We start from the raw sequence: 52,026 nt of genomic DNA on the forward strand, positions 1-52,026 counted from the left end.
CTCATTACAATGGCTTTCTCTGATCTCTTTTAATAAACAATGGATTTTGTCGGTTAAATGCAGAATTACTTAATCTTAATTGTACAAGTCTATTAATTTTAAAAGTATATACAATTATCTTTATGCCTTCGAAGCTGACACATTTATCAATTAGCTGGGGGACATTTTTGAGACAACGTAATCAAATATGCTTAAAAGATTAAACACTTTACATTTATATTTTTAGGAAATTGTTCTATAAACAAGTTAAACTTTCTTTAATTTATTTTATTTACGTTTATTTTTCTGTCATTTAATTTTACAATTAAATGACAAATATTCTCTTTAACTTCTGTGCAATTCTTCAATTATTCACCAACGCTTTACTTGTAATTTATTTATAAATCTTATTTTTAAATATCACGCATTTTTGCATCATTATATTACCCCTTTGTTTCAAAATTTTTGTCCCTAAAAATTAGTTATGATTACTTAGTAGAACAAGATGTATTTTTATATGAGATAATAATTAATTGCAATAATAGTTCAATGGTACTTGGTTGTCTGTCATCTTGGTTCGCTGGCTGTTTGTTCCGACTCGAATAAATCCACTGATTTGTAACTTATCGTTCTATATACATTATTTTACACAGTTTTTCTATTTCTGTCAATTTTCACAATGTCTTCTAAAATTTTAGGTTTCATTTTTGTCACTATGTATCTATTTTTCTCTTAAAAGCTTCTTGTTTTCTCTAAGCTGATTATTTTGTGGGACTGTAGTCCCGGACCAATCACCATGCAGGATACTCAGGAATATGAAACGACAAAAGAAATAGTTAGCTTATGCATATATAATAAAACATACTAAGTAATAAGAAAATTTATGTACATCACAGAACTAACAAACAATCGAACAATTTTTTTTTTTTTTACTATTTGCACTGTTTTATATACAGTTTTATTCGTAAATTAAGATATCTATATACTTTGAATTGGTTGTATTAAGAGGTAACAAGGTCGCGCAATTAAAACAACACTCAAGTTTCCAGACACTACACAAGTTAGCTTATGGATATACAATAATTATATACTTAGTTATGAGACAATTTAAGTTCACCAAAGAAAATAAATCAGAATCAACATCTGTTTACTCATTATTTACAATAAAATATATTATGCGGGAACTTGGTCCCGTCTTTGAGATACGTGTTGTAGTCTTTCTTTCATGGTTTTATCGATTCTTTTTGCGGGGAACTGCTCACATAGATGTTACATTGTTTGGGAACTAGCTTGGACTCGGCATGACAACGGGACCTTTAAAAGACAATCCAGTCTGCTAACTACATTTTATTCTGGTTCACAGTCTAGTCGTATATTTACAATAGTTACAATAAAGATTACATAACTTTTCCATCATAGTTATACATCAAATATTTCGCGATATCAATCGAACAATAATACAAAACCCGACAAAAGTATACGCGCCATAAATGAACAGTCGTGTAATCAGTTATCTCCCCTTATTTCGTTTACTTTTAATATTCAATCAAATATCAAATTAAGAATTGTATTTTCAAAAGTTATCTATACGAATAAGTTAATTTCTTTTTTTATATGTTAGGAATATTTTATACAAATCATTTACCTGAATTTTATTTCAAACTTTGCCTCTTATTTATTTAAACTGTACCACGATTTTACTTGTGAATGTGATTAAAATTACTTTACTGAAAAACATCTTCTAATTCTTTAAACTCGTTTCTGCTAAAATTTATAAGATAAACTATTAAACAAATTTAACATTTTTACTAACCTTTAAAAGACAATCCAGTCTGCTAACTACATTTTATTCTGGTTCACAGTCTAGTGAACCAAATAGTTTTGCACGACTTTATATAGCAGACTGGACTTGATTTGACACGTAATATGTTGTTACTCATTACAATGGCTTTCTCTGATCTCTTTTAATAAACAATGGATTTTGTCGGTTAAATGCAGAATTACTTAATCTTAATTGTACAAGTCTATTAATTTTAAAAGTATATACAATTATCTTTATGCCTTCGAAGCTGACACATTTATCAATTAGCTGGGGGACATTTTTGAGACAACGTTATCAAATATGCTTAAAAGATTAAACACTTTACATTTATATTTTTAGGAAATTGTTCTATAAACAAGTTAAACTTTCTTTAATTTATTTTATTTACGTTTATTTTTCTGTCATTTAATTTTACAATTAAATGACAAATATTCTCTTTAACTTCTGTGCAATTCTTCAATTATTCACCAACGCTTTACTTGTAATTTATTTATAAATCTTATTTTTAAATATCACGCATTTTTGCATCATTATATTACCCCTTTGTTTCAAAATTTTTGTCCCTAAAAATTAGTTATGATTACTTAGTAGAACAAGATGTATTTTTATATGAGATAATAATTAATTGCAATAATAGTTCAATGGTTCTTGGTTGTCTGTCATCTTGGTTCGCTGGCTGTTTGTTCCGACTCGAATAAATCCACTGATTTGTAACTTATCGTTCTATATACATTATTTTACACAGTTTTTCTATTTCTGTCAATTTTCACAATGTCTTCTAAAATTTTAGGTTTCATTTTTGTCACTATGTATCTATTTTTCTCTTAAAAGCTTCTTGTTTTCTCTAAGCTGATTATTTTGTGGGACTGTAGTCCCGGACCAATCACCATGCAGGATACTCAGGAATATGAAACGACAAAAGAAATAGTTAGCTTATGCATATATAATAAAACATACTAAGTAATAAGAAAATTTATGTACATCACAGAACTAACAAACAATCGAACAATTTTTTTTTTTTACTATTTGCACTATTTTATATACAGTTTTATTCGTAAATTAAGATATCTATATACTTTGAATTGGTTGTATTAAGAGGTAACAAGGTCGCGCAATTAAAACAACACTCAAGTTTCCAGACACTACACAAGTTAGCTTATGGATATACAATAATTATATACTTAGTTATGAGACAATTTAAGTTCACCAAAGAAAATAAATCAGAACCAACATCTGTTTACTCATTATTTACAATAAAATATATTATGCGGGAACTTGGTCCCGTCTTTGAGATACGTGTTGTAGTCTTTCTTTCATGGTTTTATCGATTCTTTTTGCGGGGAACTGCTCACATAGATGTTACATTGTTTGGGAACTAGCTTGGACTCGGCATGACAACGGGACCTTTAAAAGACAATCCAGTCTGCTAACTACATTTTATTCTGGTTCACAGTCTAGTCGTATATTTACAATAGTTACAATAAAGATTACATAACTTTTCCATCATAGTTATACATCAAATATTTCGCGATATCAATCGAACAATAATACAAAACCCGACAATAGTATACGCGCCATAAATGAACAGTCGTGTAATCTGTTATCTCCCCTTATTTCGTTTACTTTTAATATTCAATCAAATATCAAATTAAGAATTGTATTTTCAAAAGTTATCTATACGAATAAGTTAATTTCTTTTTTTATATGTTAGGAATATTTTATACAAATCATTTACCTGAATTTTATTTCAAACTTTGCCTCTTATTTATTTAAACTGTACCACGATTTTACTTGTGAATGTGATTAAAATTACTTTACTGAAAAACATCTTCTAATTCTTTAAACTCGTTTCTGCTAAAATTTATAAGATAAACTATTAAACAAATTTAACATTTTTACTAACCTTTAAAAGACAATCCAGTCTGCTAACTACATTTTATTCTGGTTCACAGTCTAGTGAACCAAATAGTTTTGCACGACTTTATATAGCAGACTGGACTTGATTTGACACGTAATATGTTGTTACTCATTACAATGGCTTTCTCTGATCTCTTTTAATAAACAATGGATTTTGTCGGTTAAATGCAGAATTACTTAATCTTAATTGTACAAGTCTATTAATTTTAAAAGTATATACAATTATCTTTATGCCTTCGAAGCTGACACATTTATCAATTAGCTGGGGGACATTTTTGAGACAACGTTATCAAATATGCTTAAAAGATTAAACACTTTACATTAATATTTTTAGGAAATTGTTCTATAAACAAGTTAAACTTTCTTTAATTTATTTTATTTACGTTTATTTTTCTGTCATTTAATTTTACAATTAAATGACAAATATTCTCTTTAACTTCTGTGCAATTCTTCAATTATTCACCAACGCTTTACTTGTAATTTATTTATAAATCTTATTTTTAAATATCACGCATTTTGCATCATTATATTACCCCTTTGTTTCAAAATTTTTGTCCCTAAAAATTAGTTATGATTACTTAGTAGAACAAGATGTATTTTTATATGAGATAATAATTAATTGCAATAATAGTTCAATGGTTCTTGGTTGTCTGTCATCTTGGTTCGCTGGCTGTTTGTTCCGACTCGAATAAATCCACTGATTTGTAACTTATCGTTCTATATACATTATTTTACACAGTTTTTCTATTTCTGTCAATTTTCACAATGTCTTCTAAAATTTTAGGTTTCATTTTTGTCACTATGTATCTATTTTTCTCTTAAAAGCTTCTTGTTTTCTCTAAGCTGATTATTTTGTGGGACTGTAGTCCCGGACCAATCACCATGCAGGATACTCAGGAATATGAAACGACAAAAGAAATAGTTAGCTTATGCATATATAATAAAACATACTAAGTAATAAGAAAATTTATGTACATCACAGAACTAACAAACAATCGAACAATTTTTTTTTTTTTTACTATTTGCACTGTTTTATATACAGTTTTATTCGTAAATTAAGATATCTATATACTTTGAATTGGTTGTATTAAGAGGTAACAAGGTCGCGCAATTAAAACAACACTCAAGTTTCCAGACACTACACAAGTTAGCTTATGGATATACAATAATTATATACTTAGTTATGAGACAATTTAAGTTCACCAAAGAAAATAAATCAGAATCAACATCTGTTTACTCATTATTTACAATAAAATATATTATGCGGGAACTTGGTCCCGTCTTTGAGATACGTGTTGTAGTCTTTCTTTCATGGTTTTATCGATTCTTTTTGCGGGGAACTGCTCACATAGATGTTACATTGTTTGGGAACTAGCTTGGACTCGGCATGACAACGGGACCTTTAAAAGACAATCCAGTCTGCTAACTACATTTTATTCTGGTTCACAGTCTAGTCGTATATTTACAATAGTTACAATAAAGATTACATAACTTTTCCATCATAGTTATACATCAAATATTTCGCGATATCAATCGAACAATAATACAAAACCCGACAATAGTATACGCGCCATAAATGAACAGTCGTGTAATCTGTTATCTCCCCTTATTTCGTTTACTTTTAATATTCAATCAAATATCAAATTAAGAATTGTATTTTCAAAAGTTATCTATACGAATAAGTTAATTTCTTTTTTTATATGTTAGGAATATTTTATACAAATCATTTACCTGAATTTTATTTCAAACTTTGCCTCTTATTTATTTAAACTGTACCACGATTTTACTTGTGAATGTGATTAAAATTACTTTACTGAAAAACATCTTCTAATTCTTTAAACTCGTTTCTGCTAAAATTTATAAGATAAACTATTAAACAAATTTAACATTTTTACTAACCTTTAAAAGACAATCCAGTCTGCTAACTACATTTTATTCTGGTTCACAGTCTAGTGAACCAAATAGTTTTGCACGACTTTATATAGCAGACTGGACTTGATTTGACACGTAATATGTTGTTACTCATTACAATGGCTTTCTCTGATCTCTTTTAATAAACAATGGATTTAGTCGGTTAAATGCAGAATTACTTAATCTTAATTGTACAAGTCTATTAATTTTAAAAGTATATACAATTATCTGTATGCCTCCGAAGCTGACACATTTATCAATTAGCTGGGGGACATTTTTGAGACAACGTTATCAACTATGCTTAAAAGATTAAACACTTTACATTTATATTTTTTGGAAATTGTTCTATAAACAAGTTAAACTTTCTTTAATTTATTTTATTTACGTTTATTTTTCTGTCATTTAATTTTACAATTAAATGACAAATATTCTCTTTAACTTCTGTGCAATTCTTCAATTATTCACACAAGTTACAAATCATCAATATACAAATTGACAATTTACGAATCGACAAGTTACAAAACATCAATATACAAATTGACAATTTACGAATCGACATGTTACAAAACATCAATATACAAATAGACAATTTAAGTACAAATCGACATTTAACGAATCGACAAGTAACAAAACATCAATATACAAATTGACAAATCACACAGTTACAAGTTACAAATTGACAAGTCACGAATTAAGAATTTTGACCCCGTTGGCTTTCCATATATTGCAAGATGTGTGTGATTAGGATGATAACCGTAATAAGTATTACTGATTTCTTATCACCTATCAGTGTCATCAAAGGAATTTACTAAAGAATGACTGGACGCTTCATTGATGAGTTTATCCTCAAACACTTATCTATAGATAGACTGGTTTATTACGAGCGAACCGGCTAAATCCACCCAGTCAAGTAAAAGAAATCGAGTGATAATATTTACCGATTCTGTCATTTTGACTTGGTATGCATAGCACGAGACGTTTACTCTTTTGACGCAACTGTTCTCGCTCAATTTAAAGGTCATGCAAATCTAAAAATATTTGTTTGTTACTCCTTGATATGTGTTTACCAAATTGACTGCACCTAACATATCCACAATATGGTATAATTGAATGGTAAGATTGTATATCAAATTATAAAATGAGAATATCGTATAACAAAAATCGTAGATAGACAAATAACACTAAGGACAAAAAAAAATATTCGCACCACAAAATACAACACTTTAACAGAAAATACACTCCTTTTCTTTCAAATGCACAATCTTTGTAGTTGTTATCTGTGTATGTAATTTGGAACTAACTAGTAACCAATTTCCTGATTTTACAACCGTTTCTCAATAAAACAATTATTTTATGATAAATTTGTAATAGCCACTCGTAGGTTCAAGTTACATGATACAAGATTCGTAGTAGATCGACGGTGTTAATGAATGCTAAAAGATCTAAACGAAATACAAGAATCAAATATATACACGCAAGTAAGGAAAAACTATCAATCATTGCAAGGCTTATCTAAATTTTAAAACGGTTTTTTTTACAGATTTTTGGATTTGGATATTAGTAGGATTTGGAAGCTGCCTATTTCTTGGATTGATGTTCAAGTTATGCTGGTTCACAAGTTTGAATTTTTCAACAGAAGAGCGCAACAAAAGGAAAATATCCTCTGCATGGAATAAACAAAAGATGACAACCAAAAGGCTTATCAAGACAATAAAACAATTAGACTTTTAAAATGTTATATTATAACTTCCAATGAAATCTATATTTTTTCCGATGGGTATATTCTTTTTTTTTTTTTTAAATAAAATATATCTAGTGCATGCAAGCTCCATTTTCGTTTGATATTATAAACATGGAATAAGACACCCGTTTCGAGATCTCCTTCAGATAAGTTGTTTTTAGTTATGGTTCATTCATATCGTTTTGTAGGAACAAAACAAAATATGCCAAAGCTTATGAACATAGAATTAAAAACATTGAAAATAGAATACTATGATATCAGCTCCAATGATATGTATCTAAGTAAACTCTGAGCCGTCCAATTTAATCAGTTTTATGAAAGAATCAGAACCGTTATATGTATTAACAACTTAAAAAAGAAAATACATGTACAGCAACTTCCTGTATATGCCTATCACCCTAAATAAGAGGGGTAAAAATATAAAATATCCCTCGATTGGCAAGCGTAAATGTTAGAAAGGTACAACCAGTTAACTTGCACTGCAACACATTTTTCGTACTGTTAAATCATGTGTATTACACCTCCTTCGATTTGTTATTAACCAATAATGATGTGTACTTTTCACAGAATTTCAAATCAATTCATTGTGGATACATTGCTATACAAATGTGAGTTTTCTTTCTTTTTTTCTTTAATTCATTTCTAGAATTTACAAAAAGTTACATAGAAGAAGGCACAATATAATAAACTCACGAAAAGCACTCAGCGTTACAATAGAAGCAAAAAATGTTCAGTCTTTTTTTTTTTTTTGGTCTTATTTTGTTAAGAAGCGTTCTTTTTTTCTGATGATAGAAATACAAAATTATAATATATGTTCACAACGGGAGAAAATAAAAACAACAGATGAACAATTTTGAACAAATAAACAAATAAACAAATAAAATGGAGATAATTCGGCGTAATTCAACATGTGAATTGTAAAAATCCGATCCTAAAGGCAGAAACAATGTGTGGTTTTTTTTTAAATTTTTTAGGAAAAACGCAGTTTTATATGAAAAGAATAGCATAAACATTTAGGAGACGAATACTTATGACCGTCTTCTGTACATACAAATTTCAACAACATACAATATCTTATCAAAGAGTAAACGATCTTGAATATTAAAATAAGGAGATGTGGTATGACTGTCAAATGAGACAACAATCAGTTAAAAGTAAGTGGATTATAGGCAACCGTACAGTCTTTAACAATATGAGAAACCCATACTGTTTTGTCAGTAATTCAGAGTCCTGACATAAAAACTAGGAAAAAAGTAAAATCACAAAAATACTGAACTCCGAGGAAAATTCAATCAAAAAGTCTCTAATCACGTGGCAAAATCAAATGACAAAACACATCAAAAACGAATTGACAACAACTGTCATATTCCTGACTTGGAACAGGCATTTTCAAATGTAGAAAATGGTGGATTGAACCTGGTTTTATAGCGCTAAACCTCTCACTTTTATGACAGTCGAATCAAATTCCGTTATTTTTACAATGATGCGTGAACAAAACAGACATAATCGGTAAAATAGTCAAAATATGGTTACAGCAGTCATCACTGTGTTACAATCTCAAGACAAACTAACATATACAAAAAACACAAAAGCATCTATCAAATTAAAAAAAAAACATTCCTTGTTTCGCGTGTTGGGCGTTAGAAATACAAACGGTCAAAAAAAAGAAATTTGTCGTTCAATACAAAACAATTATTAGATTTTCACATGGAGATGGTGGTATGCAGGGTTATAAAATCAAAAGTTATGTTAGAATTAATTACAAAAACAGACTGAGATTAAAAATTATCCAGCAGTTCTTTATAGTTTTTAAGAATCCATATATGGTTAATAATACTACGCGAATGAAATAATTTTGTCGTTTGTCGTTCAAAGTATTATCAAATTTAATAAACAATAACATAATGCCGGGATCTTTAAAAGTCACGTTATAAGAAACAAGGAAACACAAAAAGTCGCATATTCAAAACACACCAGCAAAAATGAAAGATATTACAAACACATTGACGGGATGTATAAGTACCGAGCCACGTCAAATGGATATCACACAAAACAGACCAAACAGTAAATGTAATATTAATAATTGAACAAAGACAAATAAAAGAACAATTTAACACGTAGTTAAGATTATAAACCACGTCAGTACGCAGAATCTATACATCAAGACCATCATGTATTATTTGTGAAGTTGATACGGAATATTTATCCACAAGGTCTTGATATCTTCCGATGAAACAAATCAATTGGGAAAATTAACGACCTAATCATAACAAAAAAAAATTCAAAAGAAACCCCATAAATGACAAATATGAACAAACGAAAACCATTAGACTTAGGACAGGCACATACAGAATCAAAATTTTCTTTATAATTTAACTTGCTGATTTGTTATCATGCCGACTTACCATTAAATATCCCTGAGAGGCGAGGTTATACTCGGAAAAGCGATCAAACAGCAACGTACTAAGCAGTGCAGGAAAACAACATTGTATTCAATGTCAAGAATGCATTTGAATAGAGTTTTAAAGCAGAGCAGGTAATTTCAAGGAAACATTTTGTATTGGTTCAATTCAAAGTCATTAGAAAATTTTTATAATATTATACACAAAAATAAACAATATTTGGATGATATTCTTACTTTTATCCCTGTATTCAGTGTTAACCATTGACATTATTAATACATTTTTTTTCCGTTCATAAATTAAAACTTCTTCTGGAAATTAAGGTCACAAGTTCAACCTCCTTTAAACAAATGACCTGACTTGCATGGTTTTAGCGATATTTTTAAGGTAACTTTTGGTCACATTGCTCCTAAAAGTATTTGCACACCCTTGGCTTTCATTTCACCACTTGTTTGAATTTTTCAGTATTTCTGGTAAAGGTAAAATCAGGAAACGCTCCGGACACAAAATGTTCATGTAAAAAGTTAGTATCATCGTCAGTACCAATGAGTATGTTGTTCAAAAAAGAAAGATGGACAATTCCTTATGTAAGTCGTTTGATAATCTGGTCTTTATAAATTCTTGCAGTTGCATGAAAACTTTAGAAACATATCTTTTAGTCTGAAAATGCAGCATAGTTTTACATGATCGGAGTTAATGTTAACATCGCGAATATGGATTGTAAAACCAATATCATGATAACTTGGAAAAACGTATTGAGGAGAACAGGAGAACAACATTTTATGAATTGTCCAGAATACATTTTAACAAAGTTTCAATGCAGAATATGTAAAAGAAACTCTTTGTATTGGTTCAATAAAAAACATTAGCAAATTTATATAATATCATACGAAAAAAATTAACAATAATTGCATGGCATTGTAACTTTTAGCCAATTATTCAGTGTTTCGCCACGGACATGATTAACACCATACTTTTAAGGTAACATTTGTTCACAGCTCCTACCGTATTTGCACATCATTGACCTTTAATTCATTTAAATTGTTTGGCTGTTCCGGTTAAAATTAATCCCAGAAAAGCGTAAGACGCAAAATGTTAAGTGAAATGTTATAAGAATCGTCAGCACCATCAACAAGTTGGTTATCTAAAAAAATGAGAGTAGAAAAATTCCTTATCTATACAAATAATATTACCGTATGCAAGTCTTTTGATAAACTGGCCACTAAAATTTCCTGCAGTTGGATTAAAAGTTTGTATATAAAAAAAAGAAGATGTGGTATGATTGCCAATGAGGCAACTATCCACAAAAAAACCAAAATGACACAAACATTAACAACTATAGGTCACCGTACGGCCTTCAACAATGAGCAAAGCCCATACCGCATAGTCAGCTATAAAAGGCCCCGATAAGACAATGTAAAACAATTCAGTATATCTGTTAGTCCGAAAAATACCGCATGTAACACAGGAATTAGTGACTACATCGCAAATATGAATATAAAAATACAATAAAAGTATTTTTATTTGATAACTTTTGATTGAGCTTCAAAAAAGGCAACAGTAGTATACCTCTGAATTGATTGAGAGAAAACAAATCCGGATCACAAACTAAAACCGAGGGAAACACATTAACTATAAGAGGAAAACAACGAAAAAACAGAAACACTTAACTGCAACAAAAATCCAAACGACAGTGTAACACACACAGAAACGAACTATAAGATAACAACTGCCATTTACAACTTCCAATAACAGACCAACACCTTACATTTGTACGTTGAATTCTTAAAATAGTCCTTCCATATACCTTGTTTTCCGTTTAGTGTATGCTTGCCAAATTTTGTTAGAAGTTTTGACCAATTTATCTTTGTAGTAAATCGTTTTTTATAAGGAAATATAACGTTAAATGAAATGTAAGACATTTCTAAAACTAGTGCATGTACAAACAGATGAGTAATGTACTCAATATCAGAAGGAGAACCTGTGGAAAACTACAATCAAGAAAAATGAAATATATAGTAGGGATCAAAAATTTGTTCCGTTTATTGTTTTTTTTCTGCAAAGAGTCTACGAGAAATGCTAAGACAATGGTAAAAAAACATAACTTTAGAGCATGAGGGAAATGGATGATTCTGGATTGTATACATATAGTTAGATTACTGGATTGCTAATAGAAAATGTGTCGTCCGAATATCAACAATTACATGTATAGCTTAAATTATCTATCAAGTGGTGTTTTACTAGGTAGCTTAGACATCAAGCCATTTACTCTCTTTACCCTACCAATATAGAAAGAAATCTTCTTTTAGAGGGTCACTGCAAGTTCCAATGGGAATACTAGTTACACTTATGGTATAATTTTAATATATTTCATCCCCATGTATTTAAGATAGACAATATTATATGACTTCTACTCAAAATTACCAACTTTACAAATACTTATTTTTATTCAAATAATGCATATTCATATAACTATATTGATTGACTGAATATCTAATACATGTACATTTTAGCTGGTGACATGAATATTATCGATACTGCAACACATGTCATTCTTGCGTTCCGTTTGAAGAATGCGGTACTTTTTAGAATTCCTGATAATTTTTTCGGTATTTTTTTTATGTACAATCCAACACGGGTGAGTAAATTTTCCTATTTTAATTGCTGTATGTATACTTTTATATTACATTCAATAAATTATTAAAATTCAGTTCATATTTTTATTAATCGTTACTTTATTCAACGACTGCAAAAGTGGTGCGGCCATTCAGTTTTTTTTTTTATAGCTTTTTCTTAAATGCTTATTTCGTTTTTAAATCAGACGAAATAATTGAATAAAGTCAGTATTACGACAACCAATTACAATTTCAGTAGACACAAAATTACCATATCAGTATAGTTTCTAATGTAATGTAAGAGAGAGTTGTTTTCTTTAACCATATGTAATCTTATGTTTAAAGAGAAGAACAACTCTCTCTCTCTTTCGTTCTTTGGATGGATGAGGACGATTTTACAAACATAATGGGCAATTCATAAAGGATAATATTACAATAAAATATTTAAAAAAATATATTGCAGTATTTGCTTAGCTCTTTTAAGCTAGTTTTTTTTATTTTATGTTTGTCTTTTGTATAATTCATACTGTCAGTTATAATTTAAACAATTGATAAAATGATTTGTGAATTGCACATGTAAATTTAAAAATAACAAGAATGTGTCCAAAGTACACGGATGCCCCACTCGCACTATCATTTTCCATGTTCAATGGACCATGAAATTGGATAAAAAATATAATTAGGCATTAAAATTAGAAAGATAATATCATAGGGAACATGTGTACTAAGTTTCAAGTTGATTGGACTTCAACTTCCTCAAAAACTACATTGACCAAAAACTTTAACCTGAAACATGCACTTTCATTTTCTATGTTCAGTGGACCGTGAAATTGGGGTCAAAAGTTTAATTTGGCTTTAAAATTAGAAAGATCATATCATAAAGAACATGTTTACTAAGTTTCAAGTTGATTGGACTTCAACTTCATTAAAAACTACCTTGACCAAAAACTTTAACCTGAAGCGGGACAGACGGACGAACGAACGGACAGACAGACAGACAGACGAACGGACGCACAGACCAGAAAACATAATAGCCCACTACTATCGTAGGTGGGGCATAAAAAAAGTAAAAAATAAATGTTAACAAAATCAATATGATATAAAAACGTTGGATATTCTTCCTGATATCGGATGTTGTTACAGATGATGTTCTTGCGTGCCTCCATTGCCATATCATATGACACTTTTGTTCTACTATATGTTTCCAAAAAATCGAATATATTATGAGCTAAAAATGTTGTAATGACTTCAGATTTTGTTTCAATCAAATAAGAAAATGGAGTTATACTCGGTTATGTAAAAATAAAACTGTTCTTCCTTAAAAAATAAGAAATAAGAGAATTTTTTTTATACATCAACCAAATCATATTTTGACAGCATTTTAACAACCACTATGATAAACTCTCCCTACATTCCTTCTTTTTTATGCACACTTTTAGATTTTCATACTTACTTTATCTATTATCGAAATATTTCCCCAATCTTTTTTTTGACTTTGAAGAATTTGCTTATAAATAGTTTTCACAAGAAATGACTAGTTTAGATATCATAATAAATAAGAAGAAATGACAGGAATTAGCATAATTATTGTACAGTACATAGACCACACTAACTACCAACACATGATTACTAAAAAAAGGACGTAGAAATAATGAAAAATAGCAACGAACAAGTTTATTCACACAGGCCTGGAAAGTTGGATCTGATACCGGTTCAGAATTTGGTTATGCTAAATTTGCGCGCACCTGTTACATTTCTAGACATTTCTTAAACTTATAATAACAAGTGCACAGTTCAAAAGTTAAAAAAATGTGTTGATATAACTATTAAAAATAATATAGATTCAAAAACAGAATTATCTAATAAGATGAATTATATTCAAAACACTGAACCAATGAAATTAAATTAAATTAAATTAAAATAAAAGATAAAACGTTTATTTTACTGCTATTGAATTTTCATGTCAGAAGAATTACATTACATGTATGTTTCAAAAGAATCCGTTATTTTGATTGAATAACAACGCTTGTGCGTCATACTTAAATTAAATAGATATCACAATGAAGTTTAACATTCATGATGACACGTGCTATCACAAAAAAGTGCACAGGTTATCAAAGAAATAAATGGTAAAAATCGATTTTTTCCTGATCATAGCAAAACAATGTAATTATAAGTATTGAATGCTTCTTTTAGTAATTTCATAGACTTGTAAAAGCATTGACCGTGCGCAAATTTTAGGAATGAAGCGCTTCATACAAAATGTACTTCGGTCAACGCTTTGACACCCCAATGAATTTACAAAAAGAAGCATTCAATTTTTAATTTAAACTAACACTACGCAATATTATGTCTTTCATTTCAAAAACACTGGTTTCAAATAAATGAATTAGTAAACGAATAACAAGTTTAGAAACTTAGCATTATTCAAACACAAACCCATCTTTAACACGTCTGTTATTCGGTATATCGAGAAAAATTATCGTGAAAAAATAATTAACGGTGGTCAAGCATGGCGATTTGATCGTGAAAGATCATGTTTAGAATCGTGCATGCAATTAAGTGTAGTTCTACTTCAAAATCGATGAAAAATCTGCTCGATTTTCAAGAAGGTGGAGCAAATCAGTAAAAAAGAAATATGTTTGTAAAATTATTCAACTTCTTGAATAAAATTGTGTACTAAGTAAAAGAAAAAAAAACCAACACTTTTCAGAACACACTAAATGCGACACACAATCGTATGAGAAATTACGTTGTGTATCTATAATGATCATATTCTAATATAACATGATATATTTGAAATTTAATCTTTATTAAGTTGGATGGTCTAGTAAAATAAAAGTATGTAATTACTTGAAATGATAAAAATTAATTCTGAAAAAGTATAATTTTGTTGATTCTTGATTTTGGAAGATCATTTATTTTCCCAATTGATTGATATATATATAATGTGTTGAAGCTTGTGAATACTAAGAGCATCTACATATAGACTCATATTTAGTAGATATAGGAAGATGTGGTGTGAGTGCCAATGAGACAACTCTCCATCCAAATAACAATTTAAAAATTAAACCATTATAGGTTAAAGTACGGCCTTCAACACGGAGCCTTGGCTCACACCGAACAACAAGCTATAAAGGGCCCCAAAATTACTAGTGTAAAACCATTCAAACGGGAAAACCAACGGTCTAATCTATATAAACAAAACGAGAAACGAGAAACACGTATATATTACATAAACAAACGACAACTACTGTACATCAGATTCCTGACTTAGGACAGGTGCAAACATTTGCAGCGGGATTAAACGTTTTAATGGGCCCAAACCTTCTCCCTTTTTCTGAAACAATAGCATAACATCACAACATAGAAAAACATACGATCAAATATCAATTGGCAGACTTAACTCAATCAAAAAACGTATGATTACACAATGAACGAATAAATTTGATCTGCGATATCTGAATACAAATGCACAGTTAATTAAATATTAGAGACAAACATTCATGACCAAAAGGCTAACAAACAAATTCAAACACACTGAGAAATATTTAACCAATCAATGTTCACTTTAGAAAAAAAACGATATTTTTAGGCCTGTTTTCATTTAAGAGACAAAATGAATGCGTCATGTAACATTTAAGACGATGAGACCTCCCGGGGGTAAATTGTCGAAAAGCAAACATATGTGTATGTTATGCTAAAAGGCAATAACAAAGAAGTGATCATGAAGCGAGAGGGTGTCTGGCGGTTTCCCCCTGAAAATATCTTAATGTGTACGGTTCTTTTTGCGTATGGATTACACCAAAGAAGCTATATCGTTTTATTTTAAATACAAATGTATTGCAGATGTTCTTTTCATTAACATTACAAACCTTTATGGGTGTGATGAATTCCCAGTCCTAAACCAGAGATTACAGACACCACATATACCCCACATTTGACTAAAGCGGTCATCTCAATACCAGAGTCTATGGCAAACGAGAGGAGTTTGATTTTGAAATAATATTTTTTCTATTTTATCCACGTATGGAGTATACATTTCGCATGTCATTTGCGGGAGCTTTCAATTGCAGTTGAAACGCAGACTTGTAAAACGTCATCAGTGTCTGAACCAAAAAATATTCTATGTCTACTTAATAAATTATACAGGATGGTCTTGAATTATAAACTCTAAGTGCTGAATTTTTTCTACTTTATAGTTTTACCTTTATTTGTCTTTGTACTATGTTATGAACGTATAGTCGAATGCCTTTGACATCGTTCGGTAAAATGTTCATCCAGCTTCCGATTTTTTTGCTTTTGGCGTTCCTTATGCGGATGTTTCTAGATGTACGATTCGGACACATGAGGTTTTTATAATGTTGTGCCAATTTTTTAAACGCATTTGCTTATACTTTTCTTATTTGTATTTATAGGGAAAGTGTATATAGTGTAATTTTAAAATTATTTTGTTGTTTGGCTGTATTGTATGTTTACATAGTTTTTAACTCATCCATTTGTACACTATTATGAAACATTAAACAACTATAATACACGTGGCGGTTTTTTTTTGTTAGCTAGAAAACTAGGTTAAACCCACCACTTTCTTAGAAAATAACTGTGCCAAGTCAGGAATATGGAAGTTGTGTTCCTATGATTTTTTAAACAATATTCCTTTTCAATTATTACAAAAAATCAACAAGTATATTTGTTTTATAGCTACGACAGAGAATTAAAATAACTGGAAATCAGATAAGACAACCCCTAACTTTTCATACGACATGAAACGTTAACGTATACAGGGCGGACAGACGGACTTATTTTGTTAAGTTGATTTTGACGTATTTGGCTATTTATTTCATGTCAATTTCAGTCATATATCTCCTACGGCATTTCGGTTTAAGGCATAGTATAAATCCCTGACTTTTGATCGTGACTTGTGACGCTTATAGAAAGACTTCGGACGCACTAAATTTATAACTGTTACTATAATTCAATGGCGGCACAATACAAGTTTGTTATCATAAAACAATATGTACAGTTTCTTAAATCCTTTATATAAAACATTTTTAAAACATATCAGTGATAAGTATTACCGGTATATGATTTCCAATTTTGATTTATACGGAAATAAGTACCTCAAGCCATTTTTTATAGGGTTTTTCCAACCCAGGATAAAAGGGGTGGGTTGTGGTTGTTCCAACCATATGTCCCGATTCAAATGCATTCATCGTCGAAGGTATTCCCGCTTTGAAAATATTGGTAAAAAATTGATCTATTTTATCATTTCTTTTTTTTAAGTGAGGCGAGATGCGACGCAAAATACAGCACTTGGAAGACTTGTTACAAGTCTAAACAATTGTCGAAGATACACTACCGCGCATGTGGTTGGCTTTGGAATAGAAGATGCCAGAGAAGTGTAACGTAAGTATGGAAGAAAGCTATAATTTGAAAAAATGAATAACAATGCACATTATGTTCTTGTTCTTCAAAATAAATACAGAAATCTATCTACGACACAGATATATATAATTCGTCTCAATATCAGCCCAACAATGTTAGATCTGTAAATTTGCGGAAGCAAATATTTTGTTCTTCCTGGACCGGGATTCGAACTCATTCTACTGAGATATCGTGGCACCAAATCGCCTTCCACTATGCCCTTTTTGCTAGACTACTCGACCACCTAGGTTTACGAAAAAAAGCTTTCGGTGGCCGGGTGTTACCTTTCCTCGTCAGCTTTAAACACGTCGTCACACAGTACATGACGTATAAGGCACGAAGATTGAGTTTTTGCAGGTCAGCTGAATTATCTATCGTAAAGGATCTTACAAATTAATGTAGGATGCAGTCACAGAAATAATTATATTATAAGTATGTCTGAACCAGTGATATATATATATATATATTTCGTCTAAATAACAACCCAACAATGTAAGAAGCAATTTTTTGTTCTTCCCTGGCCGGGATTCGAATTCATGCTACTGAGATATTGTGGCATCAAATGGCCTTGAACTATTTCCGGCGCACTAGACCACTCGACCACATAGGCTCAACACAAATAAAGCTTTCGGTGGCAGGGTGTTACCTTTCCTCGCCATTTTTTTAACGTCGTAATGCGGTTCATTTAATTAGGCATGAAAATTGAAAATTAAAGATCAGCTGATTTATCTATGATAGAGCATCTTGCAAATAAATGTAGGATGCAGTCACAGAAATATATTCGTCTATATATCAACCCAACAGCTGATTCGAACTCTTGCGTCCGTGGTACGCTGTAACACCTCCTTCACCGTGTCCAGCGCCCTAGATTACTCGACCAAGTAGGCTACATACAAATAAAGTTTTCGATGGTCAATGTAATGCCTTTCCTCCTCGGCTTCATCTAGGGTTGTAATATAGTACATGATGTACAGTGCAAGTAGATGTGTACCTTTCAGCTCAGCCATTTTGTGTGTCGTTAGGAAGATAATATTAGTTAGTTCAGGGGCGTTTTTAGAATATTTGAAAGAGGGGACGTAGAATCCAATCCAATTGCAAAAAAAAACAAAACATAAAATGATTGTGAAATGCACTAATGTAACGGTTCCTCACATGGAGCATGTATATTTTATGGTTCAGTAAAGTATCAGTTTGCCATTTTTTATGCCGTAATTCTGTCCATTTATAATTGTCTATGTTATGTTAAAATGATCGGATAGACCAATAACGATAATTCCAAATTCCAGGGTTTAAGGCGTTACTAAAACATTTCAAGAGCGATAATTAGAACTAGGCCAGGATTTTATGAACGGGAGGCGTAATAACGGTTGCCCTGGTACAGGGTCCATGGGGAAGCTCAGAAGCTCCATTGATTTTTTAATTTAGCATCAAATTATGAAATAGTCAGTCTGATAAAAATCTCTGTATTTTAGATTATTAATAAGTTCTTGTTTCGTTGAACAACACACATGATACAAGACAAACAAACACTGAAGTATAAAGTTATTTTGTTCTAAATGTTGTAGGCTTTAATGTGGAATACATGATTGAATATATGGGACGTACGCCCGCTACGCACTCACCTGGACCCGCCTAATTTACCATGCCACCACATCAAATTTTAAGGTTTTCTTCTATACACGTCTAAACATAAGACAAGTTTATGACAGACATTCTCTAGAACAGATGACAAACGAGACAATTTCAATTTTGATAATATAAAATTGCCCCACCTTAGTAGTAATATACCAGTTTCACCTTAATATAAGATATGCATTTCCCCAACTCATTCTGTATTCAAGAACTTGCAGCTGCTACCCATACTATTTAAAATGTCACCAGTGTCTGAGCTGACAGTTGATGAACCAGGGATATGTCAAGGAACGTGTCGTCCTTTTTCTAAAACAAATCTTCGGAAGATAACAAGCCATGGCCTTGTTGATAAATATCCCGTATCAAATTCACAAATAGTATTTAATATTTTTGTTATTGTGTATCCTATGATTTGAATCCTTAAATAATCAGCTCAAATCTAAATGGTTGATCATAGAAAACGTCCAAAACGAAGTCTTACTCTAATGGTCAAATTGTTTTCTTAGATACTAAATGTATGCAGGTTTTTAATACTGTCAGGGATCATCAATACGATGATTTATTTGTTAAAACAGAGATTTATTGAAAATTAGATTCTGTATTTTTGAAAAATTATACTTTTCCGTAGCAAATTGAGCAGCTATCAATGGCTAACCATGCTAGTGTCGTGTATTCAATATTTGTATATAATGCTTAAGATTTAGAGAAGCTTATTTTTGGGGAATATTGCAATGGATTTCTTAAATGTTTATATTTTAAATACTCACCAACGACATCAGTTGTACTCTAATCAAAAAGGTTAAAAGATAAAATAACGTAATTTGAAGAGCATTGAGGACCCAAAATAGGAAAGGTTTTGCCCAAAACATTACGTGTACTATTCCACTCTAGTGGTAGGATTTGTTTAAGGAAATGCACAAGCACTCAAAAAAATTAGAGGAACACTTATAGTGGCACGATTTGGATTTTAATGTGTAACTAGGTTTATATTAAGTTGTTTGTGCATGTTTTCATGTATGGCGTAATGGTGTTCCACTGTGGTAGTAGTCATATCTCATTTCGGGATGATAAAAATCACAAATAAGCATATATATGATCACCCTAGTAACACATTGTTTATAATATGTTTCCGAAAAAATTCTTTGTATATGTATTACTCATAGTTCTATGTTTAATTGTGATCAGTGGTGGTGGCCATCTTGAATTTGAATTTGTAATAAAAATTAAGACTTAAATTAATGTTATTTTTAATTAGTAAACATTATTACTTTTTACATTTCAGCTACTCCTCAAAACTAGTGGCGTATTATTGCTACACAACCTCTTCATGTGCAAGTAAGTTTTAAAGATATGTTTTGTTATCGCAGTAATGCGGGGTTCACACATTGCCGATTATTGCTCCGGTTTGAGACCAGACAGCGATACGAAACGAAAAGTGAAAAAGTCGGATTACTATCCTCAATTATCTGGAATTTCCAATCATTGTCTGAACGCAATCGTTTAAGTTCGTAACAGATTCCTACGGGTCGGGAAGGGTCCGAATAGTTCGGCGAAGTACCCCGACAGCTATGTGCGTCCCGTAACATTCGGGGAAACTCAGCCGATTTAGTCTATTCGGATTACAATCGTGCCTATGTCGTGACAGATTCTGCTGTATCGGATCACAGTCCTAACAATATTCTGTGTATTCTGGACGGTGTCCTGTGGAACGGGAATGATCTGGAGAAATTTTTCATTGCTGTTTTTCTGCCGTTTAAGTCCAGATTGCATCCAGATCTTGTCGATTGCGAATCGTTTTTGACGAAACCGTTCCGGAACAGTACCGTTATTAATACGAAATTCGTCAATAATACCCACGTCAGAGTCCCGACAATTACAGAATACAATACGACTCAGACCAGACAAAGCCGTTTGCAATGCGATAGAGCGGACCGTGATAGAATTACGTTCCAACAGTAACTGATCATATATACGGAGTATGCCGACAGTTTTCGAACGGATCACTTCCGTCAGCTTCGGTTCACTGTCTGGTCACTGTCTGATCTCTGTCGGATTACATTTGGTAGAATCAGGACGCAGTCGTGACAGACTCGGTCGCATTTTACCAGGCGAAAGATACAAATTGGATTAGAAGCGGATTGAGAACGGGATTATCGGGATAAATTCGCTTGGAAAAAGTTGAATATCGACGCTTCCTGAACAATATCTGATTGTTGTCGTGATTAAATTTTTAGTTTTACAAATTTTAATTAAAGTTTTAATTTCTATCCACGATTCACAGGATCTTGATCAGACTTTTGACCAATTTTAATCGGGAATGGTCCGGTCAAGGACGGCAGTAAAAATCGTGAATGTTTGACCCCAGCTTAATTAAAGTTTGAATTTCCTTCCACGATTCACAGGATCTTGATCAGACTTTTGACAAATTTTAATCGGGAATGGTCCTGTCAAGGACGGCAGTAAAAATCGTGAATGTATGACCCCAGCTTAAAGGAATGTCTCCATTTTAAGTGATAATGTCTATTGCTAAAAATGTAGCATGTACCATTATTAAATATTACCATTCATTTTCCCCGTTTATGGCAAATGTAACATGAGATCATAAGGAAAACAAATCTACGCAAAATTATTGTTTTTACCAAATATTTATACTCGGGTATAAAACTTACAAATAATATGCAATATTTTTCAATTCATGTTTAAAAGTTACCAATAATTATATATGCAATATTTTTCAATTCAGGTTCAAAAGTTACAAATATATATGCATTTTTCTTTATTTATATTCAAAACTCACTGTGACAAATATATATGCAATATTTTTCTACATGTATTGATTTTTTTTATGTTCAAACTAACATATATATGCAATATATTTTCTATATATTTAAAAATAATTCATATATGTTCAAACATACAATAATATATGCGTTTTTTTTTTAATATTTATATTCAAAAAACAAAAATTGATGTTCAAAACTTTCAAATTTATATGCAATATTTTTCTATTTTTATTCAAATCTTACAAATCTATATATTATATATATAACATTTGTTTTTAAGATTATGTGCAATATCTTATATATTTCAAGATTTTTCAGGATTTTTATCTCCAAAACTATTAAAAACATGTCTTACCCCGCCACATTCTCTATGTGTCTGTCCTAAGTCAGGAGCATGTTGTTTAGTGGTTGCCATTGTGTGCCATCGTTACTTGTTTTGTTATCTATAAAATAAAATAAAAGCCATTAGTTTTCTCAATTGAATATTTCATATTTGTCATATTTGAACTTTGGTCGATAGTTGTTCCATTGTGAATCATACCTTCTCCCCTTATTTTTACATATTTTTTAAATGATATTGTCATGTTAGATATAACATTTAATGATTTATAATCATTTATAGAGTTCAAATCCTTTTTAAATACAGTGTTTGAAATTTCATTATAGACGGTGCAATTTGAGACTTTATAAACGGTCCAAGTTGACTACTAGAGGTTTCCAGATTTGCTACCGTACCAACCGTAGAACGAAGTGGGAGCCGTCATTAAACTTTTGAAAATTATTGATGTATACACTTTATATCAACAAATGTTTTAGGAATCATGTGCAGAACTGTTTTGAGAATTTTTGGCTGTAATTTGGGACTAATTTCATGTGGTTTCTTCTTGTATTCGTAGGAAACAATAGTGTGTGCACTCGATTATGCTTTCAAGTAACCGTTGCAAGTAACCGTCGGTACGAAAGGTTTATAGTTAAGAGTTATTTCCCCGTGAAACTACTTAGATACAAATAAGCTAAATTACAAAACAAATTAAAAACTTTATAAATTTTGTTTGTAATAACTTTATGTTTCATTATAAAATGTTAAAATTAGTATTTATTTTGGTAAGTTTTTAGAAAACATGATCAAATAAAATGTATTTGAACAAAATAAATTGACCTTTATAACAAAAGAAAAAATGACAAAATTAATATAAAACCAATTTTTTACCCTTTCCGTTCGCGTTAAGTCTGTATACACCATCTTCGCTAGCCAAGAGTTACGATCTACTCCCGCTCTCTTCACGGGAGTGGATCGTGACCCTTGGCTAGCGAAGATGGTGTACACTTCCCACGGGATATGAATAAAGATAAAAAAAGAAAAAAAGAAAAAGAACTTGCCACGGGTTATAGAAATAAGATATAATAACGTCCAGGGAGACATGCTATTTAATAAAAATTGACACTCTGTTACAATTGGTCCTGTTAATTTTATTACTATGATTTACTAGAAACCGAAGGTGTCAAAACGTTTGATTTCTAATTATTGTACTGATTATGTGTGTCATAATTATACTTTTAAATAACATTGCCTTGTGATCATTTTGTGTAATATGTAATATATCTGTTGTATATATATGTTGAAGAATTGAATAAAGATAGAAAAAAAACAGACGTCCGAAATGAAGTTATAAAAAATACAAGGTCGTTTACATCTTCAATTTAAACAATTATGCATAGAGATATGGCTGATATCGAAGGTACTTGGCATCCTTCCTTCTGGACAATTATCTTTACCGTCGGGCTTAAAGTTTTTCTTTATAAAAAAAAACCCCTCATGAAATCAATATGATCTATAAATTTTAGAAAAATGCCCTTTTTTAAAACACAACTGTTCATATATATTTTTCGCAGTAAGCCGAGGGAGAAAACTCAGAAAAACTGGAGTTTAACTATTTAAAGTAATATCGTATTCATGATACAAGTACATACAAACCTGAACAAATTACATAGAACCATTTACCAACCGATGAAAATTATCCTTAATTCGGAGTCCATAAATCAGTGTAAATGGTGCAAAAGACATAACATAGCAACATAGTATTTCCCGTCAAACATATTCATATTGAATTAGACTAAGTGTAAATATAGCGTCAAATTATTGCCGTTATCAGTGAACAAATTCGCTGTCTTGTATGAAGTTTTTTCTGGCAATGCTGTACGACAAAAGGATTAATGGATGGATATTGGTTTAACATTACCCCTCGTTGATTATTTTATACTACTCACAGACACGTGCAATACACTATTTGACTTGCGACAATATTTACAAATATTAATGTAATAACAATGTCTAGTAACATAATAATAATAAGCTAACACGATGAAGTACATGTAACATCGTGATGATAAATATTTCGACTCAAAAAATGGTTTTCGATAGTGTCATAAAATTTATATTTATTCTTTAAGTAATTAATATAAATCAACAATTTTATTAAAAAGTTCAGTAACAAAATATAAGGAAAAAGATAGATCGATAGTTTTACAATGTGTTTTGCGTTTTATGAAAAAAAAATGTTGCTCAAATGATAGAAAAGATGGCTTAATTAGTGAAAAATTATTTTAATGAGAAATCAACGTACTCATTTTTGCCATTATCACGTGTACTAGTTCAGTGACGCATCCAGAACTTTTCATAAAATGAGGGGGGGAGGCGGCGCTCCTTCCATGCTTCAGTGATTCCCAAAATATTTAACCAAATTTTTGCCACGAAAAAGGGGGAGGGGAGTCCCCCTTCCCCTGGATCTGTCTATGTAGTCATTAACGACACCAGTAAGGTGCAAGTAAGATATTAGATATAATTAATAAGTAATTTCTAATTATTCCAAATTATATTTAAGTATTAGAAAACATTCTTTATTCTAATCCTTTTACTAATATATAGAAAACAAAAACATAGCCATACAGAAACGCAAATCTATATTTAGAATATAAAGGTCGAGGCAACTCAGTTCCAGTAAGGACTGTTTGATTCATTATCTTTTGCACAAAATTAATTTTATCGTATAAAATCACGTGCAAGGTTTTCTAGAAGCAGTGAAATCGTAATAAAATAAAAGATTTAGGTTTTTATCACTGATATGCAATTTTGTTTCTCTATTTTTATCATGATACATATATTAATCTCATGCATTAAGTGAAACCTCCCAAACAGCACCAACGGTTGAGTTACGTACCAACCGTACCTGATACGTAGCAAATGTGGAAACCTCTATTAATAAGCCGGTCACAGTTATGTCCGGGTCCAGTTGTGCCGCATTCGTTAAAATGCAACAGCCAGTGAAACCCGTCGTCACAAATATTGCCCAGAATACAAGTATAGAATAAATTGAAAACTACGTTCAAATAAATATATATATATATATATATATACAACTCGTCTAAACATCAACCCAACAATGTTAGATCTGTAAATTTGCTTTCGCAAATTTTTGGTTCTTCCCTCGCCGGGATTCGAACCCATGCTACTGTGATATCGTGACACCAAATCGCCTGCACTGCAGCCGTCCCGCTAGACCACACGACCACCTGGGCTCTCATAAAAAGAGCTTTCGGTGGCCATATGTTACCTTTCCACGTCAGTTTTAATCTAGCGGCGTACTACAGTACATGATATATAAGGCATGAAGATGTTATTGTTACAGATCAGCTAAATTATCTATAGTAAAGGATCCTACAAATTAATGTAAGATACAGTCACAGAAAATAATTATATTCATAAGTACGTCTGAGTCAGTGACAACCCTACAACAGATGTATCCATCGGATCGCCATCAATGATGGTGATACATGGCTGTGTACATAATGTATATACAACTCGTCTAAACATCAACCCAACAATGTTAGATCTGTAAATTTGCTTTCGCAAATTTTTGGTTCTTCCCTCGCCGGGATTCGAACCCATGCTACTGTGATATCGTGACACCAAATCGCCTGCACTGCAGCCGTCCCGCTAGACCACACGACCACCTGGGCTCTCATAAAAAGAGCTTTCGGTGGCCATATGTTACCTTTCCACGTCAGTTTTAATCTAGCGGCGTACTACAGTACATGATATATAAGGCATGAAGATGTTATTGTTACAGATCAGCTAAATTATCTATAGTAAAGGATCCTACAAATTAATGTAAGATACAGTCACAGAAAATAATTATATTCATAAGTACGTCTGAGTCAGTGACAACCCTACAACAGATGTATCCATCGGATCGCCATCAATGATGGTGATACATGGCTGTGTACATAATGTATATACAACTCGTCTAAACATCAACCCAACAATGTTAGATCTGTAAATTTGCTTTCGCAAATTTTTGGTTCTTCCCTCGCCGGGATTCGAACCCATGCTACTGTGATATCGTGACACCAAATCGCCTGCACTGCAGCCGTCCCGCTAGACCACACGACCACCTGGGCTCTCATAAAAAGAGCTTTCGGTGGCCATATGTTACCTTTCCACGTCAGTTTTAATCTAGCGGCGTACTACAGTACATGATATATAAGGCATGAAGATGTTATATATATATATATATATATTTTTACCACATCCATGAATAAAATATTGCACATAAATTTTAATTTTATGAGTATATAAAGAAAATAGCATAGCACATATATATTTGTAAGTCTTGAATATAAATAGAAAAGTATTTCATATATAATTGTATGTTTTGAACATACAATTTATTTGAATCAAATATTTTTTGAAAATATTAAATTGTTTGTAGTGCAATAGTTATAGATTATCGTTGATTATCTCAGCGAGATTGATTTTCTCGCTTGAGCCGGTACGGCGAAAGTGAGAAAAGCAATGAAGTTGAGATGACCAATGATAATCTGTTTATCGCTATTTTATCTATGAAGACGTTGTAAATTTCATTGTCAATTTCGTTGACAACACCACGTGGGCTTTTAGTTTCTAGCGATGATTTTTCATATCACTGACTACGATGAGGAAGGAAATTACCAGTCAGTAAGATCAAAAGAAAACTTCGTAAAATAGCGATAATCAATAATACAATAAAATTTTTACTGCACATTGTAGAGAATTAAAAACACCCACCTGTGATAAGACAATACATAGTGTCAAACCGATGACTAGTATTAAATTGCACCTACTCTTACCTTTTCAAAAGGAGTAAATATGTATATGATTTGCGTATGAGAAAAGGTACCACAAGTTATATTATCGTCCCGATTTCAATAAATTATACTAAAACCGGTGCATGTTTTCTCGTATTTTGTTACACCGGTTTATCTTTTTAAAATGTGGTTGCATATATTTAGGTAGCTATGGTTGGAGCGGTTGGGGATCATGGGGAAGTTGGGGTAGTTGTCAGTATCCCAGTTCTAATCCATACCGGTATAGATATAAGTACAACACATGTCGCTCTTCCAATGGCAACTGTTGTTACTGTGGGTCTTACGGGCGTAAGATTTCAACGACTTCCAACCAGAAATGCAGTAAGTATATTAATAATACGTTAGGAGTTTTTAGTTTAGCTTTTGATTTATTGTGTTTACTAACTAAATTTCAACTGATCGAGAGTTATTTTTTTATCAACATTTGTATCATATTTAATTCAATTCCGTAAACGCTTTACATCACAGCCTATCAGAATCGATACATTTAAAAATAAATGTACCTTATATGACACCAACACCAAAAGGCAAAGGAAAATGTTTAGCATCACCTCCGTATGATACTCAACGTGTCCCCCCGTCTCCCCCGCTAGGTATTTCAAAATATTTGGTTCTATTTTCGACTCTCCTTACAGATATTGAACTTATATTGGATACGAATATAGTAATATAAATCGTAGATTGTAGTTAGAGATGAAACATCGTTTTTGCTATATTTGAATTAATTCTGTCGTAAGTTACTTTGAACATAACACGGAAACGACAGCTGTGATTTCCGTTGTAGACATATACAGACGAAACTTGAACCTCTCTCTATGTTATGTTAAAATTTTAACACACATTCTGTCAATGGACAATATTTAATATTATGTATATACAAGAAATAATTGGTGAATAGAAATACTACGGCTGCTGAAAAAAGCATATAATGTTAATATTTTTCTCTAAATTTAAGAGTATTGGGAAAAGAAGATATATATGAGTTGTATGCAAACTGATTTCTAACGTTAAAACTTGAATTGACTTCCAATTTATTTATATTGATGATATTTTAAAATCAACACGGAAGGTCAAGTGCTATGCAATTCAAATAATATCTGTAAGTACTCATTGTGCGATTACCATCATCATATCTCCGATGGTGGCTGAAAAGTAATAAAAAATTACTATTTTCCTTAAATTTATCTTTTTAAGGTATACCAGTCAAGGTAAATCCCACACATGATATATATATTTACTCGGTATACTTCGATATGCATCATGCGAGATTACTACATGTAGTCTGACTAGGGTGGAGAATATGCTTAATTTATGAAATATAAATGTCAAATCGCATTAATTGTATCAAAAGTAGGTCAATAGAATGAAACTCATATGTGATTTGTTACACATCTCTAGAAATTCATAAACCAAATATCAGATTATGTGTGTAAAGAGAGCTATACTTTTTATAGTTTATTTATAACAAATGTATGTCACTCTAACCGTTATAAATATGTCGCATTAAAAAAATGCAGATGTTGTATACATTTGTAACTGTCAATGATCTGGTTATATTTGTCTACTTGAAGCTGTTCAGTCCTCGCACGGTCGGTTATATTTGTAGTTTATTTGATGACTTATTAGGTCTTTCCACTTTTCGCGGAAAGACATTTTGTTTTTCTTCTGATTATTTTTTTTTCATCTGCCGTCTGAGATACTTTTTTGTTTTATAACATATCGAATGGATTTTTGGCCAATGATGTTGTTCAGTAATGGGGGTTTCAAAACTTGGTTAATTTTAACTGGAGTGATCGGAAGACATCTTATGGGAGTTATTTCGCTTTGAAAATAAATTTAAGATAGGCGATATGTTTGATAAATTCATACGTTATAAGTCGTAGAAACCTACAGACTTTTGATATGAAATCCTTGGTCTATTTGAAGAAAAATGAGGTAAAGGTCAAAGGTAAAGGTCATGTTCTAAATTTTGAATTGAGCTTGTTATCGTTATTCAAAAGAAACTGTAACAGTTAATGGTATGATGTGTTTGCCAAATATCTGATTACAATAAGGCGCAACTTTAACATATTTAAGTCGGAGTGTTTTTGTTAACCCTTATAGGAATTTTCTCCCCTTATGTATTTGAAATCAGTATTTCTCCACAACCACACAAGTGATTGACATCGGGTCTTTCGATTTTAGTTCACTGACTTATTACCTTGAAATTGAGGTCAAGGTTGAAGGCCAAGGTCATATTTTAAATTTTGAATTTTGCTTGTAATCTATATTCAAAAGAAACTGTAACAGTTAATGATGTGATGTGTTTTCCAAAATAGTTGTTTACGATAAGGCGCAACTTCAACCCATTTAAGTCGAAGTGTTTTGGTCAACCCTTATAGGAGTTTTCTCCCCTTTTGTATTTGAAATCGGTATTTTTCCACAACCATACAAGTGATTGACGGACTGAGGTCTTTTGATTTAAGATCACTGACATATGACCTTAAAATTGAGGTCAAGGTCAAAGGTCAATTTGACATTCTAGATTTTGACCTTTGCTAAAAATTCTTTCTTGTTCATTATAAAACAATTAAGTCTTCTGCATATACCTATTAATCTTATTTTTTATATCAGTTTGAGGTACCAAATTACATCAACAAGGAGTGACAATTTCTAACATCGTTTTTTAAATTTCATACTTATTATCGAGGTGGAAAGACCTTCAATTGTTCTCTGAAGAATTGGTTTTTAATTTTATATGATCTTATATGTTGTCTGCCAATCAGCATTACGGATTCTAATAAAACTTACATGTAATGTAACTATTTGTTCTCAACTATTTCAGATCATGGCTCATGGAGTTCGTGGGGATCTTGGAAAAAAACTGGCAGTTGTTCTGCATCATGTAAGAAATGTGGATCATCCCAGTATCCGAAGCAGAGATATTATAAATACCGAACTTGTACAAGTCCACGTCCAAGAAATGGGGGCCGTTCCTGTAGTGGATCTGCTTATAAATACACGTACTATAGTTGCAATACCCAGGCTTGTAAAGGTATACCTATAACAGAAAAATAATATACCAATTTTTTAATAATAAAAAAAATGTTACTTATAGACTTAAAATTAATAGCTTTATTTTGATAATGGTTGATTTTATATCAGTAATAAAAACAACTTTTAGAAGGGCATGAAATTCTACTATAATCTTAAAATAAAAATTATATATATATATATAATAATATTAATAAAAGCCAATAATGTCTGGAGCTGGCATGTCAGTTAACTGCTAGTAGTCTGTTGTTATTTATGTATTATTTTCATTTTGTTTATTTTCTTTGGTTACATCTTCTGACATCAGACTCGGACTTCTCCTGAACTGAATTTTAATGTGCGTATTGTTATGCTTTTACTTTTCTACACTGGTTAGAGGTATAGGGTGAGGGTTGAGATCTCACAAACATGTTTAACCCCGCCGCATTTTTGCGCCTGTCCCTAGTCAGGAGCCTCTGACCTTTGTTAGTCTTGTATTATTTAAATTTTAGTTTCTTGTGTACAATTTGGAAATTAGTATGGCGTTCATTATCACTGAACTAGTATATATTTGTTTAGGGGCCAGCTGAAGGACGCCTCCGGGTGCGGGAATTTCTCGCTACATTGAAGACCTGTTGGTGACCTTCTGCTGTTGTGTTTTTTTATTTTGGTCGGGTTGTTGTCTCTTTGACACATTCCCCATTTCCATTCTCAATTTTATTTGTTTTTATATGCGATGGTCATTCTGAATAAAATTTGGAATTATAAACGAGGGACCATGTATCAATGAAAGATTTATTATGTAGTATACGTTGTAAGTCTTTCAATGATACATAGTCCCTCGTTTATAATTTCAAATCTGAAAATGAGTTTGTATAATACATGTCTATGTTTATACCGACAAATGAGAGTCCTTATCGGCAAATGCATCATGTAAACACAAACTTACCCGATATATTTAGTTCACTTTTAATGAAATTTAACGAAACATCCCAGTTTCAAAATCTTTGAAACACCAATGTATGTCAGTTTAGTCACACTGTTTCAATCTCAAAAAAGTGAAACAGCATCATTCTGTACCGTTGCTCTGTTTAACAGTCAATTTTACAATACAAGTTTTAAACGATTTTGAATCGATGTTCTGTCTGTGTCTGACTTCGTTTATATTACATAAATTTTATATTCAGCAGTTTTCAAATAATGTACATTAATGATTAATCTGCTTTCGGTAAATCTAAATATTTGAGTGATCTTTTCTTACATATGGCATCGTAGGTCAACTAATTCTATACTATCGAAGGTCAAACAATTCTGCACCAAAGTTGAAAAAAGGATAATTATCACAAACAGACCAATAGATTGATTATTTGATATCAATACAAGATATAGGTGACTCTACGTAATTGAAATAAATCAAAACTATAGGAGATAATTGTCAAAAAGACCAAGAAGGTTATATGAGATGTCATATAATCTCCTTGGTAAAACTGAATATATATGATTGAAACTGATTAGTGATTTCAAAACTAGTTAGAATTGAACATTTCTTGATATCAACTAGAGTTGTTTGATTTTTAATAATAAAGTAAATTATTGAGTTTATCACTATTTTCAAAATCACTTAACGAGAGTTGATTTCAGCTTTATTCAATTCTCAGGATCCCGCATGTTAAAATTCATCTTAGTTCCAGGGGTGAACTATTTTCGATTTCACTTCACTTCAAAAACAAGTCCCCTTAAGGTAGTGAGAAGATAGGCCAGGAACCCAGAGTATTGTAAATATTGGACGCATTGAAGCTTTTGTATGCTTCAGAATAGATTGAAATGTGAAACATGTGATATTTTGTATTTCATCGAAACAAATTTTAAAAAATCGTTTCCAAGGGGAAAATTTCATCTTCAAAATCTATCATAAACCTAAAGAATAGCAAATGGGAATATCGCAATTTTATAACAAATTGCAGGATAGACTAACCAAATTACTGCATGTTTGATATCACTTATTCATATCACTGTCAGTCAATGTATTACGTAAAATATCTCTTCGTGATGGAAAACGATAATAGGTTGCAACCATAGGAGATTGTTAAGTTATTCACGCTGAATGACCATCTGATGATATCAAACAGTAGATTTTAAGAACAAAACACATAAAATTGATTGTTGAATTCAAACGTTATACAAACTGGAGAGAAAATAAACCATAGGTTATCAACGAAATCGAGAAAATTACTACTAGTAGAATATTAATCAGTATCGTTGCTGATATAAAATGCTTAGTTTTAAACCTAGATATTTTTCAGTATTTCTAAATAATTACAGATGTTCTCATTTTATGATATTGAATACTCTCATATCTGTTCTAGATCCAATTATGATTTGTTTCAGTAAATGGTGGTTGGAGTGGATGGTCTTTCGGAAATTGGGGAAGTTGTTCAGCATCTTGCAAGAAATGTGGTACTAATACTAACCCGACACAATCCCTACGTCGGTACAGATATTGTAACAATCCATCTCCAGCATGTGGGGGAAGCTCATGTCCAGGATCTTCTAGTTACGTGTACTCAAACAAAAACTGTAACACACAATATTGCAAATGTAAGTCTTTCACATTGTGTTCAACATTATTCAGTCTTTTAGATGATAAATAAAATACTTGAAACTCGATTTCATTATAACAACCAATAAAATTGAGAAAGAAAATGGGGAATGTGACAAAGCGACAACAACCCGACCAAAGAGCAAACAACAGCCGAAGGCCACCAATGGGTCTTCAATGTAGCTATAATTCCCGCACCCGTAGGTGTCCTTCAGCTGGTCCCTAAAAATATGTATACTAGAACAGTGATAATGGACGTCATACTAAACTCCGAATTATACATAAGAAACTAAAATTAAAATTGATACAAGACTAACAAAGGCCAGAGGCTCCTGACTTGGGACAGGCGCAAAATTGCGGCGGGGTTAAATATGTTTATGAGATCTTAACCCTCCCCTATACCTCTAGCCAATGTAGAAAAAGTAAACGCATAACAATACACACATTAAAATTCAGTTCAAGTGAAGTCCGAGTTCGATGTCAAAAGATGTAACAAAAGAAAATAAATAAAATGACAATAATACATAAATAACAACAGACTACTAGCAGTTAACGGACATGCCAGCTCCAGACCTCAATTAAACTGATTGAAAGATTATGTCTTCATCATATGAACATGATGAACTATATCAGGCACACTCCCTTCCGTTAGGGGTTTAGTATCATACTATCATAAAATATGAGAAGAACATAACCCAATACTACCTTACCCTAAAAAAAAACCCATACAAAACAAATTTTGATAAAAAAAAAAAAAAAAAAAAACCAGCCGCCCACCTCAAACGTACAAAAAAACTGAAATTAGGCAGAACAAAGAATGTTGCTTCAAAAACCGCCAAAAAAGGCATTAGATATGGAGGAGTTTATCTTGTACAAAAAGTAAACAAATGTTCACATTGTACGCTTGTCTTGTAGCTAATGGTGGATGGAGTAGTTGGTATTCATGGGGAAGTTGGAACAGTTGTTCTTCATCATGTAGAACATGTGGCTCATCTGTCATACCACTACAAAGTCGGACTCGCAGAAGATCTTGTAACAATCCGTCGCCTGCCTGCGGAGGACGGTCTTGTTCCGGTTCATCTTATACAACAACATCTCGTTATTGCAATACTGCATACTGCAAAGGTAGTCATAATTTACAGCCGATCTCATTGAGTGTGTAGCTAAAGGTAATATATTTTGTTAGCTTTCTTGCTAGCTTAACCGTGAAGTCATTATTAGGTTAGGTCAACTACCCTCCTTCAATGATAGACTTGTCGGACTGATAACCAATGTATCTGTCTGTAGGACTAGGCTACTTCGAAAGGAGGATAGTTTACCTTACCTAATAATGACTTCACGGTTCAGCTAGCAAGCAAGCCAACTAAAGATATTATCTTTATTTACACACTCAATGAAATCGGCTTTATTTGAAATATTTTATATCTGTGTCAAGACAGAATTTATTGTGCATTTTACAGACACTATATCACATTCTTAACAGAACAAAATGCAAAAGAAAGTGATCTGAATGAATCAACTCTTTATGATAGGTATACTTCAGATACATTTGTCGATTTAAGCAGGTGGCAATAGTTGAGCAGGGACTTCTTACCAATACGGTGTACATGAGTAAGCGTTTTTTTGTCGATATTTTGCTTCAGTGTGTCAGTTAAACTATTTTATTTAGGCCAAAGTATTTTTTTTATGTGTATGCACTTTGTCGACTTATAGCTGTTGAATGTCACTTGTTACAAGCAAAGAAATTTCAATTCAGAAAAACGACACAGAAATAAAACATTTTGATTTCCCTATCAAATTCACAGGATTGCATCTTACAAATTCAGTGTATATTCAATCATAAGATATCGTTTAGCTTTTGCTGTAGAATTAATTGAAAATTTGAGTCGGAGTGTTTATTTAAATGTTTATTTGATTTTTGAAATATTATTTTGAAAAACCTTGGCATCTACATTTTTTTTAATTCTTTATAGTAAATGGAGGTTGGAGTGGTTGGAAATCCTGGGGTAGCTGGGAAAAATGTTCTGCGGATTGTAAAACATGTGGATCTTCCTCAAACCCTTACAAGACCAGACGTCGATACAGAGTTTGCAACAACCCAACACCTTCATGCAACGGGAATTCTTGCCCTGGTTCAAAGTATATCACATCATCAACATCATGTAACACACATTACTGTAAAGGTGAGTTATCTTAACTTTTCAACAAAAGGTTTATGTATTTAACATATACACATTTATATATCCGAATTATATGAAAATAAAGTCACAAAATTGTAAGATGAAAAAAGTTATGACAGAGTAATTGACATTTATAGTATGTTAAAAGGATTCTTAAATCCATGTTGATATGTGTTACCCTTCCGGGTCACCTGACATCACCCCAGTATGTGTAAGAATACGTGTTCAATCTTTAGTTTTCTATGTTGTGTGTTGTGTACTATTGTGTATATGTTTGTCTATTTCATTTTTAGCCATGGTGTGGTCAGTTTCTTTTGAAATATGAGTTTTAATGTCCGTTTGTTATTGTTCGCCTCTCTTTTGTTCAACCTTGGCGAAACACTTGATAAGAGAATGAGATATAATTATGCATACGCAAGTGAAATTCTATACTTCTCATTAGGTAACAATTCTATTAAATTGACGTTTAAAAACATAAACACATAAATTTTACTTGAATTCGTCATTATCCTTTCTTCTTTACTGAAAGTTACTAACCATCGGTGTTTTACTGAATTGTTTCAGCACGATAGGTAGTACTAGTAGACAGAAAACTGCCTACCGGTATACTGAGTCCAATCCTTGAATTTTGTGGAGTCCGTGCTACTTATTCCAGTACTTTCTATATAATGTTCTGAGGATAGCTGTTTTTTTTTTTAAATATTCTCCTTTATTTTTTTTCGTTCTTTTGCTCACGATTGGCTGTTTGTAGTCACTGGTTACACTCCACCTTTTTCTATAGCCATCTCCTTTTTTATTGGATATTGTTCGTAACCTGGTAAAAGTTAAAAGAATAAACCACAGCTAAGCTACCAAGCTTATAAATATGTACGCCAGAAGGTCGTGTTTTGTCTAAGACTAATCAGTGGCGCTTGAATACAAAAAATTAAAGAGGACAAATAGTACGAAGTAAAAGACAAGAAGTTTTTGCTTTCCTATCAAATTAACAAAATCATATTTTATTTTTTTGTGGATATACAATCATTCGATATATTGAATCATTATTTCATTAGACATTTAAAAAAAAACAACTGGGGAATAATTTAGTGTTTTACTCTGACGTCATCAGAATTTTGATAATCAAAAATTAATTTTGAGCTTTTTGGGACTATGTTTGTTTACTGTTTATAGTAAATGGTGGCTGGAGTAGTTGGAAACCTTGGGGAAGCTGGGGTAGCTGTTCGGCTGTATGTAAACCATGTGGATCATCTACAGACCCTACCAAGACAAGGCTTCGATACAGAGCTTGCAACAACCCGACACCTGCATGTAACGGGCAGTCCTGCTCTGGTCGATTGTATATATCCGCATCAAAGTCATGTAACACACATTACTGTAAAGGTGAGTACAAATTTTGATATTATCGATTTGGTATGTTTCAAATTATTTTAAATGTTGTATTAATCTTCATCACATAAAACTCAAAGTGCAGAATGAATGAAATTTTTTAAAAACTATCTATACTTCAAAAGTTTGACCGATTTCAATTAGCCGCAACTCTTCTGAAACCATAAAAAGTCAGAAATATTTGTGAAATGTAGTGTTTTGTACTTACTATAGTGTCTGAACATAAAGTCTTTGAAACAATCTTTTTCAGCAGAAAAAGCCAATTTTTTTTACCGTTATCGATCCTTATCTTATACGCTTTCTTCGCGCACGTTCATTCGACCTTCTGCCCGCGAAATTGAAGAACTTTTGTTTCAACACACGCCCAATCATATCGCAATTTCGCGTGAAATTTCTAGTTGTTCTCATGTTTTTAACTTTTCACGATCTTTGAAAATATTATTTACAAAGAACAATGTTTTGCGGTTGGTACATATTGTTATTTCTTCTGCTAATCATGGATTGAATTCCAAGTTTAAAATGTAAAGCCTCGGTCACACCTTACCGGATAGCTCGAACGGACGCCTAACGGATAACTTTTTTTCAATCCGTTCAAGTCCGTTAGACGTCCGTCCATATCCGTTGCATGTCCGTTAAGCGTCCGTTTTATCCGTTGCATGTCCGTCAGGCGTCCGTTTTATCCGTCGACGTCCGTTCTGTCCGGTGGAAAATTTTGAGCATGTTCAAAACTTTGAACGGACGTCTAACGGATAAAATGTCCGTTGAACGTCCGTTAGTCGTCCGTTAGGCGTCCGTTTTGCATGGTACTCGTCCGTTTCGTTTCCGTTTTGTATCCGTTACGTGTCCGTTATACATCCGTTGGAGGTCTGGCAGATAAATTCATCCACGGACTTCTAACGAACGTCTAACGGATAAAACGGATGAGAAACGGACTTCTACCGGACGTATAACGGATATAACGGATGATGAACGGATCTGAAACGGATAAAATTAATGCCATTTGAAAATTTCTCGTCAGAAATGCCAAAAATATTTCTTAAGGTTCATGAATTCTTATTATTCATAATCGATCTTAGAGTAAGGGCACATCTTCACAATCAAGCAGCTGTTAAACTTATTCAGGTCAGACACTGCCCTTTAGCGGCATTTTGAAGAACAAACAAAAACCAGTTACACAGAACTTTGACTCTGGGGGCTCACAAATCAAATAGATTTGCTTTCACTATATTGCATGTTTTTTCAGTTTTGTTTGGTAGTATTTGCATGATTTTTTATGTGATAGTCGGTTAAAAAGTTCATCGGAGCTCATGTTTTGTGTGTTATTATGTATATATATGCCGACTCGAAATAAAATCTAATTACTTAATTACTTAACTAGAACATTTTCAATATTAATGCGATTTACATGTATTGTTATTGTCGCCTTTAATTTTTTCATATATTTTCGTGTCCGTTTTATGCGGTACTCGTCCGTTGGATGTACGTTCGACATCCGTTCTGTCCGTTACGTCTCCGTTTCTCGTCCGTTGCATATCCGTTGCATGTCCGTTATGCATTCGTTAGGCGTCCGTTTTAGTTGGTCAGTACATCAACAGACGCCCAACGGATAACAATTTTGTCAACGGACAACTTTTATTTTCATCCGTTAGGCGTCCGTTCGTCTTATCCGGTAAGGTGTGACCGAGGCTTAAGAGTTTTGAAACTCCTATGTATGGAAAGTAGTGGTGCGTTGTTTAAATAACTGATGATTGTAAACCTTAGATTATGCGTTGCCGGAAAATATGACATTTGCATTATTGTGTTCACCGTTTGTAATGAAAAGGCATGAGGTTCCTAATAATTGTCAGCTGATTGAGATAAAAAAAAACAAAAACGTTCCCACGCGCAAACGTTTTACAGAAACACTCAATCTATCAGTGTGCCTTTATATTATTGATCAGCTTTATAAAAAATAAATATTTCCCTGTTACTATTTTGTGACACAACAATTGACAATGATATTTTGCCGAGCAAATATATTAACCGAATAAGGTCTAAAACTGTTTTTTGCAATAAATTTCAGAACAAATTTTACACTGACTATACAATTCAATTATTAATATAATAATGTAAAGTGAAATTGTTTTCAGTAAATGGTGGATGGGGATCGTGGGAATCATGGACAAAAGTCACTAACTGTTCGGCAGAATGTAAGAAAGAAGGTTCAGTATCACCTACACTGACACGAACCAGAAAGAGGCTCTGTAATAACCCAGCTCCTAGCTGTAATGGACAATCCTGTTCTGGGTCACCTTCGGAAAAATCTGTCCAAGATTGCAACACACAAAGCTGTCCAAGTAACTATTTTTTGTTTAATATGTGATGTGAAAGTTATTATGTTTACAAAAACGCAATAAAATGTCTCTGATGCCGACCTATACCTTTAAAATCTATGAGTAAAAACTAATTATTTCTTCACTTAAAGTTTATAGAACAACTCGTTGCAAAACCTGTTTTTGGGTTAGAACTTTGTTCACATCTAAAATTTAATGACACCATCTTTTAAAAAATGAAGTAATTGATATCCACCTGGTGTGTAGTCAGTGTATATAATGTAGATATTTGTATACATTGTATCTTTATTATAAGATCGAAGACACGATTGATTTGCAAATGAGACAACTATCAATCAAAGATCAATCAATTAACATGTGAACAATTAAAAAAATACAAAAATAAGATAAATAAAAAACTTAATTGCAACCGGAATAGCAACCGCCTTATTTATTCATAAAGTGGCATGGTAATATTTCCTGATCCATGAGGGATAATGGTATCCCTTTTATAATATTCACCACTTTCTGACACTGCACTACATTCACAGTTAACTGAAGTACTTTTATTTTACTATACAGAAATTAATTTGAATGTGTATCATGACCGTTTACTTGTTTTGCTATTTTTAAAAACCTAAGGCAACTAGTGCTTTTAAGTCGTGTATCGTGCATTGAGAACAAATATACCACACGTGGAGCAGGATCTGCTTACTCTTCCGAAGCATCTGAGATCACCCCCAGGTTTTGGTTGGGTTCGTGTTGCTTATTATTTAGTTTTCTGTGTACTATTGTTTGTCTGTTTGTCTTTTTCTTATTTTAAGCCATGGCGTTGTCAATTTATTTTCGATTTATGAGTTTGACTGTCCCTCTGGTATCTTTCGCCCCACTTTCAAAAGACTTCTCAAAAATCCATTTTCATCTGTATGTAAAATTATTTCATATTTTTCTACACCTGATTTATCCCTTCGTTTGGGAAAGTATGTTCAGTTGATACTGTATTTTTGAATTCTGGAATGCAAATACTACCGTGCTACCATAAACTACAACTGTTGTGGAACAAAATCAACCCACACATATCAACGCATTTCAAGCTCATAGCAATGCTGTTGTAAAACATGTAAGCGAGCGTCTATCTTATCTGGGACAGTAGTTTACCAAAAAAAATGAGAGCAATGAAATATTTTTTTGGAAAAGAAGGTTATTTTGAATTTCTTTTGAGCAAAATGTATATTTAGGTCAACAAATCACAAGCTCCCTTCTTCTATGTAACAAAAATGACATTGGTGATGAATTTCATTACACATTAGAATGTAAATACGTTGAAGAATACAGAAAATGCTGTATGACACATTATTATTTAAAAAATGCAAATTATGTTAAAATACAAGTAGATTATGTCTTCAAAGCACAAATCAGAACTGATTAAACTTTGTAAATGTATAAAGATAATAAACACAGGAAGATGTGCTCCTGGCTAAAATGTACTTTACATATTGTCTGCGCAATTGTTTCGTCTGTTATGTCTTATTGTAAATATTGGGCATAAATGTCTTCTCTATACCGGTTAATTGAGAATAAAGATATAATTTATTTAAAATGCATTTGACTAAATACCTAACATTTTTCAGTTGATGGCTATTGGGAATGGGGTAATTGGGGAGCTTGGGACGAATGTTCCAAAACTTGCGATAGTGGATCACATAAGAGAATAAGATACAATAAATGTATTGGACCTAAATATGGTGGAAAACCTTGTAGCAAAAAAGTAACAAAGACACACACATATCACCGTGGTTGCAATAGGAATATTCCTTGCCCAGGTATGTGATAGAAAAAAAAATGTGTGAATTATTACAGACCATAACCAACTGATAAAATTAGGAATGTCAACGAGTACTTGAGTACTCGCGTATCGTTCAGTAGTACTATAAGTATCGATTACCAATTTGATACTCGACTTAACGGTTTCCTTTTAAAATGTTGCTTTCTTAAGTTTAAACAAAACATATTTCTATTGAGAGAACCTCCTGGGATATTATATATTATTTAAAATTGATAAAAATTAGAAAAAAGTAAAATCACAAAAATACTGAACTTAGAGGAAAATCAATTTGGAAAGTCCATAATCACATGGCAAAATCAAATAACAAAACGCATAAAAAATGAATGGACGAGATCTGTCATATTCCTGACTTGAATTGGTACAGGCATTTTGAAATGTAGAAAATGGTGGATTAAACCTGGTTCTATAGCGCCAACCCTCTCACTTTATAATGACAGTCTCATCAAATTCCGTGTATTTACATTGATGCGTTAAACAAACAGACACAATAAACAAAATAGTCAAAACATGGGTACATCAGTCATCATCGTATAACAATTTCAAAAGGAACAATTTAACAGAACACAAACACATATACTATCTACGAATACTATGAGTGTCTGACGTCAGATATTTTTAAACGTCACATAACTTTGTCGTTCAATGTGCATACAAACAGTTTTAAAATTTTACATAGAACAGAGAGCAGAATAAAAAAGGAAAAAACCAATTTTCCTTTTTTTTCACTCTAATTTCTGACAAGTGCAATTAGAGGCAAAAATAGGACCAGAACGTAATAAATTTATTCTATAACCCATGTATTTGAGTAAAAATCATGAAAAACAAAGACAATTCTGTTATATTAGTATTTATTTGATACATTTCAAAATAAATTTATACTGAATTCTACACTGTACTGTCCATTTTCATTTAACTCTCCGTAAATGATGCAACTTAGAATAAATTTATTCTAAATGCATGGTGCTTTCTGTATTTAATCATTTATAAAATACATTTATTATAAAGAGCCTTGATATCTATTATCAGTTAGAGAAAATCATAGAATAAATTTATTCTCCATTTAATGTCATTTATGATTATAACAATATTTAAAATAAATTTATTTTGAAAGTGCAGTAATCTGTATGGTGAGGCTGTGATACAGAATAAATTTATTTCACATTTAATGCCATTTATGATTATAATAATATATAAAATAAATTTATTTTGAAAGTAAAGTAATCTGTATGGTGAGGTTGAGACACAGAATAAATTTATTCTATGTTCAATGTGATTTTTGTCTTGTATAATAATATATAAAATAAATTTATTCTGAAAGTACAGTTATCATATTAAGGAGGCGACACAGAATAAATTTATTCTACATTCAATGTGGATTAAGAATATTATGATATATAAAATAAATTTATTTTGATAGTACAGTAATTATGATAAGGTTGAGACACAGAATATTCTGGTTATAAAAATATGTAAAATTTGTTTAGGAAAAAATATACTGATCTGTATGATTACATTAGGCTACATTGAATAATTTTATTTCAAACCAGCAGTGTTTTTGATAATATTTGATATGTTCACATAATAAATTTACCTTGACAATACATTTAGGTCATAAAAAATGTGTTCCTATAAAATTTTCCATCTAATATGTCTATTTAATGACATATAACATTCACAAAAATGTATTTTATTTGAAGTTGCGATCTGACTGTTTTTAAACCCAACTTAAGACAATACTTATATCTGCTATCAACAATGCAAAAGGACACTCCCTTGAAATATGAAAATATCAATTTCTTCAGCTGATTTTGTTATATGGGACTGAATAGAATTACTGTGCAGCAATTTTAAAAAACAAAATATCAACATATAAATGTAAATAAACAGATAAGAAATAGTAAAAGTTCAACAGGTTTTTCTAAAATTGAAAATAAATCTGTTTTTTAAAACATGTCTCTCTCTGTAGATGTACGTGCTTTGAATTGTTCTTTTTCTTGCTTCTGGATAGGCCTGATCTGAAAGAAGTAACGACAAATTCAAAACAATTTCCAACGTTTTTAGTTATCATACCAAAATTTATTATATTTGATGAAGAACTGTCTGTCTTTCTTTTAATTATGATATCTATTTTGTTTATATAATATTATTCACTCTCTTAATTGTCATTAATAACAGTCTTGCTCCGTGTTGAAGTCCGTACTTTGACCTATGATGATTTAATTTTATAAATTGTGACTTGGATGGAGAGTTGTCTCATTGGCACCCATACCACATCTTCTTATATACATGTATATATATTGCCCCTGGATACAGCAAGATAAAGATAGCTATGCTATGCACTTGAACAGCAATTGTTGAATTTTTATACAATAAAGGGATTAACGTACAGTAACTCATTAAACTTTTACAATTTAAAAGTCAACACTCTATCAAATTAAAAACTCATTATTACATACCTAATCTCCATCTTCAGAAACACTGTATAAGTCAGGACTGAATAACAATCTAATCTTTTTTGCTGGTGTTTCATAACATTTTTCTCACTCTACAAGAAATATTTGAAGTTAAAATGCAGGAACACTTACTCTGTTATTGTTTTTCTTCAGGCATATTTCTTTATTTTTTATCAGGATTGGCATGAATCGTTCCCAACTTCCTGACTATGCATGTAATATTTGCCATTGCACATTCAGCCAGTGATGATCAATCAATCAATCAATCATAGAGTCTTAAAACAGATGAATGGTTCATGTCTAGGAGACAGCGAACTGAAGACACAAATTACAATTAAAAACAGGTTTCATTAAGTTTTAAACAAAACACAGGACTGGTGTTGACAATACTTTTACCTACCGCATTCAACATACCAGAAAACAAGTAAGACATGTTTCAAAAAGAACAGCAGCTTCCTCAGGTAAAAGTATGAGTAATGTACCCAACACATTCCCCCCTTCAACAAAATATCCATTTTCCTCTCAAAATGTTAAAGATGCATGCGCCTTCGGCACTCTGATACAAAAATATATTGAAATTTAGGTACATGTACTTTTGTCAACACTTTACACATTTTATTACCAAAATATGAGTGCAAATGTCTCGCCTTTTTCTTACTTATCAAAAACCTTAACCTGCAGCGGGACAGACGGAAGGACGAACAAACGAACGAACGCACAGATTTCCAGACTAAAAAAACACAATGCCAAAAAATAGGGCATAACATTTATTGTTGAAATTGAAAGTAGTGAGTTGGCAAAAAAGAAAGTAGGGTAGGGATAAGAGGGAATCAGGACTTTTTCGGGACCTCGGGATTTGGGGATTGACCCTTGTGGGATCCGGGAATATATTTTGCGAATTTCTTTAAATTCTGCATCTCGGGATTTCGTGTTTTTAATCCTGGGATTTCGGGATCAGGACCCCTCCGACCACCCCTCAAATTAACCTTAGTCGGTCAGTCATATAAACAAGATTCATATCCTACCATTGGCATGTTAATAATGCCCTCAAAAGAAAAAGCACTGATGGATTGTCATAGAAGCATAAACAGTTACATTTATTTCATGTTTGGAGCGGTGCAAAGTTTACCAAAAGATGCATTGTAGCAAAGGAGAAGAATAATTGTGGTCTGAGACCAGAGACACACACAATATTGAATTTAACAGAAAATTCTGAAATGAAACAAATATCGGACTTTGAAAAAAGGGAGAGGGCTTTTGATACCTTTTATGAAATTCTCCCTACATAATATCTTTTTAATACAAAAAATCATCCCAGTTCACAAGCTTTATATGACCGCGATTTTGTGGGTGTGTTCTGGTGTTGCTAATAGTACCTGAGAATCAGATCTTAATACAACATCTTATCATCAAACAATTAGGTTAAGGTCATGCTAACCCCGACAGATAGACATGACACCACAGTTGTCATGGTTGTTCCATACACTACATATTATTGACCTATTGCTTATAATGCCCGAAAAATTGACCCAACCACACAACTGAAAATTGTCCAATGAACCATAAAAATTAGGTCGAAGTCAATTGAGACCTGTCAGACGGATATTTCCAGCTGACAATGATTCCATACATGATACACATTATATAGTGACCCTACTGCTTAAGGCATCTGAGAAATAGACCAAACCACAACACCATACATCGGCCAATGAACTATGAAATTGAGGCCAAGGTCAGACGGAACCTATCGGGTGGATATGTACACCTTACAATCATTTCAATAATCAATACAGCAAATATAGATGACTGACTAGTTATAGTATCTAGATACAGTCTTGCTTAAGTTACTTTATCTTTGATACATGATCCATGGAATAAGGTCGAGTTCAGGTTAACCCTACATGTACCTAGCTGACGAACATGTAAATGTTGCTAGGAACCCATATACCAAACATAGTTATCATGTTACTCATAATAAGTGAGTTTTTTATTTAACAAAACAAAATGTATCAAGCAGTTACTGAACCATGAAAATGAGGTTGCCGGGACAATGATATATGACAGACGGAAATTTCGTAACATATCGTATGAAACATTTAGATTGCCTAACCTATGAAATATAATGCTTCAAACAAATAGTGTACACCATCGTCGCCGGTGCCGCTGGGTTGCAATACCTACTATGTCTCGCATACAGGCGTCGGAGAAAGAAAAAAATGTGTAAGGGTTCCGCGGAACCCAGTGTCTCGCCTACTTTTGCTGTAAATCCCAGGCTCAACAAAAATGAGGAAAAAATCTATAAAAATATTCCTCTTGATACTATCTTATGATTGTAAGAAGCTTCTGTCCAAGTTTGGTAAAAATCTAGGATAGTTAATGAATCTATTAAATGTTTTGAAAACTTTAACTGCAGACTGTATGTAATGTTAACTGGAAGAAAATCTAAGTCCATTTAAAAGTAAAATATAGAAAAAATGGAGTTATCTTTTTACCAAATTTATTTCTGGATACTATCTTATGATCATAAATAAGCTTCTATCACAGTTTGGTACAAACCCAGGATATTTTAAGAAAGTTAATTAAATTCTAAAAACTTTAACCACAGAGTGAATGTAATGTTTCACCGCAGAAAAACTAAGTCCATTTTAAAGTAAAATATGAAAAAAAAATGGATTTATTTTTTTACAAAATTTACTTCTGGATACTATCTTATGATCATAAACAAGCTTCTGTCCAAGTTTGGTACAAACCCAGGATAGTTTAAGAAAGTTATTAAAATTCTGAAAACTTTAACCACAGAGTGAATGTTATGTTTCCCCGCAGAAAAAAACTAAGTCCATTTATAAGTTAAATACGGAAAAAATTGAATTTTATTTTTACAAAATTTACTTCTGGATACTATCTTATGATCATAAACAAGCTTCTGTCCAAGTTTGGTAGAAATCCAGTATAGTTTAAGAAAGTTATTAAAGTTAAGCTTCTGTCCAAGTTTGGTAGAAATCCAGTATAGTTTAAGAAAGTTATTAAAATTTCAAAAACTTTAACCACAGAGTGAATATTTGTGGACGCCGCCGACGACGACACCGACGACGACGGAAAGTAGGATCGCTTAGTCTCGCTTTTTCGACTAAAGTCGAAGGCTCAACAAAAACCATCACTGCACAACAGACATCAAAGTTTCATATAAACCTCTGAAGAAAGAGATACCTTTCTGAGAAAATTTATTTTTTCCAAATAGGACCCATTAATTTGTATTCATGGTTGACTATATTTCTTCCAGAGTTTGATCGTTAATACACATGATATATATCATGTGTATGCAACACTTTTACCATTATATATAATTTATGAAAAATTCACTGTTGTCTAAGTGTGTACATTTCCCTCGAGATAAAATGTATATTATTTACCATTTAAAATTCCTTGCAGTCAGAATTAATACATTTTTTTTTAAATTATTCGAAAATGCCTGCCCATAACAAGTATAAATTTGATGACCATTCAGGCATTCATTTGAGAAGAAAGATTCGACTGAGGTGTGTCTTTTCAAAGAGTTTCGTTTAGTTCGAAAAGGACATCGGTGGTCTACTAAAATAGTGCATAGTTAAGAAAGTTTGTCAACAGAAGGCATGACAGGCTTATATACATGTATATGCTTATAAATACATAAAATAGATACTTACAGTCTTTTGTTGTCTATCCTGATATGTTCCTGGTGCCGTTTCAACCACGACAAATACAATGCACAACTGGATATTAAATCGTCGCTTCTAATCTTTGAATATCTTTCCTCCATGTACTAACTCGAATAATTCAGCGCCCCTATCCACTACTTTCTCGAGGAAATGGTTAATGGAGTGACCGAAGTGATCGTAATATAACGACTGGATTATTCGGGTTATCCATGTACTGACAAATATATTAAGATACACGCTGTGGATTTATTATGTAATTTCCGTCGTTTGTTTGTCATTATCTATCGTGCGAAATTTTACATTCGAATGTTTATAATTTATTAGGGTTTATATGATCACGATGGCCACAGTATGTGGTCATTAAAATATGATATGGGTAATTAGCATATGATAACAATTGTTCGAAGAAACTTTAGAATCTAAGATTTTATATTACAATTCTCTTTTTCGTTTAGTTAGGTTAGAATATAATCATAATAACCTCCTTGTTAAAATTAAAAATCATTTACGTTTAATAAAAAAATCGAAGTTTGGAGTATACCAATTTTTTTTTTTTGTAAAGGAACATTTTTTCCATGGAAAAACAAAAAAAGAATATTGGGTATCAATCCGTGACAGAAAATGAATATAACCACATTAAAAAAAAAACACATTAAAAAATTAAGCATAGGAACAGCGCTGTAATTGCTGTAAGTCACATTAAACCTTCAACGTGGAACGAAAAGTATCTCACAGCACTGCACGTGTAAGACGACCACTAGCAACAGCCAGAGCGAAATAGTTTGCCAAAAAAATTGAATAGACTTCGTAAGATGTTACACCAACCATTTCGGGTGCGATCAAAAAGGAAAGAAGTACGTATTTAAATTTTTTAGTAGTTCTTACGTATTTAAATCAAACTATATTATATGCAGAATAATTTTTGGTAAGTATATAGATACATGTATCTAATGAAAGGGTAAGGACTGCTGAACCTTGCAGAACACACACATTTGACAGATGAATACAAATGAAACAAATAGTTATGAATTTCTATCAAATTGAGGGCGTACATTGCCTGTTACTCAGATATGAAGTACTTAGTTTGGTGTATCCAAAGTTATGATATAACTAGTACAGTCTGATGTGTAAATAATGGTATACTTATCCCCATATATATATTTGCATGCTGTTTTTTGTGTTGACGTCCGGAATACTACACTGCTGACTTAGCTTCTTGTTTTAGCTTTCCGTAAAAACAATGGTTCTTCCATGATATTACATGTAACATTGCTCTTATCAAACAAATACTGAAGGTTAAGAAAACATTCGTTTATAAGTAATGAAAGCATTTGAATACTGGTACGATTGAAGTTAGAATAATGCGTCTTGGCACGTCTTCTTACAAAGTTATTTGTATCTGCTGAAAAATGCGTCAAAATTAATTTAACATCTGACTCAGTTTGTCTAGTACAAAACGTGTTACTAACATAAAGCATGTTGTCATTCTGGGTGTATGTATGTAATAGATACCACTGGACATCAGACATCGTTACTATCGTCATCCTCATCATTCTTCATATAAATAATGACGCGAGTATCTTATGGTAAAAAGGGACATAAAAAAGTGGTTAAAACTTTGCTCCATCATGGATATCAATCTAAATAAATATAATTCTCTAATTTCGTTATCCTCTTATAAAATGTAAGCACTATCATGTTTCTGGAATGATTTATCCGGGTTATTGTTTTACATGTAAATAATAAAATAATAAATGGCGAATTAACTAAAAAAATATATAAACTATGAAAGTACCAAAGCACTTACTTCAAAGTTGCTTAAACCCGCGGGGATTTCAAAAGAGCTTTTTACACAAGACAACGTCAATGAAGACATTCCATTACGAACCCATATCTACTGGATTTATTGTTATTTTGTTCAAGTTCTGAATATGCACGTAATTTTAGCCACAACATGTGTTCAGCAAACTTAAAAATCGTCTTTTTTTTTTATCTGAAAACTGTCATAGGGTGAAACTTGCACATTTATTTCTTATCTAAGATCGGTATTTAATTGCCTAGATTAATTTGCTTTGGCCTGGCGTGTTAAGTATTTGTAGATTTATTGTTTTCGTAAACTTTAGCAGACTGTCTGATTGACCGTTAACTTTAATGTATGATGAAGCTGTGTTTGAACTGTAATCATTTCTAATTAGAAGCCGTACAATTTATGTTCCTGTTTGTTTATATTCTGTTCCAATACTTCCGATACTATTCTTTCTATTTTTTGTTCATTATTCTCTATTCTGTAAACCCCCAACCACAGCCTCAGGTATAGAAGAATGTCATATATGTGGCCTGGTCTAGTAATGTCAGCAGTGTGATCTGCACATATATCATTTTGTACAAAAAGATGAACGGGTGGCGTTATACATTATTTTGATGTAAGATATGATACATCTTTACTATAAAATCGTTTGATTGACAGATTGGTGGTTGCAGACTGAGAACGTGCAGTGTCAAATAGTTCATGCATGCATGCACGGAACGAAAAGCTATTTTAAAACAATACATACGTATTACCATGGGGAGTACCTGTAATAAAGGGTAGACCAGGATGAAGTTCGGTAAACTTTTTATACGGGCTTTACATTTTTTTTCTATTTTGGCGGATGAAGACAATTCTATTCTCAAGTCACCCTTAAGTGTCTATAAAATCAGCAGCACCCATACATATATATATATATATATATATATATATATATATATATATATATATAATCGAAATATAGATTGTTGGTGTCCGTTTATATGTAAAATTGGTACCTTTGGGGTAATAAATTCTTTGGGGTAATTGAAAAAAATTCGCCCAAAGGTTTGTACTAATTTCAACCTGTTATGTTAATGTTATCATTTTGTGGTTTTAATATGATATACAGCTAGATAATATCTCCCCAAAACGCTTCCAAACATTTAAATCGGACAACTATTTGAACAATTATCGGTTTATGAAATATGACCGTCTGTAAAGTGCATATCTAGCTGGAGTTATAAACGGGCGTTTGGGCTAATTCGCCTTTTTTGGTTTTCCACCAAAAAAACTGATATATATCACTTATATTATTATTTGAGTAAAGTGGTGGGAACTTTCTGCAGTTTTCGATTAATTTTCTCCAAGAAATTGTATGAAATAGAAAAAATATTCGACATATATATGAGTAGCACGTCTGAAATTTCACATATATTCTTTCGAAGATCTTATTCGGAACACCTTTGGTTTCATTCGCTTCGATTAAATAGGACAAAATGGCAGCTTGCAGGTAAAATCGTTCCGTTATATAATCATTATTTTATATGTCAATCTTTCAACTTAATTTTAACGTATTGTTGCAGATAGATGTATTTTTGATGGATTGAAGAAAAAAGGTTTTTTTTTTATCTTTTTATTGTTTATTCGTTACTCATGCATGTTGGTTGTACGGAAGCTTGCTTCTGACTGTTTTGTCGGATATTTAAATTATAAATCATGCATGTAAATAAAGAAATATACTCCTTCTTCAACAAGTCAAAGATTTAAGATATTTTATATTTGTTTTCTGTTTAACAAGACGATTGTTTAGTCAGGTGATGAGATCCTGTGAAATTGATATACTTGTGAAATTTGAGCTTTAAAAATTGCCACTTTGACCTTTTGGATGCATCAGCCGTCTGGTGTCTGTCTGCCTGTTGCATATCTGGTGGTAGATCACATTGGCGGATCCAGGGGAGTTTGAAGCTTTAAATGGGGACATAATTATTGTTGGAATACCCCCCCCCCTTTTTTTTTAAATTGCTGGATCCTCCCCTGGATCATTCTTATGGTCTTCTTATGATATACAATGTACAACTTAAACTCAAGGATCTGTGGCATGAAGGACATCAATATGCATATGCGAGTGTGTTACTTGGTTGTCTTTTAAGTTTTAGATGTACATTATGTTTTTTCTGTTTATTCATTTATTCCTTGGCGCAAATGGCTTCTTCAGATATTCATGATATATATTTTCAAACATGTTTCTGTCATTTTTGTAAAACATAACAAGTCTGGTTTCCTTTCTTAGTTATTGTAGGGAGTCCATCATGTCTAGCAGTTGTCACATACCTTGCAGCCCTTCTTTGTATAAAAAAAATTGTTCTATTTATTCGTGTTAGTACTAAGACATGTAAGACAAAATGGTAGATGGATTCTTTTGCGAATTTTCTTTTCGTACAAATAATATTTTGTCAGCCTGAACTTCTTTCAACTGGTGGCTGTATAAATGGTCTGTTGATTTTTTGATAGGTTTCTTCCTGTTTGTTTCCCTTTAGACATTGCATTGGTCATGTTGGTGGGGATAAAATTGCATACACCATGATTTTTCCAATATTGCAAGTGTTTCCGATAGGCATGTTTGTAAAATTTTAGCATGGATAGACTCCATGTCTGATTTGCTTACCTGGCCCATAGGGCCAAGTGAGCTTTTCTCATCTTTTCACGTCAGTCTTCATGGTCCATTGTCTTTAACCATGTTTACATATATTATTAACTTTTAATTTTTAATTTACAAAAAATTTTAATTTACAAAAATCTAACCAAACTTGGCCACAATCATCATTGGGGTATCTTGTTTAAGAAATGTGTCCATTGACCCGGGCAACCAACCAAGATGGGCACCATAGCTAAAAATAGAACATAAGGGTAAAATGTAGATTTTGGCTTTTAACTCTGAAACCAAAGCTTTTATGAGTAAATCTGACACGGTTAAAATTGTTTATCAAGCTAAGATTTATCTGTCCTGAAATATTCAGGGGAATCTGACACCTGGTTGTTGGGTTGCCCCTGGGCTGAATTAGTAATTTTAAGGAAATTTTGCCGTTTTTGGTTATTATCTTGAAAAGTATCATAGATAGAGATGCCTGTAAAAGCAATAATGTTCAGCAAAGTAAGATTTACAAATCAGTCAGCATGACTAAAATGGTCAAGTGACCCCTAAAGAAGTTATTGACCTTTATAGTCAATTTTCAACAATTTTTGGTATACGATTGCTTTAGAGCAATCTGTAGACTTATACCGATGGCTCAGAGCATTACCCTCACGTCAATCTTTTTATTCTAAACATTAAGGAACATCTCAGA

General features: G+C 32.1%; 1 protein-coding gene and 1 long non-coding RNA gene across 2 annotated transcripts; one reads left to right on the forward strand and one right to left on the reverse strand.

Annotated features, from left to right (window-relative positions):
- The first annotated feature begins 27,560 nt into the window (after positions 1–27,560).
- LOC134715320 (hemicentin-1-like) lies at positions 27,561–40,730 on the forward strand. The gene is made up of 7 exons (XM_063577468.1): positions 27,561–27,731; positions 30,235–30,412; positions 32,811–33,020; positions 34,995–35,204; positions 36,372–36,581; positions 38,717–38,923; positions 40,531–40,730. The coding sequence occupies exons 1-7, from the start codon at positions 27,561–27,563 to the stop codon at positions 40,728–40,730; spliced, it is 1,386 nt and encodes a 461-aa protein (XP_063433538.1).
- Positions 40,731–42,236: 1,506 nt separating this feature from the next.
- LOC134723600 (uncharacterized) lies at positions 42,237–47,231 on the reverse strand. The gene is made up of 3 exons (XR_010108130.1): positions 46,882–47,231; positions 43,202–43,290; positions 42,237–42,760 (listed from the first exon to the last, which is right to left on the reverse strand). It is a non-coding gene; the product is annotated as an uncharacterized LOC134723600 (long non-coding RNA).
- Positions 47,232–52,026: the final 4,795 nt, after the last annotated feature.

This window comes from Mytilus trossulus, chromosome 1 (assembly GCF_036588685.1).
Source record: "Mytilus trossulus isolate FHL-02 chromosome 1, PNRI_Mtr1.1.1.hap1, whole genome shotgun sequence".
In the NCBI taxonomy this organism is placed as follows: domain Eukaryota; kingdom Metazoa; phylum Mollusca; class Bivalvia; order Mytilida; family Mytilidae; genus Mytilus; species Mytilus trossulus.

Coding starts and splice junctions, on each gene's coding strand:
- LOC134715320 (XM_063577468.1), top strand. CDS start 27,561: ATGGTTGGAGCGGTTGGGGATCATGGGGAAGTTGGGGTAGTTGTCAGT. Junction 36,582..38,716: donor TAACACACATTACTGTAAAG/GTGAGTACAAAT, acceptor AATTGTTTTCAG/TAAATGGTGGATGGGGATCG. Junction 38,924..40,530: donor CAACACACAAAGCTGTCCAA/GTAACTATTTTT, acceptor AACATTTTTCAG/TTGATGGCTATTGGGAATGG.